Source organism: Podarcis gaigeae, assembly GCF_964106915.1.
Source record: "Podarcis gaigeae genome assembly, chromosome: 8".
In the NCBI taxonomy this organism is placed as follows: Eukaryota; Metazoa; Chordata; class Lepidosauria; order Squamata; family Lacertidae; genus Podarcis; species Podarcis gaigeae.
The window spans coordinates 9,666,668-9,738,311 of record NC_139684.1 but is presented as its reverse complement, the minus strand read 5'-3'; the positions used below and the strand labels follow the sequence as shown (position 1 = coordinate 9,738,311).

The following is a 71,644-nucleotide window of genomic DNA, read 5'->3' as shown; positions in this document are numbered from 1 at the left end:
TGAGGGTTTGTTCTCCTAACAAATGAAGAGCACAGCCATTTACATGCAACTATAAAGCCCTTTGAGGATGTATAACCTGCTCTTCCTGTGTGTATATATATATATATTCTCAATAAAAACCAATTTCAATAACATAACATACCCATATTCTAATTGATTGACTTCCCCCCGCCCCCTCAGGTTTCCAATTTCTTATCTTTATTTACCTTGCATCTAATTATTTATCTAATTACTTCCATAATTCTTTTTACATCTTAACTTTAAACTTTCAATTCTAAATGCTACAACAATCCGTAGCAGGTTTTGTTTTCTGGAAGAGGCAAATAGCACTATCCTCTTTTCCAAAAATATGTCAGGCTGCCTAGGCCTTCAAATCAACATTTATTGCAGAACGGACCACACATAATTTTTAAACCATCTGAGTTTTAATAGGCTCTAGCTCTGATTTGTGTCTTGCATCAGGAACTTGTCGCTTGCTATGAAGCGGCAGGGCTGCTATGGTTTGCTTGAAAACCATAAGTGGACTCTTCCATTCTTTCAAAAGACATACAGCAGCAGCAGCAGCAGCAGCAACGACACTGATTTTAGGAAGGGTTGTAGCTCAGGAGCCGGCGAAAGTTCCCAAGTCCAATCCCCAGTGGTCTCTCTGTTGTTGTTTAGTCGTTTGGTCGTGTCTGACCGTTCGTGACCCCCTGGACCAGAGCACGTCAGGCGCTCCTGTCTTCCATTGCCTCCCGCAGTTTGGTCAAACTCATGCTAGTAGCTTCAAGAACACTGTCCAACCATCTCGTCCTCTGTCGTCCCCTTCTCCTTGTGCCCTCCATCTTCCCCAACATCAGAGTCTTTTCCAGGGAGTCTTTGAGGCATCTAATCATAAGCCTGCATTTTTTATCAAAGCTTATATATTTCAATCAGGGCCTGTATCTTAAAGATTTTCAAATGTTTCATGCCAGGCAAAAGACCAGCTGCCTAAAAGGCCTTGGCAATGTTTTTTCCTCCTAGACAAGGGGCCCCCTGATTTATAGCAGAAAACAATTCTCAAAGTCATAAAAAAGGAAATTACAGGCTGAGAGCGAGGACACTGATCCTACATGTTACAGAAGATAAAAAAAGCAGAGATAAACATAATTAGGAATGAGTAAATAATAAAATGATACCATGTGCCTCCCAGTAAAATGAGCCATATCTTCTTCCTAAGGTTAAAAAAAGGCCAAGAGCAATGGAGAGGCATCTAGCTGGCAGAAAAAGAGCATTTTTAGGAAATCTTTTAAAGCTGTTTCTTTTTTAAACTGAGAGAGTTAAAGGGCAATAAATGTTGGGAAGAGCTAATGGGAAAGGAGGGGTGAAAGGAGGGGTGTAAACTGAAGAGGCTTCTTTTGAAGCTGTTTTTTTACTGAGTTCCTTTTTTACTTTACAAAGGCCTTATTCCTTTTAAAAGGCTACCTATGATAATGTATTAAATATATTGGCTTAAATGTAATTATGCAAAGGATTTAAGAAATGCTAGGTTCTTATTTCATATAGTTGTAAGAGTTTTAACTATCCTGAAATTAAGTCAGCCACCAGCCTAGCCCCCCTGCCAGACAGGAGACGCCATAGAGCACTCCTGATATATAGTTGTCAGGCTTTTTGTTTAGAAACCTTCAAATGAAGGAGATCTTTCAATGTTGATGTGAACTCAAGATCCTTGACATCTGTTGAAGATAAAAATTCAAGATTAACCATCTGTTTTGGAAGGCAATAGGGCAAGGAGGGCAAGAGGTGAGCTGGTAATTAAGATTCCTTGTTGAGACACATGTAAGATATATTACTACTTATTTGTCATTTATATATAGCTCTTTGTGTTCCATAAAAGGACAGAAGGAAGTGGGTGTATCTTTTGTGATTGGTTCTAGCAAACAGCCAATAGGAATTTCAACCAGGCTGATTGGACAGAGGCAGCCACAGGAGGAGCAAGGGGGCTGGATTAAGGAAATATAAGTGCTGGCCAGAATGGCAGGAGAGCAGGCCAGAGCTTGGTAACCATATACCACTGTGCCTCTCATTTATTTGTCTGACAAATAAATTACTATTTTAATTTCTCTATTGCTGCGTTGAATATTTCATTCCAGCTAAGCGTTAACCACAAGCAGGGTGCTACATCTTCTCTTCTCATGAGGTGGCCAAAGTCTTGGAGCCTCAGCTTCAGGATCTGTCCTTCCAGTGAGCACTCAGGGCTGATTTCCTTAAGAATGGATCAGTTTGATCTTCTTGCAGTCCATGGGACTCTCAAGAGTCTCCTCCAGCACCATAATTCAAAAGCATCCATTCTTCGGCGATCAGCCTTCTTTATGGCTCAGCTCTCACTTCCATACATCACTACTGGGAAAACCATAGCTTTAGGCCAGGTTTATTTATTTATTTGTCCCATAAAATGTATGATTGCAAAACACCTCAAAAATAAATTTTTTAAAACATGAAATTATCACTAAGAAATAACGATGTATATTTAAAGCTTTTTTTGGGGGGGAGCTGTATTGATAAGCTTAAAGTAACAAGGATTTCTATGCAACGACAAATGAGAAGTGTCATTAGTGGTTGGTTCTAAGTCAGGGGTGCCCCAGTTTTTTTCAAAGAGGGCCAGATTTGATGAAGTGAACATGCGTGAGGGCCGACCAAAGTTGCCAAGCTTTATTTTTTAGGATTGATGAAGTTGTTGAGCTTCTTTTACATTTTTTTAGGGTTTTATCCCAAGACATATACTGCCAGATTAAATTGAGTGGCAGGCCAGACTAGGCCCCCCCAAAATGGACTTTGGACACACCTGTTCTAAGTGAATGAGCTAAATACAATTAAGAAGAAGTTTATTAATCGTGAAATAATTATATTTTTTTTTAATAAAATTTTTATTAGGGGTTTTTACAGAATAAAGTACAAAGACAATAAACAACCTTACTTTTATCTCAACAGAGTTTCATAACTTCTTTGGACTTCCTCACATCTCCCGCTGCCATTTTCATCATCATAGATTTTTTCCATGCAATTTATCATCTAGTTTGCAAATTTTATAACCGCTTATTTAAATATAGTCCTCTGCAAATTTATTTCTCTTAATCTCACTTTACATCCCATTCCGATCCGATTTTGTGGTGGCCAATTATTTATGATCAAACATCCTACTTAACTTTCCACCAAATCACAATATTTTTGTAAATAAGTCTTAAATTTCCTCCAATCTTCTTCAACCCTCTCTTCTCCCAGGTCTCGAATTCTGCCAGTCATCTCAGCCAGTTGCATATAGTCCATCAGCTGCATCTGCCATTCTTCCAGCGTGGGTAGATCTTGAGTTTTCCACTTCTTAGCGATAAGTATCCTTGCTGCTGCTGTTGCGTACAAAAAGAATGTTCGATCCTTCTTTGGCACCATCTGGCCGACAATACCCAAGAGGAAGGCCTCTGGTTTCTTAAGGAAGGTATACTTAAATACCTTTTTCAGCTCATTATATATCATTTCCCAGAAGACCTTCACCCTGGGACAAGTCCACCAGAGGTGAAAGAATGTTCCTTCATTTTCCTTACATTTCCAACATTTATTGTCTGGCACATGGCATATTTTGGCAAGTTTAACTGGGGTCATGTACCACCTATATATCATTTTCATTACATTTTCCTTCAGAGCATTACATGCCGTGAAGTTCATCCCCGTGGTCCACAACCTTTCCCAATCCTCAAACATAATATTGTGCCCAATATCCTGTGCCCACTTTATCATGGCCGACTTAACCATTTCATCTTGTGTATTCCATTTCAACAGCAAGTTATACATTCTTGAGAGTACTTTAGTCTTAGGTTCTAACAATTCTGTTTCCAACTTCGATTTCTCCACCTGGAATCCTAACTTTTTATCCTTTTTAAAAATTTCTTGAATCTGAGCATAGTGTAACCAGTCTCGCACTTTGTCTTTCATTTTTTCCAAACTCTGCAATTTCCAATTATTGCCCTCTTTCTCTATTATTTCCCAATATTTCGGCCATTTGGCCTCCATATTGGGTCTTTTTCGGGCCTTGGCCTCCAGAGGTGATAGCCATCTTGGAGTTTTATTTTCCAATAGGTCTTTGTATTTTGTCCAGACATTAAACACTGCTTTCCTGACAATATGATTCTTAAAGGCCTTATTGATCTTAACTTTATCATACCATAAGTATGCATGCCAACCAAATGCATTGTTAAAACCTTCTAAATCTAACACATCAGTGTCCTCTAGAAGTAGCCAGTCTTTTAGCCAGCAGAAAGCTGCGGCTTCATAGTACAACCTTAAGTCTGGCAGGGCAAAGCCCCCTCTTTCTTTCGCATCAGTTAATATCTTAAACTTAATTCTGGGCTTTTTGCCCTGCCAGACAAATTTAGAAATATCTCTCTGCCACTTCCTGAAACACTCCGTCTTGTCCACAATTTGCAATGTTTGAAACAAAAACAACATCTTAGGCAATACATTCATCTTAATAGCAGCAATTCGGCCTAGCAAAGAAAGCTTCAATTTTGACCAACTATCCAAGTCTCTCTTAATTTCAGACCAACATTTTTCATAATTGTCCTTAAATAGACTCAGATTTTTTGCTGTTATGTTTACCCCTAGGTACTTTACTTTTTTAACCACAGTTAGTTCTGTTTCTCTCTGAAACCGTTCTGACTCTGCATCTGTCAAGTTTTTTCCCAACACCTTAGTTTTCTGTTTATTTAGTTTGAAGCCCGCTACCCGACCAAAGTCCTGAATCAATTGTAACACTCTTTTTGTGCTAGATTCTGGCTCTTGCAATGTCAAAACAAGGTCATCTGCAAAAGCTTTAAGTTTATATTGTTTCGCTCCGATCTGAATCCCTTGCACCAACCGGTCCCCTCTAATCAAGTTCAAGAGCACCTCCAGGACAGAAATAAACAGCAAGGGGGAAATCGGGCAGCCTTGTCGTGTCCCTTTTTCAATCTTAAACTCTTCTGTAACCACATTGTTGACTATCAGTTTTGCCTTTTGTTCTGAGTAAATCGCATCAATCCCATTTTCAAAACCCCGCCCCACTCCCATTTCTTTTAAATTCCCCTTCATAAATTTCCAAGAGATGTTATCGAAGGCCTTCTCCGCGTCTATAAAAATTAAAACTGCTTTAGTGTTAATATTTGTTTGCAAAAGTTCCAAAATATCAATAATGTTCCTTGTATTAGCAAACAAGTGTCTTCCTGGGAGAAAGCCTGCCTGGTCTTTATGAATTATCTCATTTAAAACTCTTTTGAGTCTTCCTGCCAAAACGTCAGCAAATATTTTGTAATCCACATTTAAAAGGGAAATGGGACGGTAGTTCTTAAGTTGTGTCTTTTCAGTTTCTGATTTTGGTATCGTGAAATAATTATTAAGCTCTAACTTAAAATGATTTTTTGTTCAGAACAAACTTAATAATGCAAACACATTGGCATTTGGCAAGAACAAAAGTTCCTTTAGAAACGCAGTTTACAAAGACTCATAATCTAGTCTCTAGAAACTTGCTGTAACATGAAATAATAATAGGTGCCAATAGATGATGCAAACTACTAATAATTATAAATAGCAGAATGTAGGCACCCTATATATAGAAATGAGCAAACCAGTGATAATTTAGGGAGCAGGCTAGCAGGTGGGCCCCATTATTTACCCCAGGAATCCCCAAAATTGGCCCTCCAGATGTTTTGGGACTATAACTCCCATCATTCCTAGCTAACAGGGCCAGGGATGATGGGAGTTGTAGTCCCAAAACATCTGGAGGGCAGAGTTTGGGGATGCCTGACTTACACCATAGGAGCCTACACAAAATTGCTGTATGTAGGTTTTATTTTATTTATTTTTTATCTTATTTTTTGGGAAATGTACATCCAGGTTTTTTTCCTTTAATTTTTTTGGGGGCCCCCAAGAGAGTGGGGCCCTAAGCTATAGCTTGTTTAAAGGTAAAGGGACCCCTGATCATTAGGTCCAGTCGTGGCCGACTCTGGGGTTGAAGCGCTCATCTCGCTTTATTGGCCGAGGGAGCCGGCGTACAGCTTCCGGGTCATGTAGCCAGCATGACTAAGCCGCTTCTGGCGAACCAGAGCAGTGCATGGAAAAGCCGTTTACCTTCCTGCCAGAGTGGTACCTATTTATCTACTTGCACTTTGACGTGCTTTCGAACTGCTAGGTTGGCAGGAGCAGGGACCGAGCAACGGGAGCTCACCCCGTCATGGGGATTCGAACCACCAACCTTCTGATCGGCAAGTCCTAGGCTCTGTGGTTTAACCTACAGCGCCACCCGCGTCCCTATACTTTGTTTAGCTTATACGTAAATCCGGCTCCGGGTTGCATCTTCTGGCTCAAGCTTGCAGGAAGAGGAGAGGATAAAGTCACCTCCTTGCAAAAGGAGGGCAAGTGGAACGGTGCTTAAAAGTCAAGGAAGAAGGAAGGATATGAGTCACGGGCTTTGGAGATGGATATCACTTTACTTCTGTTTTTGATGCCGTCAGAGAAAGGGGGGAAAGCTTGTCCAAGCAAGAAATACTTTCAAGCATGGGTAGGCAAACTAAGGCCCTGGGGCCGGATCCGGCCCAATCGTCTTCTAAATCTGGCCCACAGACGGTCCGGGATTCAGCGTGTTTTTACATGAGTAGAATGTGTGCTTTTATTGAAAATGCATCTCTGGGTTATTTGTGGGGCATAGGAATTTGTTCATTATTATTATTTTTTTCAAAATATAGTCTGGCCCCCCACAAGGTCTGAGGGACAGTGGACCGGCCGCCTGCTGAAAAAGTTTTCTGACCCCTGCTTTAAAGGGTAGTGATGTCGTGTGCCCCAGGGCTCAGAGTGGGAACTGTGTTCAGTGGAACTGGCCCTGTTATAGGTGCCACGTAACGCCCAGTCCACATTTGTAAACACTCTTTAGTTTGGCAGGGACGCGGGTGGCGCTGTGGGTAAAAGCCTCAGCGCCTAGGGCTTGCCGATCGAAAGGTCGGCGGTTCGAATCCCCGCGGCGGGGTGCGCTCCCGTTGCTCGGTCCCAGCGCCTGCCAACCTAGCAGTTCGAAAGCACCCTCGGGTGCAAGTAGATAAATAGGGACCGCTTTCTAGCGGGAAGGTAAACGGCGTTTCCGTGTGCAGCTCTGGCTCGCCAGAGCAGCGATGTCACACTGGCCACGTGACCCGGAAGTGTCTTCGGACAGCGCTGGCCCCTGGCCTCTTGAGTGAGATGGGCTCACAACCCCAGAGTCTGGCAAGACTGGCCCGTACAGGCAGGGGTACCTTTACCTTTAAATTTAGTTTGGCAGCATCTACCCTTTGGAACTCCCTGCTTCTTGACACCAGGCCTTTGCTGTGCTCTTTTTGGCCTCTGCTGAAAAACTCCTTGTTTAGAGGCTGTGGGTTAAACCACGGAGCCTAGGACTTGCCGATCAGAAGGTCGGCAGTTCGAATCCCCGCAATGGGGTGAGCTCCCATTGCTCGGTCCCAGCTCCTGCCAACCTAGCAGTTCGAAAGCACCTCAAAATGCAAGTAGATAAATAGGTGCCGCTCCGGTGGGAAGGTAAACGGCGTTTTCGTGCGCTGCTCTGGTTTGCCAGAAGCGGCTTAGTCATGCTGGCCACATGACCCGGAAGCTGTACTCTGGCTCCCTTGGCCAATAAAGCAAGATGAGCGTCGCAACCCCAGAGTCGGTCACGACTGGACCTAATGATCAGGGGTCCCTTTACCTTTACCTTACCTGTATGTTTAGAAAGCTGATGCGAGTTTTAACCTGGTAATTCTCCTTATTGACAGTGCCTTTTTCTCCAGGGGGTACACAGCGTCGGCCCCTGTTTTTGTTGTTGTTAAAAAGTGTGGCGCTTACTGTAACAGCTTCATGATGAGTACTGGCATATAATTTTCTAGGGAAGAAAAGCACTGCTTATTTATATATCTTTTTTGTAAGGCCCTTGAGGGTTATATTGTTGTTTTACAGCGAAGCAGTCTATAATGTGTTATGAAATTTTTAAATATTTTTAAATATTTTTTAATTTTTTTAAATATTTTTAAATATTTTTAAATATTTTATATTTTTATATTTTACATTTTATAATTGATGGTGCGGCTGAGGGCATTGGCTCTCCTGGGGCAGCTGTTCAGGGGAAGGCGTGATGACAGACATAGGCCCCCCCCCCCAATATTGGGACGGGGCTGGAAACCCCCCCCCCTAATCTTGAGGGGCCGGCCCTCGCTGGGCCTACCCACGGCTGCCATGGATTGTATTTGTTATGTACTGAAGTTCTCACCTTGGGCCAGCAGGGGGATACTGTAGATAGTTTTCACTCAGGTCCACATATGCAAATAATGGATTGAAAGTGACTTTCAGTGATTGGATAGTTACAGAAAGTGGTTACTGTTACGTTCTAGTGGAGCTCTATATAAGCAGGCTGGCTGAATCCTTCAGTTCTGTTCTGTTCTGTGAATAAACAAGAGCTGTTTGAAAAATCGCTGTGTCATCTGATATGTTCACCCACAACTTAACAGTATCGCACCCAGTACTTTGTTTCTAGGGGTACGCATACCCCTAAACATTTTGTGAAACTTTTGTCCATTTACTGTATTCCCCCCCCCCTCGATTTGAACTATAAAATAGGGATTTTCTTGAGTCAAAATGAGAGTACCCCTAAACATTTTTTTTAGAAAAAACACTGTCTTTCTTTTTCATTTTCTTTTTCTTAATATTATTCTTTATTGATTAAAAATTTCCATATCTATACAAACATTATATGCTATCTCTTTACATATGAAGAAAAAGAAAATTATGTTGAGAATAGAAAAATTCTAAAGGAAGTAAAAAGAGGGGGGGGGGATAAAAACAAAACAAAAATACGAAGTAAAAAAAATCAAAAGAGGAAAAGAAAAAGACAACACTGTCTTTCTGATGTGCCCAAATTCTGCATGCAGAACAGCACAATTCTGCAATTGGTACCCATTATCATTAGGGCTAGACTGACAGTTCTCCTCAAGGAACTTCCACCTGAATTGAGGGTGAGAAGCGGACAAAAGCAGGCCTATTTTTTTTTGCTTTTTCTTTCACTACTTTTTCTTTTTCTTTCGCTGTTGCTCCAGTTTCAAGCAATAATGGCAGGCCTCCATTTTAACCCCCACCCATGCTCTCATGACTGAAGCTACATTGTCACCTAGCATTGTTCCAAGGGGAGTTGTGGGTAAAAACAAGTGGCGGCCATTTTGGGAATACTCCTTCTGCAGCCCCAGTAAGATCCAGACCTCATTTTTGCTGCCTGGAGAGCTGTTCTGGTTCAGAAAAACAACCGCCGCCACCATATCATTAAATACCGATGATAAAGAGTTTCTCACCCACATTAATCACACACCTTCTTGCTTCTAGGCCTGTTGACTGGGACAGTCGCTGCCTCTCCCTTTGGTGCGTTGGTAGTTAGGCATGCAAATAGATCTGTATACCTGAAGGAGCGTCTCCACCCCCATCTTTCAGCCCGGACACTGAGATCCAGTGCCGAGGGCCTTCTGGCAGTTCCCTCATTGTGAGACGTGAGGTTACAGGGAACCAGGCAGAGGGCCCTCTTGGTGGTGGCACCCACCCTGTGGAACGCCCTCCCATCAGATGTCAAGGAAATAAGCAACTAACTGACTTTTCAATGGCATCTGAAGGCAGCCCTGTTTAGTGAAGTTTTTAATGTTTGATGTTTTATCGTGTTTTTAATATTCTTTTGGGAGCCGCCCAGAGTGGCTGGGGAAACTCAGCCAGATGGGCGGGGTATAAATTATTATTATTATTATTATTAGTAGTAGTAGTAGTAAAGGGTAAAGGGACCCCTGACCATTAGGTCCCACCGTGGCTGACTCTGGGGTTGCGGCGCTCATCTCACTTTATTGGCCGAGGGAGCTGCTGTTTGTCCGCAGACAGCTTCCGGGTCATGTGGCCAGCATGACTAAGCCGCTTCTGGCGAACCAGAGCAGCACACAGAAATGCCGTTTACCTTCCCGCTGGAGTGGTACCTATTTATCTACTTGTACTTTGACGTGCTTTCGAACTGCTAGGTTGCCAGGAACAGGGACCGAGCAATGGGAGCTCACCCCATCGCGGGGATTCAAACCGCTGACCTTCTGATCGGCAAGTCCTAGGCTCTGTGGTTTAAGCCACAGCGCCACCCGCATCTCCATTATTATTATTACTATTATTATTATTATCTGAGGGGGAAGATGGAAGTTGCTGCCAGTGTCGCTTCTGTTGCGAAGGTACAGGTGGATTCCTGAAGCACTGTGAAGCAGGGAAATCCCTCTTCACAGTCCCTAACTAAGGTCTGGGGGCAGAAATTGCCTCTCTAGCGAAAGTTGGCAGGGACACAAAACATCCCAGGACTCGCTGTCAAAGCGATTGTGGAAGAGGCAGGCAGAAAAACCACCTCGTGAGCATTTTGGGGCATCATCTCCCCCGTAAACAATGCAATATTTATCTCGATTAAATCTGCACCTCGGAAGACGCTGGAGGCAGTGTGCGTTGCGCAAATCAAATAACTTTTGCTTAGGGCTGCTTATTTTGCAAACCGGCTGATGGGAGGAGAGAGCAAAACCATAATGCCAGACAACCTTAACATCTCTCAAAACCCCAGCTTCTCTGGCCTCATCCGGCATTGCCCACCCACTTCCTGGAATGGGGGACATCCCGGCAGCCCAGAGGACAATTTCCACCAGGTGCCAGAGCAAACCAGAAAGGGGTTGCGAAAGAGGCAAATGAGATCCATCGGTGCGAGTGGGTGGGTGCCTGTTTCGAGGGAGGTTCGCGGCCCAGCTGCTGCCGGGATGTCTGGCTGTCCATCTGGGGAAAGGTCACAGCTCTCTCAGTGCAGAAGGCTGTTCTGCAGTCTGAAGGCCAGTTGATGTGAGCAGGACCAGGGAGAGGGCCAGTGCTGTGCTCAAATCCAGCTTGTGGTCTTCCCAAAAAGAGGTATCTGTCTGGCCACCGTGAGAACAGGAAGCTGGGCTAGATTATGGTTACCAGATTTTTTTCAATGAATCCGGGGACACCTCTTTTTTTTTTTTTTTTTTTTGGAAGCTGAGTAGCAACAGGGAGTCAGTAGTGGGGATGGTGAGGCAAAAGACCCTGGGCCCAAGCACACATGCATATTGTATAAAGGTGCAAAGCCCATTGGGCAATGGGGCATCGCCCATCCGTGACTCCTGAGCCTTCCCTGATCTCCTTCCCCCTTCCCCCTTTGTTTTGACAGATCAGAGGAGGCTCAGGAGTCATGGGCAGGTGGCCGTTGCCTGGTAGTGCAGTTGGCTGGTAGTGCAGTTGGCTCTGGCTGGCTTCAGGAGATGCTCGCTGCCATAGCACAGGGAAAATTGCAGGCGGCACGGCAACGAGCAGCGCTAACAGGCTCGCTCCGGGCTGCTGAGGCTGCTACTGCCACGTTTCCCGGGGACAGATTTGCAAATCTGGGGACATTCCGGGGACGGAATTTGTCCAGGGACTGTCCCCGGGAACCCCAGGCTAGATGGGTCCTTCTCATGTCCTTATAATTCATGGACGATCAGTCTACCAATGGTTACGAGCCAAAATGGCTGTGCTCTGCCTCCACAGGCAGTAATGCAGACCCTTCTCAGTGTCCCTATTTACAGAAGCCGTCCCAGTTTTTGGTTAGATCCCAGAATGTCCCACTTTTCCTTAAGATGCCCCTATTTTCATTGTAGGAATGTTGGGCACGCCTATTTTCATTGAAGGGTATGGTGTTATGAGACCCCAGAGCCATATGCAACCTTTAGAAGCTGTCTGAAGGCAGCCCTGTATAGGGAAGGGTTTTTTTTTTTAATGTTTAATGATTATATGTATGTTGGAAGCCACCCAGAGTGGCTGGGGCAACCCAGTCAGATGGGCAGTGTCTAATTGTAAAATAATAACAGCAACAATTACAACAACTATGAAATAGGACGTTCCTAGTTTTATTGCCAACAAAGGTCCGTATAGTTAAAGCTATGGTTTTCTCGGTAGTGATGTATGGAAGTGAGAGCTGGAACATAAAGAAGGCTGATTGCCGAAGAATGGATGCTTTTGAATTCTGGTGCTGGAGGAGACTCTTGAGAGTCCCATGGTCTGCAAGAAGATCAAACCTATCCATTCTGAAGGAAATCAGGCCTGAGTGGTCACTGGAAGGACAGATCCTGAAGCTGAGGCTCCAATACTTTGGCCACCTCATGAGAAGAGAAGACTCCCTGGAAAAGACCCTGATGTTGGGAAAGATGGAGGGCACAAGGAGAAGGGGACGACAGAGGACGAGATGGTTGGACGGTGTTCTCGAAGCTACCAGCATGAGTTTGACCAAACTGCGGGAGGCAGTGGAAGACAGGGGTGCCTGTTGTGCTCTGGTCCAGTGGGTCACGAAGAGTCGGACATGACTAAACAACAACATTTTTATTGTGGAAATGTTGGAGGATATGAGTAATGTTTCTGAATACCAATTGTTGGTAGCTTCAGGAGGAGAGAGGCAGGGTTGTCACACATCTGGACATAGCTGGGACAAACTCAACAACTTTTGTGTCCATTGAGGTATCTTGCTGGTCACTGTGAGTTCAGGATGGGCATTTGGCCTGATCAGCAAACTCAACTTATGTCCTTATGTTCTAACTCTTGTACGGAGACCCCTTTAACCTGAATAGCCCCTCCTCCCCTCCAATGCTGTCCCCACCTGCAGAGTGCAGCCTGTTGCACCTTCATCTGATAAAACAGGCCAGTCTCTCTTCCAAAGACCTCAGTTCCTTTGATTTTTCTGAATGGTGCCTGGAGCAAAATCCCAGTGTGCTAAAAAAAAGAGAGAGAAAAGTCTGGCAATGGGCTCTTCCCACTACCAGCCCTTATTAGCCTATGGCTCTCCAGCAGGATATTCGCCAGCTTTCCTAGGTCAGTGGGTTACACCCTCTCCTTCCAGCTGCTGATTTAAGGGAAGGGATCCCTGCCAAATTTCTCATCCTGATATTCTGGTGGGGCTTGTTTGTTTCCTTTCGTCTTTTTCTCTTCCTCCGTTCTTTAAAAGGGAGATGAAATGCACACGTTGTGCCTTCATGACTTCAGTTTAGAGGATCTGTGTGTTCTGGGAGCAGCCACTTCTGAGGATGAAGAGGAGTCCCAAACACTTCCTGACCATGTGCAAAGGGCATCGCCTCTGCTGAAGGACTTTCTCTGTTACCAACTCCTTGGAAAGAAATGTTCCTCTCTGCCTTGATGCAACGGTTTGGAGAGATCGGTGCAGCTTCTCGCGGGGAAGAAAAGTGTGAGCTACGAGGCAGAAGCGGTGGAAAATTCAACTAATCCCAAAGGTATTTCCTTCTCGTGTTTTGCTTTCATCTAGCAAACTCTGTGTTTAGTTAGAGTCAGCTAAAACTTGCAGAACTTGAGGGGCTGGTTCGAAATAGAGCCCTCTGGAAGTGCTTAGTTCTGTCAGTTTGGCAAAGGCCAGTTTTGCTCAGATGGGAAGAAAGAGAATGAATGTTTGAAACGAGGCCATCTCAGTCTTGGGTTTGTATTCTCCACCTGCCAAATATATAGATTTGGGTTTCAGAATTGAATTCTGGTATTTAAAAAGGCTTGTTTCCTGATTGGTTGTGCAAATGAAGTTAGCACAGAATATTTGACTCAATGCCATTTCAAATAGTTAGCTGATACCATCAAATGTGGTCTGCTGTTAAAAATGCGCTGGGAGCCAGGTGTAGATGTTGAAAATAAAATGCGGCCAGAAAAAGATTTGCCACCCGGCTTTGCAGAGGAGAATCTAGGGGAGTCCCCCCCCCCCCCCAGCAACGTAGATGATGTTTTAGCATTCCTGCCCTGACATCTGTTCGCCTTGGATTCGGTTCCCCTTTTCTGCCCCCGCTTTCTGCAGAGCTTCAAACGCCAAGCAAGCACATTTTCTCCTGTTCTGAAGTTCTGTGTGGTTGTGAAATAGTTTAATCGGCAATAAACCTCTGGAAAGGGGTGTGCGCACCACAGAGACGCAGTGACTTCACTGCGCTGTGTAATCCAAAAACCATTTCCCTACTGAAAGCTGAGACAAGCAGGTGTTGCGAAGGCGTTTTCCACCAGGGTCCACACTGCCTGGCTTCGGAGCTGCTTTCGCAACAGAGAATCACAGAACTGGGAGCACCAGTAGGTCATTTAGTCTACCCTCTGCCATTTATTTTTTAAAAATATATTATTCATTTACCTTCTTTAGCTTGTTAAACGGGAGCAAAGTGCTACGAGCCCTGCCCCGAAATCACTGGGAATATTATGCAGTCACTCATGGGCTTCTCCTGAGATGTCCAAAGGAACTGTTGACACACTTCTAAGTATACTTTCCCCACCTTAAGGACTAGAAACTTACCTTTAAACAAAGAAGCCTCAATGTCAGCTAGCTTCAAGCCTTACTTTGGGGCTTCCATTGGTCACTTGAACAGCCATTATGTGACTAGATATGGACTTGGGGTGCTCCAGAAGGGCTTTCCTGATGTTTGAATTTATTATTGAATGAATCCTGGCCCAGTAGACCTGAAGGAGAGTCTCCACCCCCATTGTTCTGCCCGGACACTGAGGTCCAGCGCTGAGGGCCTTCTGGCGGCTCCCTCGCTGTGAGAAGCCAAGTTACAGGGAACCAGGCACAGGGCCTTCTTAGTGGCGATGCCCACCCTGTGGAATGCCCTCCCACCAGATGTCAAGGAAATAAACAACTATCTGACTTTTAGAAGACATCTGAAGGCAGCCCTGTTTAGGGAAGTTTTTAATGACTGATGTTTTATTCCAGGCATAGGCAAACTTGGCCCTCCAGATGTTTTGGGACTACAACTCCCATGATCCCTAGATAACAGGACCAGTGGTCAGGGATGATGGGAATTGTAGTCCCAAAACATCAGGAGGGCCGGGTTTGCCTGTGCCTGTTTTATTCTGTTTTTAATATTCTGTTGGGAGCTGCCCAGAGTGGCTGGGGAAACCCAGCCAGTTGGGTGGGGTATGTATGTAAAGGTAAAGGTAAAGGTAAAGGGACCCCTGACTGTTAGGTCCAGTCGTGGCTGACTCTGGGGTTGCAGCGCTCATCTCGCTTTATTGGCCGAGGGAGCCGGCGTACAGCTTCCGGGTCATGTGGCCAGCATGAATAAGCCGCTTCTGGCGAAACAGAGCAGGACATGGAAACGCCGTTTACCTTCCTGCCGGAGTGGTACCTGTTTATCAACTTGCACTTTGATGTGCTTTCGAACTGCTAGGTTGGCAGGAGCAGGGACCGAGCAACGGGAGCTCATCCCGTCACAGGGATTCGAACCGCCCACCTTTTGATCAGCAAGTCCTACCTAGGCTCTGTGGTTTAACCCACAGCGCCATCCGCGTCCCTATGTATGTATGTAAAGGTAAAAGGTAAAGGTACCCCTGCCCGTATGGGCCAGTCGTGTCCGACTCTAGGGTTGTGCGCCCATCTCACTTAAGAGGCCGGGGGCCAGCACTGTCTGGAGACACTTCCGGGTCACGTGGCCAGCGTGACAAAGCTGCATCTGGCGAGCCAGCACAGCACACGGAAACGCCGTTTACCTTCCCGCCAGTAAGCGGTCCCTATTTATCTACTTGCACCCGGGGGTGATTTCGAACTGCTAGGTTGGCAGGCGCTGGGACCGAGCAACGGGAGCGCACCCCGCCACGGGGATTCGAACCGCCGACCTTTCGATCGGCAAGTCCTAGGCACTGAGGTTTTACCCACAGCGCCACCCGCGTCCCAATATGTATGTATGTATGTATGTATGTATGTATGTATGTGTCAGAGCCGCCCCTAGGTCCCAGCTCACAGAGGACCAACGCCCGGCTGTAGTTCTGTACAAAAGTCTTTATTGACGTTCAGTTTCCATTTCAAAGCCGCAGCGTGCAGCTCTACGTCTTAAGCCCTAGACCGGCGAAGCTCCATCTGAATCTCCTCCCCTTCCACACCAGTTTAAGACTCTAGCCTTGCTCCACCTCTTCCTTAGCTCCTTCCTCCTCTGGGCCCTCCTGCCCGCTGGGGTTTCATCCTTTCTGGACTCTTCTGACGCTGACCCCCCTGATTCTTGCCCCTCCTTCCGGCGGGCTTTAGGACCTGGCTCCCTATCCGGGCTACCTGCTGTGCCGCTCGCCTGTACATTTGAACTTGGCGTGCGCGCCCAACCGGCAACCTTCCTCTTGACCGTTCCCCCGCTCTCCGATGGAGGCGTGGTCAATCCTGACTCATCTTCTCTCGCTGGTGGTGAATACCTGGGACTCCTCCCCCCCACTACGCTCTGGTGGGGAAGCTGGTCCTGATTTCCAACTGCTGCTCTGGGAGTCCCCGCTGGCCCCTTGCTTCTGGGGTGTCCCCCTTGGGGCCCCCCTTGCCCTGGCCACCGGCGCCCCCTTCTGTGAATCTTCCGATTCGCTGGAGAGGCTCATGGAATCTCTCGGGCTACTGTCATCTTCTGCACTGCCCTCGGATTGCTCCCCCTCGCTCTCCATCTCCTCCCCTCCCTGCGCTCCCGCTGCGTCCCTGACAGTATGTATGTATGTATAAATAAATAAAATTTCCCAAGGCAGCTTTTAAATTTATTCCCCCCCTCCGCCCAACCACTATTGTGTGATGGGGTGGGGAATTAGTGTGCATACCCATGTATGTGAGCATGCATACCTGTGTTTCATAGAACCATAGAATTCTAGAGTTAGAAGGGGCCCCAGGGCTCATCTAGTCCAACCCTCTACAATGCAGAAATCACGAGGGCGTTTTTATTTCTTTTTTCTTTTTGGGGGGGCTCCTTGAATTGCATTTATTATTATTTTTCAAATAAATTTTTATTGTTTTCTTTAAATAACCTTTTCCCAACAATCCATACATTTGTCAAAATATATACCCTTTGACTCTGCCGAGTCCTGACTTCCCTCTGTCCCTTCAATTGTTATCACCTGTCACATTTTTATCACATATTTTATTCTTACATCTCTACTATTTTACATTGTAGGTGTTACTTCAGTTCTGTTAGTGTCTTTAAGCTTTTACAGTTCTCCTTTAAATACAGTGGTACCTTGGGTTAAGTACTTAATTCGTTCCGGAGGTCTGTTCTTAACCTGAAACTGTTCTTAACCTGAAGCACCACTTTGGCTAATGGGGCCTCCCGCTGCCGCCACACCCCCGGAGCCCGATTTCTGTTCTTATCCTGAAGCAAAGTTCTTACGCTGAAGCACTATTTCTGGGTTAGCGGAGTCTGTAACCTGAAGCGTATGTAACCTGAAGCGTATGTAACCCGAGGTACTACTGTACTCAGGAAATTTATTCCAGTTATTCTGGTATCTCTGGTCATCCTGGTCCTGGATCCTTTCTGTCAATTTGGCAAGTTCTGCAAAGTCTGTCATCTTCATCTGCCACCCTATAATAGTAGGTATGTCTTGTATTTTCCATTTTTGGGCCAGTAGAGTCCTTGCGGCGGCTGTGGCATACATAAATAGTCTTTGGTATTTTATTTTAATTTCCCTTCTCATTAGACTGAGCAGGAAAGCCTCCGGTCTTTTGGGAAAGGTATACTTAAATATCTTTTTAAGCTCATTATAAATTAACTCCCAGAATTTTTTCACCTTGTCACAGGTCCACCACATGTGATAGTATCCTCCGTCTATTTCTTTACATTTCCAACATCTTCTATCCCTCTTCCTATACATTTTAGCAAATTTTGTTGGCGTTAAATGCCATCTGTAAAATCATTTTTAATAAGTTCTCTTTCAAAGCCATACATCCAGTGTATCTCAAACCCTCATTCCATAATTTTATCCATGCTTCCAATTCAATACTGTGCCCAAAATCTATGAGGGCGTTTTTATGTGTGCGATTTATGGGTGTGGCCACGCCCATCTTGGGTTTGGTCACGCCCCCTGCTGAAACATGGCCCCCGGACACTGGGCAAATGGGAATTGTGGCACTTGGGTCAGAAACGTTTCCCCACCTCGCCATGCAGAAAGATTCCCAGCACAGTTCCAGCATCTATGGCTAAAAGGATGGGGCCGAGGGCATAGCTGTCAAGCGTCCCTTATTTGGAGGGACAGTCCCTTATCCCAGCGCCATGTCCCGCTGCTGTCCCTTATTGATGGATGTCCCTTAAATTTCCCGGGTTTCTAAGGAAGCAGCTCCTCTCACTCCCTCCCTGCCGGCCAGGGAGGAGGGAGGCTCCAACTGTGTTGTTTGGCTGCCCAGCCCGCCCCCCCTCCGGCCTCCTCTCACCAGCCTCAGCCCCTGGGAGCCCCTCCCCGCTGGGACTGGCGGGAGCTTCGGGCCCTTCCGCTGTCATCCTTCTCGCAGCCGCCGAACTGAGCGTCTCTGCCTGGGGCCTCCCCTCTGCTTGTCACCGCCACTCCCGCTCCTGCTAGGCCGTACTGCGGTTGTGCCGCCGAAGGACCCGGATGAGATGGGCAGCCTGACGTGGCCTATAAATTGCTGAGGAGCCTTGAGAGGAGAGCGAGGGCAACCATAGAGAAAGCATAGAGAGAGGAGGAAGAGGAGGAGGCGGAGGCGCGGGCAGGTGCTCCAAGGGCTACAAGGGAAGTACTGCAAGTGCTTCTCCCACAGATTTGTAGTGGTAGACTAGCATAGATGGTCTGATCTGAGGGTTTGCTTCGGGCGCTATTTCCCCCCTCCTCCCGCACCACCTGATGGAATTGAGAGCTGCAGATGGAGCACGAGAGAAAAGATACAGAACTGCAGCAGCATCTTTGTAGCTTGGACTTCGTTTTGCGCGAAAAGTGGTTGCTGCTTGTAGTTATTTAATTGCAGCGTTTCATCAGCTGGTGTCTTGAGCAGCAACCTCTGGAAACAAAGGGCTAAAAACCGGCGCTGCTCTCCCAAATTACCTGGTCCCTTTTAACTTCGTATTTCAGCTGGTTGACTAAAATCCCTTATTTGGGCTGCTGGTCCCTTATTTTCAAATCTGTAAGTTGACAGCTATGGCAGAGGGAGATGTCAAGATGCTGGAAAGCCATTGCCATAAGAACAGAGGGAGCGGTGTTATACTGAAACAGACTATTGGTCCACCTTGCTCCGTATTTTCTGCTGTCTTGCAGTGTCTGTCCAGGATTTCAGACATTAACTGCCCCAAATCCATCCTCATGCATGACTCACAACATTCTGCAGCAAAAAAAGGAAAAAGAAAAGTTTCTATTCCTGGAGGATTCTAGCATCCTGTAGTCGTCATTGGTTAGAGAAAGCGGAAAGCATTGGTTGTGCATCTGGTGGGTTTCTCAAATGCTGGCACGAGAGTCAGCCTTGTCGCAGAGAGAAAGCAGGAAGCCTGCCTTCTATCAGGCCAGCCTGTTTCCTACGCAGCCCAGGATTTACTCAGACTAGCATCCAATCTCCAAAGCCTCTGGCTGCTGTATAGGGAGGGGTGACTCTGCCAGATGCAGTTTCTCATTTTCCCAGCCTTAAGTGTAGCTCTCCACATCAGGTTGTGAATCGTTCCCCCTCCCCTTCTTCTTAAAGTCCTCAGAAAATCTCACCAGCGTTTTAGTGTGAATCTGAAATATACTCTTCATTCAGCTCATAGTGGTGAGGAGGAATGGAGGTTCCCCCAGAATGTCTGCTTTATATACAGTGGTACCTCGGGTTAAGTACTTAATTCGTTCTGGAGGTCTGTTCTTAACCTAAAACTGTTCTTAACCTGAGGTACCACTTTAGCTAATGGGGCATCCTGCTGCCGCTGCGGTGCCGGAGCACGATTTCTGTTCTCATCCTGAAGCAAAGTTCTTAACCCGAGGTACCATTTCTGGGTTAGCGGAGTCTGTAACCTGAAGCGTCTGTAACCTGAAGCGTATGTAATCCGAGGTACCACTGCACATTATTTACACAATGCGCCCCACGTGATTGGCTAATTACAGGATTCACCTGTAGGCCAATCAGGTTGCGGATTCACTTCCACCTGCAGCTGGATTGGGTAACTCCTGTGGACCAATCAGACTGTTGCATTCTGGACCCTATTGTTCTAGGACCAATCAGACTGCTGCCTTTTGGATCCTATTCAACTCAGTACATAACAGATTCCCTCCTAATATACTTAGATACTTTTGCAGACCTTTCAAGTGTTGCTATTTTCCAGGGGCCGTCCCAGATTTACAGAAGCCGTCCTGGTTTCTGATTTGATCCCGAAATGTCCCACTTTTTCCATAGGACATCCCTATTTTCATTGGATAAATGTTGGAGGGTATGGAGTTATGAGACCCCTGAGCCAAGGAGCTAAGTAACTATACAACCTTTAGAAGACATCTGAACGCAGCCCTGTAGAGGGAAGTTTTTTCCTTCGTGTTTAATGTTTTATTATATTTCTATATACAGTGGTACCTCAGGTTACATACACTTCAGGTTACAGACTCCGCTAACCCAGAAATAGTGCTTCAGGTTAAGAACTTTGCTTCAGGATGAGAACAGAAATCGTGCTCTGGCGGCGCAGCAGCAGCAGGAGGCCCCATTAGCTAAAATGATGCTTCAGGTTAAGAACAGTTTCAGGTTAAGAACAGACCTCTGGAACGAATTAAGTACTTAACCTGAGGTACCACTGCATGTTGGAAGCTGCTCAGAGTGGTTGCGGCAACCCAGTCAGATGGGCAGGGTTTAAATAATAAAATCTGAGCTCCATTTGGTTCTGGTACAAAAAATAAATTCCTAGGCTCAGAGGCACCCTATCACTTCATTCTAGTTACAGTCATAACTCTGGTTAAAGTAGCTTTGGGTTAAGCGTTTTCGGATTGCGCTCCACGGCGACCCGGAAGTAACGGAACGAGTTACTTCCGGGTTTCGCCTCTCGCACATGCGCAGACGCTCAACATGACATCACGCGCATGCGCAGACACAGCGAATCGCGACCCGTGCACGCGCAGATGCGGGTTGCATTCGCTTTAAGATGCGAATGGGGCTCTGGAACGGATCCCGTTCATATCCAGAGGTAGAAGAAGAAGAAGAAGAAGAAGAAGAAGAAGAAGAAGAAGAGGAGGAGGAGGAGGAGTTTGGATTTGATATCCCGCCTTTCACTCCCCTTCAGGAGTCTCAAAGCGGCTAACATTCTCCTTTCCCTTCCTCCCCCACAACAAACACTCTGTGAGGTGAGTGGGGCTGAGAGACTTCAGAGAAGTGTGACTGGCCCAAGTTCACCCAGCAGCTGATTCCCCAGATTACGAGACTACTACTCTTAACCACTACACCACACTGGCTCTCCACTCTATATGTGTTTTGTGCCTGGCTTGGGCTGGTAGATCTTTTGGTTCTAGTAGCAAACATCTCACCCCTGCTGTGTTGGGCTTGTCCAACATTGGCTGTGTGTTCTTTTCTTTTATAATAATTTTATTTGGTTTTACAAATATTAATTTTAGCAATCCAAATTACATATCCATATTTAGAGATTTCTCCAAATCTCTGGCCGTCCTACCTTCCCCTCCACAGGTCCTATTGTACACCCTCTTAACTGCATATTATTTCATAATCCATATTGTCCATGACATTTGCTACATTACAAGTGTTATTAAATTCTTGCTAATGTTTTCTTTTTTTAAAAAAAAATATTTATTAAAGATTTTTTTAATACAGTAAAGAAGAAAAAACAAAAGAACAACAAAAAAGAAAAAAAAGAAAAAGCACTTACATCTTATACAAAAAGCATACCACAACCGAATCAATTTGATAATAACCATATTTTCTTCGCTTTTTGGACTTCCTCACATCTCTCGTTCCTGCGTTCCTGGTTTATAAAACTTTAACCAGCAAATTATCACCTTGTTTCAATTCTTATTTTATAATTTTCCAATATTGTGTCCCTAGCTTTAGATACTTTTATCCAAACCTTAAAAATTGTTTTCATCTGTTTATAGTGGTCTCCTAGATAAATTATAAAATTTCCCCATTCTTTATTGAAGTTTTTGTCCTCTTGGTTCTTGAGCTTTCCAGTCAGTTTTGCCATTAGAGTGTAGTCCAAAAGCTTGGTTTGCCATTCCTCTCTCATCAGGACTTTTTCTTCTTTCCATCTCTGAGCTAATAACATGCGTGTGGCTGTTGTCACATACAAGAAAAGTATTTTTTGTTCCTTTGGGATGTTGGTACCTACAGTTCCTAATACAGTGGTACGTTGGTTCTCAAAGTTAATCCGTTTCAGAAGTCTGTTCCAAAACCAAAGCGTTCCAAAACCAAGGTGCATTTTCCCATAGAAAGTAATCCAAAATGAATTAATCCGTTCCAGACTTTTAAAAACAATCCCTAAAACAGCAGTTTAACATGAATTTTACTATCTAACAAGACCATTGATCCATAAAATGAAAGCAATAATCAAGGTAAAGGTAAAGGGACCCCTGACCATTAGGTCCAGTCGTGGCCGACTCTGGGGTTGCAGCGCTCATCTCTCTTTACTGGCCAAGGGAGCCAGCGTAAGGCTTCTGGGTCATGTGGCCAGCATGACTAAGCCGCTTCTGGCGAACCAGAGCAGTGCACGGAAACGCCATTTACCTTCCCACTGGAGCAGTATCTATTTATCTGCTTGCACTTTGACATGCTTTTGATCTGCTAGGTTGGCAGGAGCAAGGACTGAACAACGGGAGCTCACCCCGTTGCGGGGATTCAAACTGCCAACCTTCTGATCGGAAAGTCCTAGGCTCTGGGGTTTAACCCACAGCGCCACCCGCGTCGGCTTCCGAAAAACGTTCTAAAACTGGAACACTTACTTCTGGGTTTTCGGCATTTGAGAACCAAGGCATTTGAGAACCAAGGTACCACTGTAATAAAGCTTCTGGTTTATTTGTTCTTTACAAAAGTTATTTTAAACATTTTTTTCAATTCATTATATATCATTTCCCAGAATGCTTTCATTACCTTACACGTCCACCACATATGAGAAAAGGTACCTTCTTTTTCTTTGTACTTGTCTTATACATTTTTGCTAACTTAAAGATAAAGGGACCCCTGACCATAAGGTTGGCAGGAGCAGGGACCGAGCAACAGGAGCTCATCCTATTGCGGGGATTCAAACCACCGACCTTCTGATCGGCAAGTCCTAGGCTCTGTGGTTTAACCCACAGCGCCACCCGCGTCCCTTACTTTTGCTAACTTACTAGGAGTCAAATACCACCGGCACATCATTTTCATCCAGTTTTCTTTCCGCGTACAACATGCCGAGAATTTCAAAACAATTTCCCATAACCTTTCCCAGTCTGAAAGTTGAATATTGGGCCCTAAATCCCCCACCCAGTGTAAACATTGGCTGTGTCTTCTGGTGTGGACAACTGGTTGGTGACCCAAAGAACCCTGCTTGTTGCCCGACGAGGCCAGAATTTGCCCCTGGCAGCAAAGATGCTGACCATAGCCTCTTTTTGGAGAAGCGAGGCGACATCCCTGCGATGGCTGATGCAGCTGACTTTGCATGAGAGCTGTGGAAGGAAGGAAGACTTCACCACAATTTCTTAGAATAATAAAGCCACTTCCTCACTGAGATGCCAGTACTAGTGGAGGGTGCTTTTGACTGGAACCTCTGCAGCCTAGATCCAAAAGTCCCTCTCTGCTTTTCTCTCTCTTAAATAAAGGGACACCTTGATTTCTTGACACCAGACAACACACGTCCACTTCAGCAGTCCTCGTAAGAAATGCTGGTTTCATTCAAACGCAGTTGACCAACTCTGAGCAGCTGTTGATATAGCCCAGGATCAGTTCCTCTGAAGGGTGGACCCAGGAGACTGGCATTTCCCTCACTGTAGGTAAGCTGATTTTCCATCTCACCTCCATCTATTCTAGGATTCATGTGATGATGGGCTGGCCTGATCCTGGTGGCCTCACAGGAGCTAGAGATTGGAGTAGTGATGGGTTGGTGTCCAAAAGGGAGAGAAAGAGACCTTCAGTGTCCCTTCTAATTCTGTGTGACAGACAGACAATGCATTTATTTAGTGGTGGCTGTAGAGCAGGGGTCCCCAACCTGTGGCCCATGGGCCAGAAGTGGTCCACGGAGGCCATTCAACCAGCCTCCGAGCCACCCCCAGACTGAGCCACCCACTCGGCAAGTCCCCGCACGCTGCACCAAACCGGCACAGCGCGGCGCGGGGACTCTCTTCCACGGCTCCGGAAATTGCTTACACAGAGATCTACATTGGCTCCCAGCACAATTCAAAGTGTTGGTGCTGGCCTTTAAAGCCCTAAAAGGCCTCGGTCCAGTATACCTGAAGGAGCGTCTCCACCCCCATCATTCAGCCCGGACCCTGAGGTCCAGCGTGAGGGCCTTCTGGTGGTTCCCTCCCTGCAAGAAGCCAAGTTACAGGGAACCAGGCAGAGGGCCTTCTCGGTAGTGGCACCCGCCCTGTGGAACGCCCTCCCATCAGATGTCAAAGAGAAAAATAACTATCAAACAGAAGACATCTGAAGGCAGCCCTGTTTAGGGAAGCTTTTAATGTTTAATAGGTTATTGCATTTTAGTGTTTTGTTCGAAGCTGCCCAGAGTGGCTGGAGAAACCCAGCTAGATGGGCGGGGTATAAATATATTATTATTATTATTATTATTATTATTATTATTATTATTATTATTATTGCATGTCCAGACGTGGAAATCGCTTCTGCACAGGGACAATTTTTGGTGTCTGGGCATGCGGAGAAGCGAATTCCGGCGCCACGGACATGAGCAGACGCGATTTCCGGCGCCGCGCTGCACCGGACCAACCCACGGAGGATCTCCGTGGGAGCGATCCGGCCCATGCCTGGTAAGCCTTGCCAAGCCCTGCTATAGAGAATGGTAACATTGGGCATTTGCTGGTGGCGCAGTGGGTTAAACCACAGAGCCTAGGGCTTGCCGATCAGAAGGTCGGCGGTTCGAATCCCCACAACGGGGTGAGCTCCCGTTGCTCAGTCCCTGCTCCTGCCACCCTAGCAGTTCAAAAGCACGTCAAAGTGCAAGTAGATAAATAGCTACTGCTCCGGCGGGAAGGTAAACGGCGTTTCCGTGCACTGCTCTGGTTCGCCAGAAGCGGCTTAGTCCTGCTGGCCACATGACCCAGAAGCTGTACACCGGCTCCCTCGGCCTATAGAGCAAGATGAGCGTGCAACCCCTGAGTTGGCCATGACTAGACCTAATGGTCAGGGGTCCCTTTACCTTTACCTATATATAGGGTGCCTACGTTCTGCATGGACTGGTTGCATTGCAACATGTGCAAATGGCTTTCGATACCTATTAGGTCCATAAATTACCATATAGCATACATTCAACACAAAAAAACCATCGACCATTTGTTGTTGACAAAGGACAGCTGGACATATAAAGGGCCTCATTACGTTCAGTAGCTTAGGGCCTCATCAAACCTAAATCCGGCCCTGCACCTCTAACTTGGACAGCCACTCCAGAAGGATCCCATAGCTGATGGTATCGAAAGCTGCTGAGAGGTCAAGGAGAATTAACAAGGTCACATTTCTCCTCTGTCTTCCAACAGAGGACACAGTAGACCTTGCAAAGCTGATTAGCTATACTGTCTTCAAGGGAAGCCCCATGAAAAAATGGATTACAGTAATCTAGTTAGAAGGCTACTAGGCTATGGCAAAGCCATCTCAGTCCAGGAATAGCCTTAGCTGGTGTAAGGTAAAGGTAAACCATTAGGTCCAGTCATGGCCGACTCTGGGGTTGCAGCGCTCATATCGCTTTATTGGCCGAGGGAGCTGGCATACAGCTTCCGGGTCATGTGGCCAGCAGGACTAAGCTGCTTCTGGCAAACCAGAGCAGTGCACAGAAATGCCGTTTACCTTCCTGCCGGAGCGGTACATATTTATCTACTTGCACTTTGACGTGCTTTCGAACTGCTTGGTTGGCAGGAGCTGGGACCAAGCAACAGGAGCTCACTCCGTCGCGGGGGTTCGAACCACCAACCTTCTGATCGGCAAGTCCTAGGCTCTGTGAGTTAACCCTCAGCGCCATCCGCGTCCCTTTCTTAGCTGGTGTACCAGCTGAAAAATACATTCCATGCCAGTGGTAATAGTGCTGAATCGATGAGGAGCCCCAGGCTACAAATTTGCTCCTTCGAGGAGAGTGTGACTCAATATGGAACAGGCTGTTTACCTAATTTCCAGACAGGTTAACCATCTGCCCACAACATCTCTTTCTTTTTATCAGGATTTATTCTGAAAGATTTCCTTCAAAGTCCCCCTCCAAAGACAGGGAAACTGAGGTGAGGTTTGGCGTGACTTATTGAAATCCCCCTGCTATTTCCTGGTGAAAGTCCAATTTCTTTAAGGTCAGGACTTTTTTTCTTTTGTGCAATACAAAAGACTCCTCACATTTCAGTGTGAAGGGATGGAAAGGTTAAGAAAGAAAGAACGAAGCAAAAAAAAAAATGCTTGCGGGGATTTTCTTTTGCAGAAGTGAAAACAATGTATTTGCAATGGTTAGACCAGGATAGCAAAACCAGTGGAGGGGGGAATGAAGGAAGTGTAGAGATTTGTGGAAGGTTGGCTGCCGCGACGATTTCAATTCTCTCCTTGTTTGCGTAGTTAAAAGGACATCTGTTCATAGTTCCCTCTTGCAGATTTCTCAGGGAGCGTTTTCATCAGGGCTCTGGTATTGAGGAAACGAGAGTTTCCTCATTTAACATCATCATGTTGTGCTCGGATTTCAGCCCTGTGACTCTGGAGGATTTAGACACACACGGAGGAAGAAAGTGTTGGAAGCAGCCTGGTTTTCAACCAGCTGTGCATTTTTAACGGCTTTTGTGGGGGTCAGGGCTTACGCAAAAGAGTAAGCCCATTTTGTCAAGAGAGCTGGAGACGGTTTGAAAGAGGGATTGCCGCTTGGGGTGTGAATACTCTTCCTGCTTTTGATACTCTGGTAAACAGGTCTGCCGAAGCCCCGATGGAAGGAGACAGTGGGATGAAAGAAATGTATTTTCGCGTGCGCCCAATTGCCAAGTGTCGCGCAACACCAGGGTTTCCTAGAGATGAGTGTCTTTGGAATGAAGGTCACTGGTTTGATTGATATTATTTTGATTGATATTATTTTATTGCATTTTTCTGCTGCTTTTCATTCAACTGAATCTCAAGGCGCCTTACAAACAATAAACATCAACATCAGAAATGCAGCATAAATTGTGTGGAATAGTTAACAAGTCATTGATAAAGCAGTTGCAATCTATAAAACCCTGTTAACCAAACAGCAGCTGAAAAATAAGCTGAATATCACAATGACAGCAAAGGTCACATCATCGGTACATAGAACCATAGAATTGTAGAGTTCGACTCATCTAGTCCAATGCAGGAATCTCTGCTAAAGTATCCAGTGCTGGTGGCCACCCAACCTCTGCTTAAAAACCTCCAAAAAAAGGAGTCTGCAACCTCCCAAGGGAGAATATTCTACTGTTAAACAGCTTTTACGGTCAGAAAGTTCTTCCTGATGTTTAGTCGTAATCTCCATTCTTGCAACTTGAAGCCATTGGTTTGAGTCCTCCCCTCCAGAGCAGGAGAAAACAAGCTTGTTCTTGTTAATTATTATTTTTTGCATATATATACAACCTGAACATAAGAGTACAGCATTCGCACAGCAAGAGCTCTTACCTCCCCATTAATTTTCCAGGGGAGCCCCAAGCCATAGTTTTGGGTCTAGCACACAGCAAGACATGCCTCTGTCTCCCCAGCATCCAAGAATCAGCCAAAACTCTCTCTCACACACAGAGAACTCCTTTCTGGCTCTTTTCCTAGGATGACGTAGCATCGAGCCAGGTGAGGCGGGAAAAGGCCCACCCATTTGTCTCTATGGCAACAGAGCAGCCTCTTTGGATATAGTAAATGGCAGAACTTAACTGGGCAGCCAAAGCCATTACCCTAACAAAGGAACTGGTATGACTGGTTTGGCAGCCTCTTCTGCTGGATTCGAAACATTTCTGGATTGGCTTGGAAAGGACCCGGGCATCATCCAGCCTGACCCACAACCCAATAAGGTAAAGCTAAAGGGACCCCTGATCATTAGGTCCAGTCGCGGCCGACTCTGGAGTTGCGGCGCTCATCTCACTTTATTGGCTGAGGAAGCCGGCGTACAGCTTCCAGGTCATGTGGCCAGCAGGACTAAGCCACTTCTGGTGAACCAGAGCAGCGCCCGGATACACAGTTTACCTTCCCGCCGGAGCGGTACCTATTTATCTACTTGCGCTTTGACATGATTTCGAACTGCTAGGTTGGCAGGAGCAGGGACCAAGCAACGGGAGCTCACCCTGTTGTGGGGATTTGAACCACCGACCTTCTGATTGGCAAGTCCTAGGCTCTGTGGTTTAACCCAGAGCGCCACCAGTGTCCTATAGGAAGCGATACCTCCTCTCAAACCTCTTTCAAGAGGGATAGGACCATAGCTGGGGGCGGGGGGGGGGGTAGAGCAGCTGTGCAATGGCTGCAAGGATGCCCACCACTGCAAAGGGGTGATGGGCCAAGGAAGGTGATGGCTCAACTTCTTGGATGGCAAGGAAGAGTGGGCGTTCAGCACCATGGATAGCACTCTTGCAGTTGAGGTCAGGCATACAAGTTGCCTCAGCAAGACCAGGGCTAAGTATGGAGACCTCACCTCTTTAAAAAAAAAACCCTGGCAAGTTAAAGAACTGGTGTTTTCTTTCACAGCCACTGGTTCCCTTGAGGTAATGGTAATGGTGTTTTCAGCTGTGGAAATCTCTTCCTGGGACTCTCTTGGTCCCCCAAGAGTCTGGCAGCAGAGGTGTCTCACTGGGGCTGAAGGGAAGGAAGCCGGCTTCTGGTGCCCCCAGACCTATATGTGGCAAACTAAGAAGTGGACCCATCTATTCCTCCTCTGAAGAGGAATTGCTGGAGAACTCTGCCTCCAGAGTCCTGGTCTGGGGCCGTGACAACCTGTTTTATGTGCTGAAGGTTCCAGTTTCAAATCCTGGCATCTCCCATTAAAGTGGACCCAGAAGCAGTTCATGGGAAAGGCCTCTCTGTGTCTGAGACCCTGGACACCCACTGCCAGTCAGTGCAGGTAATACTGGCCTAAATAGGGCAATGGTCTGAGTTGGTAGAAGTTGTAGCTTTCTTTAAAAATGGACGGCTTCAGCCTGAAAGAGTCTGATCCTTAACTCTCTATGTAGCAATGTCAAACGGGATGGCAGGATTTCAGTATGGAACACCTGGCTGGTCAGAATATTGGGCATGTTAGGAACACAGTATTCAGGAAGTCACTGACTAGCAGTTGCCGTGGGAGACTTAAGATGATGGAACAGAAGGACATCAGTCTTCAACTGGTTCTGGGAGCTGCCCTCACCCTGTCTCTGGGCATCACCAGCCATTGTGGATGCCAGGCTGATTCTCATGGGCAGTCCCTACACAGAAATTGGGGGATTTAATAACACAGTGAGATGGAAACTAGAGAGTGGCACTCATGTTATTTGATGGTTTCCCTTCTTGGAAGGTGATGCTGGCTGGCCTATAAAACAGAGGTCAGGTATATCCCATCTGTAAATTTAAAGACTTTTTGGTGCAATAGTGCATCATTGGTCTTCAGTGTGGAGCAAGAGGAGTGATCAGGGCTGGCTGGGTCTATTCTCTAAAGGTCAATATGTCCAAACCAGCTGTGGAGACTGTTACAGCTGTTTGTTAACTGGGGTCTGTTTGCTGCTCCAAGGAAATGCTTTTGGCTCCGTAACTGTCCCTGGATGGATCCATGGTCCAGCTTCTCCACATCCCAAGCCTTTTGCAGGCTAGGCAAATGGGGGTAGGGGACACAAGATTTTTGGGATGAAGAACATCTGCAACTTTTTGTGTGTCCTCCTTCTCCTCTCAGCCACCTATTCAAAATGTGTGTTGCATTTGTACTGAGCAGGCAGTTAACAGAGAGCCAACGTGGTGTAGTGGTTAAGAGCGGTAGTCTCGTAATCTGGGGAACCGGGTTCGCGTCTCCACTCCTCCACCTGCAGCTGCTGGGTGACCTTGGGCCAGTCACACTTCTCTGAAGTCTCTCAGCCCCACTCACCTCACAGAGTGTTTGTTGTGGGGGAGGAAGGGAAAGGAGAATGTTAGCCGCTTTGAGACTCCTTTGGGTAGTGATAAAGCGGGATATCAAATCCAAACTCCTCTTCTTCTTCATCATGGCAGAACAGGCCCTTTTCGTCCAATGCCAGATGGTAAGGTAAAGGTAAAGGTACCTTCCCTTACGGGCCAGTCTTGCCAGACTCTAGGGTTGTGCGCTCATCTCACTCTATAGGCCGGGAGCCAGCGCTGTCCGCAGACACTTCCGGGTCACGTGGCCAGCATGACAAGCTGCATCTGGCGAGCCAGCGCAGCACACGGAACGCCGTTTACCTTCCCGCTGGTAAGCGGTCCCTATTTATCTACTTGCACCCGGGGGTGCTTTCAAACTGCTAGGTTGGCAGGCGCTGGGACCGAACGATGGGAGCGCACCCCGCCGCGGGGATTCGAACCACCAACCATGTGATCGGCAAGTCCTAGGCGCTGAGGTTTTACCCACAGCGCCAGATGGTAGTCCCAAAAATTCTGCATCGACGTGCCCCGAATCCTGCAGCCAAGTTGACTCTAGGTAAAGGTAAAGGGACCTCTGACAATTAGGTCCAGTTGCGGATGACTATGGGGTTGCGGCGCTCATTTCGCTTTACTGGTGGAGGGAGCCGGTATACAGCTTCTGGGTCATATGGCCAGCATGACTAAGCTGCTTCGGGCGAACCAGAGCAGTGCACGGAAACGCCATTTACCTTCCCACCGGAGCGGTACCTATTTATTTACTTGGACTTGGACTTGCTTTTGAAGTGCTAGGTTGGCAGGAGCTGGACTGAGCAATGGGAGCTCACCCTGTCACGGGGATTCGAACTGCAGACCTTCTGATTGGCAAGCCCTTGGCTCTGTGGTTTAACCCACAGCACCACCTGCGTCAAGTTGACTCTAGAAATAGTTAATTCACAAGGACGTCAACTCTTCATTAGTAGTTGTTGGGAGGTTTTTTTTGGGGGGGGGGTTCCCAGTGCTGAACCCAGTGCTGAACCTGCCAACACCTGCTCACCCTGTATTTAGGTAAAGGTAAAGGTAAAGGTACCCCTGCCCGTACGGGCCAGTCTTGACAGACTCTGGGGTTGTGCGCCCATCTCACTTAAGAGGCCAGGGGCCAGCGCTGTCCGGAGACACTTCCGGGTCACGTGGCCAGCGTGACAAAGCTGCATCTGGCGAGCCAGAGCTGCACACGGAAACGCCGTTTACCTTCCCGCTGGTAAGCGGTCCCTATTTATCTACTTGCACCCGGAGGTGCTTTCGAACTGCTAGGTTGGCAGGCGCTGGGACCGAGCAGCGGGAGCGCACCCCGCCACAGGGATTCGAACCGCCGACCTTTCAATCGGCAAGTCCTAGGCGCTGAGGCTTTAACCCACAGCGCCACCTGCGTCCCCCTCACCCTGTACTTAGATTGCAGGAAAAACTCTGGTCCTCCTAATCTTGCTGGACCCCATCAGCCTCAGGCAGCTTAGCCAATGGTGAAGGATAAAGGGAACTGTAAGGCCACTTCTTCTTCTTCTTCTTCTTCTTCTTCTTCTTCTTCTTCTTCTTCTTCTTCTTCTTCTTCTGCGATCACTCGTAGTAAGATTGTCTTCCATAAAGACAGTTTTAACAGTGAGTCCGTAAGTGACTGTGGAGGCCAATTCTGGACCCACATGTCCTTCCACTGTGGGAACATAGGTTTCCAGGCAGGAGTTGATCACGATGAGGGTTTGCCAAGTGTTGCTTCCTCTCAGCACGTTTCTCTTTTGCGTCCTGAGTTCGAGTGTCTTCAAAGCCCATGACACCTTTGGTAAAGGCTGTTCTCCAGTTGGAGCGCTCGCAGGCCAGTGTTTCCCAGTTGTCGGTGTTTATCCTACATTTTTAAAGATTTGTCTTTAAACCTCTTTTGTTGACCACCAGCATTACGCTTTCCATTTTTAAGTTCGGAATAAGAGTAGTTGCTTTGGAAGACGATAATGAGGCACGCACACAACAGTCCAACGAAGTTGATGTTGAATCATCATTGCTTCGACACTGGTGATCTTTGCTTCTTCCAGTACACTGGCATTGGTTTGCCTTTCTTCCCAAGTGATGTGTAATTTTATTTTGTTTTTAACATCTGGAGGTCCAGAAGTTCCTCAGTCCTGGCTTAGATCATCATGGAACCAGAACAGTTTGTCCCGACATCCACAGAGAAAGCTGTACATGGGTGGACACCCCCACATGAAAGGAGAACCCGAGCCAGATCATCTGTGAAAATGAACTCAGCGTGTTCTCCAATTCCAGCACAAGACTTATTTCCTGAGCAGTGGGCAATATAAGAATCATCGGGGATTTATTTCCCCCCATTGGATGCATTCTCAGCTTGGTTCTGCAGGAGATGTCCTTAGCTAAGACTTAGAATCATAGAATCATAGAGTTGGAAGAGACCACAAGGGCCATCGAGTCCAACCCCCTGCCAAGCAGGAAACACCATCAGAGCACTCCTGACATATGGTTGTCAAGCCTCTGCTTAAAGACCTCCAAAGAAGGAGACTCCACCACACTCCTTGGCAGCAAATCCCGCTGTCAAACAGCTCTTACTGTCAGGAAGTTCTTCCTAATGTTGAGGTGGAATCTTCTTTCTTGTAGTTTGGATCCATTGCTCCGTGTCCGCTTCTCTGGAGCAGCAGAAAACAACCTTTCTCCCTCCTCTATGTGACATCCTTTTATATATTGGAACATGGCTATCATATCACCCCTTAAACTTCTTTTTTGAACACACACTGCAGACAGTGGATAAGAGCAAAAAAGGAGCCCAGCCTGCTCCAGAGGTTTCTGACATTCCCTTCATCTTCTCTTATTTTGCTATAGTGGCTGCTATTAATTTTAGCATTGCTTCCACTCTGCAGATGGTAAAAGAGCCCAATAAAAAACACCTGCTGGTTTCTGCATGGAGTACAGTGCCAAAGATCTGCCTTCGATCTGCCACCTTCTAAAGGTCTGCCTTTTGTAGGGGAAGTAGCAGTCGAAGCTCAGAGACATGCAATGGAGCAAACGGATTCCCATGCATGGAAAGAGTGCATCTCAAACACCAGACTTTGCACCACCACTGCCCAGCAGCTCGCATTTAGCCTAGAGAAGAGAAGACTGAGGGCTTAGCCGCCCTTACCTTTTGCCCTGCTGTTTCCAGGCACAGGTCCTTACTTTAAAGCTCAATGTCTGAACCCCAGAGCTCTCCTTGCAAAAACCTGCTCTTTAAAGCTGACGTGCAACAAATGGCAATTTGGGTTTTCGGAGGATTGCCATTTGCTCCAATTCAGCTTTAGAGAGTGGGTTTTCATGGGCAAAGTCGGAACAATGAAAGGAAAGCATAAAGGACAGGTAAACATGGATAAGCCCCAAGAGGTGATGTGATAGCCATCTTCAAATACAGTGGTACCTCAGGTTACATACGCTTCAGGTTACAGACTCCGCTAACCCAGAAATAGTGCTTCAGGTTAAGAACTTTGCTTCAGGATGAGAACAGAAATTGTGCTCCGGCGGTGCGGCAGCAGTGGGAGGCCCCATCAGCTAAAGTGGTGCTTCAGGTTAAGAACAGTTTCAGGTTAAGAACAGACCTCTGGAACGAATTAAGTACTTAACCCGAGGTACCACTGTACATGGTTCTACCCCTCCTCATGAAATCTCCACAACAACCCTCTGGAGTAGGTTAGGCAGAGAGGCTGTGACTGGACCATGGTCACCATGTGAGCCTCGTGGGCAAGTTGGAATTTGAACCCAGGTCTCTCCCAGGTCAAGGTCTGATGCTGTAACCACTACACCTCAATATATTGGCTCAGTCTGTGCTCTAGACACAGCAATCCCTGTCCCTTCCATGCCTCTGTTGTTCCATTTTTGACGCACCTGCCCACATCAAGCCACCTTTGCCTCCTTCCGTGACCGCCCTCTGTCCCTGGAGAAGCAGCCTAACGCAGACTTACAGAGGGAAGGCTTGGAGTTGAATCTGTGTGCAACGCGACCCACACTTCAGGTGAAAAACAGAGCCTTTCCTGATTGGAAATCTCCAGAGATAGGAGCAGCGGAGTGGGAGCAGGAAATTTCTCTCTCCATCTGTGTGCATGCCAGTGTGCAAAGCCCTCTCTGGCATTTATCAAGGGAAGCATGAAACAACGTTTTGTCACCCTCTATCTTTCCAGCTGGCAAGTCGGGGCTTGGAAAGTGCTTGGTGGATGCCGGCAGTTTACAAATGTGTGGCAGAGCTGCCTGGAGGAAACCACAGAATCATGGACGGGACCTCGAGGGTCATCTAGCCCAACCCGCCTGCAACACAGGAATGTCAGCTAAAGCAACCCTGACAGTTGGCCATCCAACTTCTGCTTAAAGGCCTCCAAGGAAGAAGAGCCCACCACCTTCTAATGGAGCCCATTCCCCTCTTGAACGGCTCTTGTTGCCAGAAAAGTTCTTCCAAATGTTTAGTCAGACTCTCCTTTCTGGCTGTTTAAATCCGTTGGTTTCTGGTCCTCCCCTCTAGAGCGGCAGAAGAAAAGCCTGAACTCTCTAGCAAGTGTTCTTCTGAGGTACAGAACATACCAGAATGAAAGATGTTCCTTTCCAAGGGCGTGCCTGGTGTTGCTGAGTCAAAGGGATGTGTGTAGGGAGCAAAAATACACACCTGCCTCCTCTCCTCTCCCTCTTTGTGGCTGGAAGGACAGATCGTGAAGCTGAGGCTCCAATACTTTGGCCACCTCATGAGAAGAGAAGACTCCCTGGAAAAGACCCTGATGTTGGGAAAGATGGAGGACACAAGGAGAAGGGGGCGACAGAGGACGAGATGGTTGGACGGTGTTCTCGAAGCTACCAGCATGAGTTTGACCAAATTGCAGGAGGCAGTGGAAGACAGGAGTGCCTGGCGTGCTCTGGTCCAGGGGGTCACGAAGAGTCGGACACAACTAAACGACTAAACAACAACAACAAGCCTCCTCTCCTCTCCCTCTTTGTGGCTGTTGTTGCCCTGAGGACTTTTTCTTTTTCCCCTCTTTTTTATTATTAACAATTCCTACAAAACCACATTTTCACAACATATCATATTCATCTTCCCCCCCCCCCTTTTTCCCAATCCCCCCTCCCCCCCCACAAAGACCTCCCTCAGCTCCTCTCTCAGATTTCTCAGCACATGTTGTTCTCTGCATATTATAAACTTGTACACATCCTTACATGATCTATCTATCATGTTATCAACCAATAAATTTGTGTGTGTTTATTCAAACCCTGCCAAGGAGTCCAGTTCATTTTGTCGTCTTTTTAAGTAATTTGTAAAAAGCTCCCATTCTGCCTTAAAGTCACAGTTGTCCTCGTCTCGCAATTTGTATGTCAATTTAGCCAGTTCTGCATAAGTCATCAATTTCTCTTGCCACTATTCTTTTGTTGGGATTTCCTCATTCTTCTACCCTTGTGCTATGCACTGAGGACTTTTCCGCAGACCCGACACAGAATGATGCAGGAACAGGATGAGGTGGACTTACAATTGAACACCTGCAAAAATGATCTCGGTCCTGTATACCTGAAAGAGCATCTCTAGCCCCATCGTTCAACCCGGACACTGAGATCCAGCGCCGAGGGCCTTCTGGCAGTTACCTCATTGCGAGAAGTGAGGTTACAGGGAACCAGACAGAGGGCCTTCTCGGTAGTGGCGCCCACCCTGTGGAACACCCTCCCTTCAGATGTGAAGGAAATAAGCAGCTATCCTACCTTCAAAAGACATCTGAAGGCAGCCCTGTTCAGGGAAGTTTTTAATATTTAATGCTGTACTGTTTTTAACACTTGATTGGGAGTGGCTGGGGAGACTCAGCAAGATGGGCGGGGTATAAATAATAAATAATTATTATTATTATTATTATTATTATTATTATTATTATTATTATTATTATTATCTGTCTATACTGGGAGGCAGCAAACAGCAGCACCAGCTAAGAACCACTTTCAGCTGGACCGCAGCCTAGCCATTGCAAGGGAAGGCCACTTGGAAAAACCAGAGTGCTGATCTCTCCAGCTCTTGTGCAGCAGCCAAGAGATCATAGTGTAGGGTGGGAGAATCCACCTCCCCATGCTTTACAACCCAAGAATTTCACAGAGTCCACTTGCCTCTCTGAACAAACGCAGAGTGGCAGACACCTCCCATTAAAATGTATGAGCCGTCTGCAGGCAGTGCTGAGCTGGGCTGATGAGATCAGCATCGAAAGGTTTTAATTAACGGCCGGCTTGGAGGAAATTTATTGAGGAGGAAATTGCCGCTCCCAGCCAGTTGCTTGCTACTGAGGGCCGCTAAATCAGGACTGGGAAAGGGTTTGAAATCTCTCTCATCTGTCCGGAATCATTCAGTTCATTGGATGTCCAAAAGTTCTAGCGAGAGAGGAAGGGAAACCTCTCTGTATCCACTTTCTTCATGCCAGGCTTAATTTGATAAACTTCTGTCATGTCACCTTTTAACAAGACTTGGGGAACGGCCAGCAACACTCCCACAGGTTATTTTAGCGAGCGAGCTGGGATAGAAGGGTTAGGGTTTTCCTTAGGGTACCCTGGACCTAAGTTGTTCAGGGCTTCATAAATGAATACAGTGGAACCTTGGTTCTCAAATGCCTTAGTACTCAAACATTTTGGCTCCCGAACGCCAAAAACCCGGAAGTAAGTGTTCCGGTTTTTGAACGTTTTTCGGAAGCTGAACATCCGATGCGGCTGTCGGCTATTGTTTCCAGGGCGCCTGTGCCAATCGGAAGATGCATGTTGCTTTTCGAATGTTTCGGAAATCGAATGGGCTTCCAGAACAGATTACATTTGAAAACCAAGGTACCACTGTACAAGGAACTCAAACCTAGCTCTGTAGTAGATGGGCAGCCAGTATAGAGGCATTAAGAATGGTGTCCTGTGTTCTTGAGCAGATGTTCCCACCAGCAAACTGGCACCTATATTCTACACTGCCTGGAGCTTCCAAACCAGGCCCAAGGGCAGCCCAACGTAGAAAGCACTGCAGTAATCCAGCCTCAAGTTTACTAGCACATGGGCTTTAATATTTTGTTGAGAGCCACCCATAGTGGTTGGGGCAACACAGATGGGTGGCTAATAATAATAATAATAATAATAATAATAATAATAATAATAATAGGCTGCAGTGGTCAGGGTGTTGCCCTGTCATTACAGTGAAGTCTCATCTTGACCTCAGAACCCTGGATTTTGGTCCTGTTTTTCTTTTCTCCCCCCTCTGTTCCAGATATCTTTTGAGCAGAGCCAGCGATGCTAAGTTCACAAAAGCCTCCCCCACCCCCAAACTCTGCACACATCCTTATCTCCATTCTGGAAAGTAATGACTTTGGAAAACAAACAGAGAAGTCTGTATTGTATCTTGAAAGATAAACAGACTCTGGGGCTTAGAGAGCTGTGACAGATTGCTGGTACGGAATGGGAAAGTGGGATGGAAGGAAGAATGGGAGAAACATACTGGTCCATGGTTGGGGTTAGGTAGAGGATCTGGGGCAGTGGGTCCTTGCCATTTTGGTTGCTCTGTCTGTAGAGAGATAGAATGAGCAGTCCTCTGAATTATGCGCTTCTCAAGTGGTGACTCATATATTCAGATGCTCCTCACGAGATATGTTTTTTAAAACACGCGCACACACCAACCATCTCACTTCAGTATATAAAGTAGCAAGTCAGGGAGAGGGACGCATGAAACCTTTCTCCCTGCTGTGCTAGATTTCTCCATGCAGGGAACATTAAAAATGTGCCCTCTCCAGTTTTAACCTAAAGCTGTGCGGTCCAGAATTCTGTGGTTTGGTCTACCACTTTGTTTTGCATCAAGGGTAGATTGGCTCTGAATTTTAAGCCATTGTGGTGGTGAGAACATCGCAGTCAATCAGAAGGCCTTTGATCAGGAGACCCGTGCCAGGCTTGGTATGAAAACCCTCAAATTCAGTGAGCATTATTTTGCCTCAGAATGTGGTGATAGCAAATCTGGATTAGTCTTAAGCATCTCTTTAACTGCTCACCAAGCATGGTTTTAGGTTTGCGTCTAGGAAACAGGTTATATTTTTGGCAGTCTTCTCAGCCATCTGAATGCCAGACCCTTCCAAATATTGTTGTGGGTGGGTGGGGGCCTGTTTGGATGATGCCCTGAGTCCCTCCCGATTTTTGGGATCCTGTGTCTGTGGGGGTAGAAGGTATATCCTGAAGACACCACAGTCTCCGTGGACCTTCATCCCAAGGAAACTGAACCCTGGGTAAGTGCAGGAAGCCTTGGGAGTCTCTTGCCACTCAAAGGTTGGGCTGATGTGCAACAATATCTTTTCGGAATGTGAATGGAGTCCTTGACAGAGGCAGGGAGGGACAACTCTAGCATGCCAGGTGGAAAATGGGCAATAGGATGGCTTGATGGGAGGAAGTTAACAGAAATGGACGTCTCCAGCTGTCTATTTGGGGAACATCACATGAGGCCGTTGCACTCACGTTGGCCTCCTGCTTCTACCACATCTCATGCAATTTTATTTTGTTGTTTTGTCGCTCGAGACATGATTGTCCCGGGAAGGACTGATGCTCACATGTCATCTACAGTCATACCTCAGGTTGAAGTTCTTGAGTGCCTTCGGGTTGCGCTCCGCGGCGACCCAGAAGTAACGGAACGCGTTACTTCCGGGCTTTGCCGCTTGTGCATGCGCAGACAGTCAAAATGATGTCATGCGCATGCGCGGAAGTGGCAAATCATGACCCGCAGACGCGCAGTTGCGAATTGCGTTCAATTCAGGATGTGAACGGGGCTCTGGAACGGATCCCGTTCGCATCCTGAGGTACCACTGTATTTGAACCTGGAGGAGAATGGCTGTACAGTCATACCTTGGGTTACAGACGCTTCAGGTTGTGTTTTTTCAGGTTGCGGACTGCTGAAACCAGGAAGTACTGGAACAGGTTACTTCTGGGTTTCAGTGGTCGCACATGCCCAGAGGTGCTAAATCGCACTTTGCACATGCGCAGAAGCGCCGAATCGCAACCCGCGCATGTGCAGACGTGCCGCTGCGGGTTGCTAACGCTGCAGGTTACGAATGTGCATCCTGCAGAGATCACATTCGCAACCCGAGCGTCCACTGTATTGTAGGTCTTTCTCAAGGCGTTGCGGTGAAATGGAGAATAGAATTAACAGGTGTTTGAAGTCCAAATTGACTGCAACTCATAAGGACGCCCATCTAGTCCAGCATCCTGTTCTCACAGTGGCCCACCAGATGCCCTTTATGGGAAACCCATAAGCAGGATTCGATCTCAAGAGGACTCTCCCCTCCTGTGTTTTCTAGCAACTGGTATTTTCAGAAGCATTGCTGCCTCGGAGTGGGTAGGCAGAGAATAACCAAATGTGGTTATTAGCCACCTGTGCTGGGCCCAGAGGTAACCCAAGAACTGCGGTCCAGGTCTGGTCCAGAATCTGACGGTTCCGCTAGGAGTCAGTCTGACAGGGTCAAGGCAGGAAACCAGGCAAGGATAGGGGCAGGATCTGGCATACAGCAATGTTGCTCCCACAACCTGGGGTGGGGTCCGACAGCCTTTTATCTTTGTTGGGGTAACGGCTGGTCCTGATCCCCCGGTGACTCACCTCCCTGTCTCGCCTGAAGGTGAGCACCCCTCCTGCGAGTACTCAGGTCTCTCCTTCTCTCAGACCTGAGTCTCTGCAGCTCGGGAGACGTGGGTGGGTTACTAGACCCAGGGGCCGCCTCAGCCTCCCCTGACCCAACAGGTAGTGGAGCAGCTGTAAGTGATGGTCAAGCTGGAGGCAACGAGGTCATCCCCGCATCTGGAGCCAGGGCAGGCTCAGGCCCCTGACTTGGCCCAGCTGGTGTTTGTTGCAGGGAAACCTGTGCAGACTCGGGCTCTTCAGTATCAGGCCCCAGACTTGGTTCAGATGATGCCTGAGGCAAAGGATCCGGTGCAGACCGAGATTCCTCTGGCTCAGAGTCCGAGGAATATCAGGCCAAGGGGTGATATTCCTGAGGATTCCAGATTCATAGATCCAGACACAGTTAACACAAAACATTAGCATTTGATAAGACAATCGGTATGTCTGTCAGACATCGCTCAATGTGGAGCAACTGGGCAAACAATGACAATTAATACAAAGGAGGTTGATAGATATAGGAGAGGAATCCCTTCCCCTGATTGCTATCTGCCTACGTTTTCTCGAGGAAAGGGGGATTAAGGAGGAAGAGGAAATATTGAGAGTCTTTAGAAGAGCCAAGATGGCTTTGGGATTGCTCTCCTGTACTGTTTTAGACATGTGGTCTGCATACTTATGTATGTGTGTTTACCTTGTGCAGTTATCAACATTTATTCTACAGTGGAACCTCAGGTTGCGAACATGATCCATGCGGGAGGCACGTTCGCAACCCGCAGTGGCGTGTCTGTACATGCGCAGGTTCCAATTTGGCACTTCTGCGCATGTGCAAAGCGTGATTAAGTGTTTCTGCGCATGCGCAAGCACTGAAACCCCACAAGTAACCTGTTCTGGTACTTTCGGGTTCAGCGCGGTGCACAGCCCAAAAACACGTAACCTGAATTGTCTGTAACCCGAGGTACCACTGTATATTTGAATTCCTATAACGCTTTGTACTTTTTGCCACTTCTCTCTTTCCGTCCATGTAAGGATTTCATCCCTTCTGGCTTTGGGCGTGGGGAATTCAAACTTCAGGCCTACGTCATCTTTCCAAGGTTGAGATGTAGCCAGCAAAATGGGCCCTGGCTGATGCCGTAATAAATGTCTTTAAGGTGCTGCCATATCTTGAAAGGTTGTTGCCTTTGGATAGATATTTGCCTTAAAAGACCTTTCAGTTTCTTCTGACTAATGGATTCCTCACCCTCACCCCATAACCCCGTAATTGAGCTAAATTATAGGCCTGCAGTCAAATGCGACATTTCCTGTTTATTTGAAGCTCACCTATGAAAGTTGGCCTTCTTTAGCTCCGCAGACCATATATATGAGAGAATATAAATAGAGAAGGCCTTTAGGATGTTGGACTAGGTGGTTTTGATCATTTTGCTAGCCCTTTCCTGAACTTTCTCCAACTCTGCTTCACTCTTTCTGAGGTGAGGCAACCAGTGCTGTACACAGTGTTCTCAAGGCAGCCACACCAGAGATCTGTATAATGTTATGGATTCTTCCACGAGAGCCAAAAGAAATACAAAGGCTCATTCAGTACAGAAGGTGATGTAACTGCTGGAGATGTGCTATCTCCATGCTTTAATGTCTAACTATGAAGCATTTGACGGCAGAAAGTCTGAAAGCAGCTGGCTGTGAAGAGGAAAGGGTCTGGCTGCATCAAGTTCCGTCCAGGAAGGAACAGAGCCAGCCCTAACTTTGGGAAAGGAACCACTCTGTTGGCCGCTGGGCTTTATGAGCAGCATCAGGAATTCAGGCCAGCCAGTGGGAGTGTGAGACCTCCCGACAGATGTTCTTTCCACATCTGCTTGTGATTGCCGTTAATTACATGTCCGGACTGCCTCGCAGCCAAACTCCAATGACAAGGTTTCTTTGCGTGTTTATTCTGGCTTGTTGCTTTCGGGTTCTGATGTTGGTACCTTTCTGCTTCCACCCTATCAGGGGCATAGCACTGTCTGCCAGTGCCCGGGGTGTGGGGTGGCTCAGGCCGTGGGGTGGGGCAGGGGTGGGGCATGGAAGCTGAAGAGCATCCTTCACGTTCCCCAGCCCTCGCCACCGATGGGCGGGTGCACATGGGCTGGATCTCTGTGGGTGGCACCTGGTTTACGCCCCCTTATGTGCGCCCAGGGCAACAGCCCCCCTGGCACCCCCAGCACTATGTCACTGCAACCCATCTCTCCCCACTCCAGAAAGTGGCCGGATTGCAGATGCAGAAGGGACGGGTTGTGCTTTAACTAGTTAAGGAAAAGGTCCTCCATCTAGCTTGGGAAGGATGGGGGGAAGGCCAGCTCCACCAGAAAGCAGAGAGGGGCGTGATGGAAGAGCTGCAAATTGTCAGTTGTTTAATTTATTATTAGTGGAATTTTACTCTCAGGTGCCAAGGTAAGTTGGCCAGCATTGGACATGATGAAGTTTGACTTTGGGAGGGAGATGCCTGTGTGTTGATGTGGTTAGAGTGCTGAACTATGTAAAAGGTAAAGGTAAAGGACCCCTGGATGGTTAAGTCCAGTCAAAGGCAACTACAGTGGTACCTCTGGTTAAGAACTTAATTTGTTCCGGAGGTCTGTTCTTAACCTGAAACTGTTCTTAACCTGAAGTACCACTTTAGCTAATGGGGCCTCCCGCTGCTGCTGTGTCGCCGCCACGCGATTTCTGTTCTCATTCTGAAGAAAGTTCTTAACCCGAGATAACATTTCTGGGTTAGCGGAGTCTGTGAAGCATCTGTAACCCTAGGGAAGCGTCTGTAACCCGAGGTACCACTGTATGGGGTTGTGGCGCTCATCTCTCTTTCATGCCAAGGGAGCCGGTGTTTGTCCACAGACAGCTTTCTGAGTCATGTGGCCAGCATGACTAAACTGCTTCTGGCGCAACGAAAAACCGTGACAGAAACCAGAGTGCACAGAAACGTCGTTTACCTTCCCACTGCAGTGGTACCTATTTATTTACTTGCACTGGTGTGCTTTCGAACTGCTAGGTTGGCAGGAGCAGGGACAGACCAATGGGAGCTCAGCCCTCCGCAGGCATTTGAACCACCGACCTTCTGACCGGCAAGCCCAAGAGGCTCAGCGGTTTAGACCACAGCGCCACCCACTGAACTAAGTAGTGTCCAAATCCCTGCTCAGCCATGAAGTTCACTGGGTGACTTGGGCCAGCATTTCCCTGCTTGCAGGGAGTAGGCCAAGATGGTCCTCAGGGTCCCTTCTAACCCCACAATTCTATGATTCTGTGTGTGAATGTTAAAGGACAGCTGTAGTTCCCCTTCTCGTGTTGTTTAGGGATGTGTGAATTAGGTATGCATTAAAATGCAACCCAACCCTACTACAAATCATGGGGGATTACAAATCATGGGGTAGATTATTAAGAAGTAGGGGTAGAGGAGAAGATCGGTCCATTTGTGCAATGGATGCTCTCTGTCTTACAATTCACAAAATAATTTCCCCCCCTTTCCAGTAGCACCTTAGAGACCAATTAAGTTTGTTATTGGTATAAGTTTTCGTGTGCATGCACACTTCTTCAGATACCATATCTGATATCTTCTGCAGATATCTGAAGACGTGTGCATGCACACGAAAGCTCATACCAATAACAAACTTAGTTGGTCTCTAAGGTGCTACTGAAAGGGGGGGGGATTATTTTGTTTCGACTATGGCAGACCAACATGGCTACCTGCCTCTAATTACAATTCACAGGCAACCAAATGTTTTGTCTTTTTCATTGGCACTGAAATGTTGGAGACAAGAAGGCCTCCATTGGCACACAGACTGAAAATGCTGCTTCAATAGCCTGTTTTGTGCTGTTCCACTGTAAAACAAGAGGACTTTCCCTTACGAAAACCGTGTTGGAGTTATTCCCTGGCCCTGTGACACGGGTATTCTCGCTGCCTGCTTGTTTTCTCGCCGCTGCTAACATGGTGGGCAACAGCTGAGTCAGGAAGTTGGAGGCTTCTAATTTGGGACACACTGTCTGGTGGTTTAGCAAATGTGCTGAGGCAGCCTTGTGGGTGAGAGAAGAACTCTGCGAACTCTGACAAGGCAGAGGAACCACAGTCAGCCTGCCTGCCTTGCCGTGTAGGCGTATGTGTGTGTCTTCTTGGGCTTTGCCCTGACATTGCCTGCAACTGCAAAATTGCGGGATGGGGGAGGTGATAGGACCATAAACCATGGCAACACCTTTGATTGGCTGTGCAAAAAGCAGACGACAGTAAGTCTAAGTTCCTGTGAAGCAGAACTCAATGCTCTGTCATTTTCACTCATGGATTGTGAATGGTTGATGCAACTGTTTCAGGACATCAAGGTTTCTGTGAAATGTCCTATACAGGTGTATCAAGACAATAGATCCTGTTTGGCTTTCCTGAACTCAGAAAGTTGCAAGCAAAGAACCAAATGCTTGCAGATAAAGTTACATCGAGCAAGAGAGTGTATTCAGAAAGGACTCATTCAGGTGTCCTACATGCCAGGAAACGAAATTTCTGCAGATCTGTTGTCTAAAGTTGTTAACAGAGAGCAATTTAAGGTTTATGTACAGAGGTTGCAATTGGGTTGAGCCACAGGTACTACAGATTACAGAGAAAGGGGGAGGATGTTAGGACATAGTTCCGTTCCACATTAAAAGGAACAGGCATGACCGTTGTGTGTCACATGCCTGTTTACTTCTAGCACAGGCTTGCTGGGAACTTCCGTTTGTATATTGCTTTTGCTATACTGCTGTTTTGCTGGACACGAATGAAGCAGACATGTTTTTACTTTGTTCCTGAACTTTGCTGAATAAACGCCTGTAAATAATGCTTACACATGTCTCTGTTCGCCACTTCCGTTGTGAGGGTTTATTTACTCTGCTGATAAGAGCATGCACAGGTTCTGAACTTTCGGAGGCTCGTGTCGCCGATTGATGCTGCTCCGGGAACCGGAGTTCGCCCAGCTGCCGGCTCCCCGGCAGCTTCCCAACACTTTCTTCACAGCTTTGCTTCCAGACACCCTCTAATGTAGGCATGTTTTGGGGGGTCTGATCCGGCTCGCCGGTTGGTTTAATCCAGCCCCTGTGGCAGTTTATATCCTGGGGTAAAATCCTAAAAAAACCTCAACAACTTCAATCCTAAAAAGAGCTCAGCAGCCCTTCGGTCAGTCCTCACGGCCCTTCACTTCATCAAATCTGGCCCTCTTTGAAAAAAGTTTGGACACCACTGCTCTAATGAGTCCATTAAAAAGGACAACTGCTCAGAAACACAGAAAATATAGCGGGGCTTATTTCTAAGTAAGCACAAATAGGATGGCACTGGGGCCCTCAAACTCAGTAGGACTTAATTAAGTAAGGGGTCAATAACCCCCTGTGGCCCTGGAGAACTGCGCCTCTGCATCTGAAAAAAAACTTCACTGGTCTCAGCCCAGAATTCGGCCAGAGACCAAAGGAAAAGAGCTGTAAATTAGAATGCTTCATCCTGACTCACTTTCCCAGCCTCACTGTTGGGTTTTTGGTCAGGCTACACTACCTCTTCATACGGACATCTCTATTGTCTTTGACATCAGTTTTGAATATTGCAAATGATGTCATTAGTTATCATCATCTGAATTGTAAACCACTCCAGGGCAAAGGAAAAGCCACACTAATCTCCTTATGTCCTTTATCCAGAACACTCCCAACACTCCTCTGTGCATTGCAAAGAGAAATCTGCAGTGGTGATAAAGGTGTCTTGACTGCCCTGATTGATTTTGGACTGAGCGTCTGTTTTGTATTGTCCAAGGTTCAATTCTCAGCATCAACGGGCAGGACTCATGCAAACATAGAATTGCATGCAGGAAGACTCAGAAAGGTTATTGCCTGAAACTCAGGAGAGCTGTCAGTGTGGTCAGTGCTGTACTAGACGGAACAGTGGTCTAACTCAGTAAAAGGTCGATTCACATGTTTATATATTTCCATGGGAAAACTCCAAACACACTTCCAATGAACTCAAAGTTTCACAACCACTGATAACAAGAGTGAGAGAGCTGATTATGTGTAGCTTGAAAAATCTGGTGGAAGGAATTCCAGGAATGTAGGGCTTGGAATCTTCATTGGATATATGAAGTCTTATATCTTCCCGTCTTATATGCAGTAAAACCGGTGTACCTTCTCCGTAACTCTTACAGTGGTACCTCGCAAGACGAATGCCTCGTAAGATGAAAAACTCGCAAGACGAAAGAGTTTTTCGTTTTTTGAGTTGCTTCACAAGACAAATTTCCCTATGGGCTTGCTTCACAAGACGAAAACGTCTTGCAAGTTTGTTTCCTTTTTCTTAAAACTGTTAATACCCAGAGAATCCGTGCTCCGCAAGACGAAAAATTCGCAAGACAAAAAACTCGCAGAACGAATTAATTTCGTCTTGCGAGGTACCACTGTACTTCCTTTTGTAAAATTATTTTGAGGCATGTATTTTTAGGACCAGCTTTATTTTTAGGGCTGCAGGTTGTTTTAATTGGTTTTTAATATTGTATTTTAATTCTGTAACCCACCCTGGGATCTTAGGGTGAAAATCGGACAATAAATAAATAGAAGGCTACCAGTTCTGGCCTTCGAAAACATCAAGCCATTTCCTAATTACTGGTGCTCTGTTGCCACCATAAAAACACCATTATCTCTTGATAGCTTGGCCAAATATGAGACGTGCTTGGAACAGCAAAACTTTATTACTCAAGTAAAAGCTGAATACAGCAGCTTCTTATGTGATTTGTTTCTAATACCTGTGTTGGGATACTTTGTATTTTAACATATAATTAAAATGCTATTCCTAATGCAAACCCTAATGCTAATCCTATCCCCTAATCCTCAGGACCCACAACAACCACCCTTCTCCTTCTCCCCCGAAAACCCAGCTCACTCTTTCCCCACAACCTGTTCCAGCTGTCATACTCCACCCTTAGCCAATCAGCACACAACACTCCTCTTACAAATATCTCCCATGAAGCATTTTACTGTGTATCTCTTGTCCCATCTTGTCCTTTGCCTCGGGTAGCAAAATGTCTTGAGCCGGCCCTTACTGCAACTCTCCCTCTCCTTTGTCAGTTAGCCTCTCTTGTCTACAGCTGCAGTCTCTAAACCTGTTCAAGCATCATGTTCACCTATGCAGGCCACATACAGGTGATCGGAGCAAGCCAAAATTCGCCCTCCAACCTGTCCAGAGTGGTGGGCATAGTGGCATGGCTGTTAGAAGAAGAAGAAGAGTTTGGATTTGATATCCCGCCTTTCACTCCCCTTCAAGAGTCTCAAAGCGGCTAACATTCTCCTTTCCCTTCCTCCCCCACAACAAACACTCTGTGAGGTGAGTGGGGCTGAGAGACTTCAGAGAAGTGTGACTAGCCCAAGGTCACCCAGCAGCTGCATGTGGAGGAGCGGAGACGCGAACCCGGTTCCCCAGATTATGAGACTACCGCTCTTAACCCTATACCACACTGACCTTAGAGGGCTCATCCCCACTTGCATAGAGGCACTACATGCAAGTAGCATGCTTGAATAGAGCTCTCCCCAATCGTTCAAGGAGTCTACCACCAGGGCCAAATTTAGGGGGCTCCCGCTGTCTCTGCTCTCCTTTGAGTCTGCCCTGCAAGTCGTGCTTGCACAAATTTAACTTTTTCACCAATCTGTGTTCCAACAGGTCATGGATCTACCTGATAATTTTACGGACTACTACGATGATTCAAGCCGCTACTACAATGACGACTACTACATCACCACTGACGAAAGCCACCGGACGAAGGAATCAGCCCAAGACTTTACATTCATCACTCGAATCCTTGCTCTCCTAATCTTCACGGTCACTTGCATCCTGGGCCTCCTGGGCAACGGCTTGGTCATTTCCGTCATCACGCTCAAGATGAAGAAGTCGGTCAACGCCATCTGGTTCCTGAATTTGGCGGTGGCCGACTTCCTCTTCAATGTCTTCCTGCCCTTGAACATTGCCTACACAGCCATGGGCTACCACTGGGTCTTTGGCAAAGGAATGTGTAAGGTCAACACCTTCCTTCTTATTCTCAATATGTACACCAGTGTGTTCTTGTTGACCATGATCAGCATTGATCGCTGCATCTCAGTGGCTTTTCCAGTCTGGTCTCAAAACCACCGGAATCCTAAGATTGCTTGGTTTCTGTGTGCCCTCATCTGGGTTCTTGGCTTTCTGTTGAGTTCTCCTGCCCTTGTTTTTCGGGACACAGCAGCACATCAAGATCGTGTCATTTGTTTTAACAACTACTCTTTGTCCAGCCTTCCAGCTCACCACCATCTGGATGAAAAGAGGCACAAGACAGTTACCATTCTGCGATTCCTGGCTGGTTTCATAGTACCAATGACTGTCATCACAGTGTGTTACATTATCATTATTGTCCGTCTGAAAAGAAACCGCCTCGCCAAGTCCAAAAAGCCCTTGAGAATCATCATTGCCATTATAATGACTTTCTTCTTCTGTTGGTGCCCATACCATGTGCTCAACCTCATGGAAACCCAGCACCACTTTCTCAGCAAAGCCGTCCTTGAGAATGGAATACCAATTGTCACGGCCATTGCTGTTTCCAACAGTTGCATGAACCCTGTTCTTTATGTCTTCATGGGCCAAGATTTCAAAAAGTTTAAGGTGACTGTCCTCTCCAGGCTGGCCAATGCGCTGAGTGAGGACACTGTCCATTCAACTATTGCCCGCAGGAGCTTCACAAAACCCTCTTCAATGACTGAAAAGGAGACGATTCTAGTCTGAGCTGTAGAATATACGCATCTGTTGGTCTGCTCACAGAGGCAAGGAGGAGGTTGGATATTGCAGAGTGGGTTTTCCAGCTACAATCTGATATTCCAAGGGCTTCTAAATTTTCAATGGTTCCAAAAAAGGAGTTATGCATCATATCAATACAATCCTGTCATTCATCCTCATGGGATAAATCACAAAGGCATCCCATAAACATTTGCCCATAGTCACCCGTGCAAGCTTCAAGGCCAAGTCTTCAAAATTCAACTTTCCTGCATCAATCTATCCTTCAGTAATGAAAATACAGGAACTGTGGAATAAACTCTGTTGTTCATGCTCCCTTGATCCAAACATTTGAAAGCGTAGGACATATTTTTAATAGGCTAGAGCAGACAGAACACTGTAGGCTTAGTTTTTAAAATAGCAATAATCTGATTGCAACTATGCATGTTGAAGACGGCACAGAAGCAAGCAGACAGTGCTGCTTCCAAAACAGTATTCATATCCTCAAATTCGTTTATTATTTCATTTATTTAGACCACTTTTACCCTGGCTCTTCAGCCAAAAAGGCTTGCAGAGTGTCTTATAGGCAATCAGTCAAAACAAGCCAATCCCTCTGGGCACGCTCCGTCGTCATGCGGCTGTGCTGCATCCTAAGGATTCCTCACCCCTCTCCCGAATTCATTTTAACCTTCTGCCAACCTTCTGCCAGGGGGCTCAATTTTTCGCATGAGGCTATTTCCCCAGACCTGCCAGGCCAAACCACAGGCAGCTGACAGTCAGCTGGTTCCACTGGCCAATATCTCCTGATGGGTGGGGTGGGGGTAGAGTTCAGTTCTGCTGGGTCCATGTACTGCGCAGAATGCAGTGGCTAAGCAGACACTCCCCCCACTGCCCTGCCATGAGTCCGTGGATGGGACCGCCCACCTATAAATCACCTGACATCAAAGCTGGACCATGGGGTGGGCTTAGATAAGGGTCAGGCCCCTCCAGGCCAAAATCGTCTCCTACTTCTGGTGCATGAAAATGGCTCAGAAAATGAAACTCTGGTGCCAAAGGAAAGACCACGAGGGTGCATTTCTCCTGCCTCCAGGCCAAAGGTTTCTAAGACCTGCTTCAAACACAGCCAAAGTTTCAGGCTGAATCTTCTGCCCTGTACCCAGTGTTGTAAACAAAATTGCCCTTTTCCCTTATGGGGTATCCAAGAGCCCATATAGAGTCCTTACATAGGTTCCCTATTGGTAGGAGAAAATAACAGAGGCCAACCAGAGAATATTGAGAAGCAAAGCAGCTAGTAAGCTTGATCTTTATTGATCTGTTGCAACAGGGTGCTCCCCTCACCCGCAGGAGAGAGGAGGGACCCAGAAAAATGGTGCACAAGGCCTTATAAAGACTTTTGAAATTGCCACCCTGTAGATCAAGACCACCCCCAGAAACATCATACATACATCACAGAAGGGGTGTAACCTAAGACCACCCCCCCCCCCCCAGATACAACATACCTACATTACAGAAAAGGCGGTCTAAAACATAAATTTGAATGCTGTTTTTCCTGTTTTCCAGGTTATCTGTTTGCCTTTTTGCCAGGTTATCTGTTTGTCTTTCCTGATAGTCTGTCACCCATTAAAATGCTGATTACTCAATTCCTGAGACAATGGGAAGGCTCCCTGACCCCCCCCCCCTTGCAGGGAAAACATTTGGTCAGTTTGGGAATCAAAATGGTTCCAGGTCAGTCTTCCTGTGCTGATCTATGTATGTGCTTGGATGGTACACTGATGAACATTGCCATATATCTAAGACCATAAAATTCCTTTCACACAGGAAATGTCACACCCCGCCCCCCAGTGGAGGATTTGATTCAAGTGAAAGGAGTGTGAAGTCCCATGGGTATAAATCATGCTTCAGGGATTTGTTGTTTCATAGAGCCTGTCGAGCAACTTTCTTGCTCTTTCTGTTGTCTTTTCTGTTAATATTTCATAGTCCATTAATAAATCTTTTCTACAAAAGGTGGGCTGAGCCAGTCTGTCTATCCAATTTCACGTGCAGTTAATTCGGGAGATAATTCACGATTTCACCGACGGGGCTGTGGCATCGAGCAAAAACCAGTGGTGGGATTATATGAAGATCGATTTGACCGGCGCACTTTCTCGCAAATAATTGTGGCGCAAAAGCACATTGAAAATGTGCTGCCCAGAGGTGACGGCTCTGCCACCTCCATACAGGAGGCCCGAAACCTAGTGCGCAGTTTACTAATGTGATCGCAGCCTTGCATGCTCCGTTGAAAAATATAGCGAATCAATACAAAGAGGGCGAAAGAACTGCCAGAAGGGGTCGCATGAGAGATCTCACGAGAACCTCCAGAGACCCGAGGGTTTAAAAAGCTCTTTCTGCACGTACAGCTGAAAATGCTGGCAGCATTAAGATAAATTCGTCAGAGTAAATAATTTTTAATGGATGTAAAAGTGGGCAATTGATTTGAAGGGTTATGGTAAAATATGCAGGCATGTATGATACGTGAAATGGAACCAGAGAAGGAGAAGAAGGGAAGTCACTGGATATTTTAAAGTTTGTAAAATGTTTATTTGAAACTGTAAAACAGAAAATGCAATGAAAATTATTACAAAAATAAATAAATAAAAAGCTCTTTCTGCAAGGCAGAAGTGCCAACATGCATAAAAAAAATTTTTTGGGGGGTCATGTAAGTCCTGTGGTCCACCTAATTTTTTGGGGGGGCAAAGGGACCTTGGCCCCCAGGAGTTGGCTCCTATGCTGCAGTGAGAAAACCAGGCATGAAAAGAGCTTTCCAAGCTCCCCCCCCTTGTCAGCCAGCCTCCAGGCAGAATAGTCAACTCCTAGAGGCCGAGATCCCTTAACCCCCCCAATAAAATATTTGAGAGGGACACTCCCCCAATTTAATGGGCATTGCCATTCAAATGGTGTGTGTCTGCTGCGTCGTGCGATTGATTATGTGAGGTGGTGCTTACTTGTGCCCCTCCCAATACATAGCTGTCAACTTTCAGATTTGAAAATAAGGGATCAGCAGCCAAAATAAGGGATCAGCAGCCTCACCTGTCCCAGGCACTCCTGTCTTCCACTGCCTCCCACAGTTTGGTCAAACTCATGCTGGTAGCTTCGAGAACACTGTCCAACCATCTCGTCCTCATGGTTCAATGTTACTAGTGAGCAAAGTTACCCAGTCAGGATTTGAATCTTGGTCCTAATTTTTGGAGTTAAGTTTCTATTTAGCTGTCCATTAATACTGACAAACCGTATCTCCCATTTGTCTCTCAGATCCCCTTGTAAATCTAAAGTACTGACCTCACCACATCCTGCAGTAAAAAAAATTCCCAAGTTAATTACACATTGTGTGAAGGTAATTGTGTGAAGCAACAGCATTCCTATCATCAGCTTAAGTGACACATTCACTATTCTCTCTCTCTCTCTCTCTCTCTCTCTCTCACACACACACACACACACACACACACACAGCAGAGCCAAAGGCCCAAAGGCAGAAAGCCCAGCCAATAGCCAAATGAAGCCTCAAGTGGTAGTTCCCACAGCACAGCAACCCGGCAAAGGGATACAGCAGCAAGGAAAACCACACCGTCACCTCTCCGCTGGGAAGCGCTGAGCAAAGGCGAATCCCCAGGCAACGCGGCTGATTTGATCGGCACAAGGCATGCAAGCTCCACCCCCCAGTCGTTCTTAGACTCCTTATTGGGTGAGCAACACAGCCAAGCAACACAGTTGGAGCCTCCCTCCTCCCTGGCCGGCAGGGAGGGAGGGAGAGGAGCTGCTTCCTTTGAAACCTGGGAAATCAACAATCCAAGATAGCAGTGGGAAACAACGCTGGAATAAGGGAGTTTCCCTCCAAATAAGGGAAGGTTGACAGCTATGCCCCAATATTTTATTCTAGTTGGCACCCATGCCCCCAGGAAAATCACCCTAGGACTCTGGGAGGGCCCTGCGAGGTTCCCGAGATCTCCCAGAGCCCACCAAGTATGGCCCTCTCAGCACGCTGCCTTCGAACGGGTGGGGGGGGCATTGTGGGGGGACAGGACATTTCATGGGGTCCGTCTGACTTGGCACAATTTTGCCTTTGCGCCCAGACGCCTGGAATGTAAACACACATATTCATGTAAGCTGCAGGCCTCCTGTTACTGCTGATATAGAAAAAACCTGCTCCTTTTCCCCTATGGGATTTCCAAGAGCCCATAAAAAGGTAAAGGGACCCCTAACCATTAGGTCCAGTCGTAGCCGACTCTGGGGTTGCGGCACTCATCTCGCTTTATTGGCCAAGGGAGCCGGCGTACAGCTTCCGGGTCATGTGGCCAGCATGACTTAGCCGCTTCTGGCGAACCAGAGCAGCGCACGGAAACACCGTTTACCTTCCCGCCGGAGTGGTCCCTATTTATCTACTTGCACTTGACGTGCTTTCGAACTGCTAGGTTGGCAGGAGCAGGGACCAAGCAACGGGAGCTCACCCCATTGCGGGGATTCGAACCGCCGATCTTCTGATCAGCAAGTCCTAGGCTCAGTGGTTTAACCCACAGCACCACCCACGTCCCTATCCAAGAGCCTGTATAGAGTCCTTAAGTGGGTTCCCCATCGGTAGGAGAAAATAACAGAGGTCAACCAGAGAATATTGAGAAGCAAAGCAACTAGTAAGCCTGATCTTTATTCAACTGTTGCAACAGGGTCCTCACTCAGCAAATTCAGGAGGAACCCAGAACAATGGTGCGCAATGCCTTATATAGACTTTTGAAATTGCCCACCCTGTAGCTCAAGACCACCCCCCAAAACATCATACATACATCACAGAAGGAGGCGGGCAACAGCAGAAATACATCACAAGAGGCGGTCTCCAGCAGAAATCCTGTTGGCCAGGATATCTGTTAATGGTGACTGATTGCTTTACCTGGGCAGCCTGGTCATTCTTTTGTGATGGTAAACCAGGTCACAGGCTCGCCCTATTCATACACAAATACGCCCTTAAGACAGGTAAACAAAAGTCAATGGAGAGGATTTCCCATTTCCTTCCTCCCTGCAGAGAAATATTTGAGGTCAATTTGGGAGAGTCCAAATGGTTTGGGAAAGTCCAAATGGCTTTAAGGTTGCTCTCCTGTACTATTTCAGACATGTGGTTTATATACTTATGTATGTGTTTGTCTTGTACATTAATGAACGTTTCTTTTACAGTGGTACCTCTGGATACGAACGGGATCCATTCCAGAGTCCCGTTCGCATCCTGAAGTAAACGCAAGACGTGACTGTGCGTCTGCGCATACGCGTGTCGTGTCTTGCCGCTTCTGCGCATGCGCGTGACGTCATTTTGAGCGTCTGCATAGGTGCAAGCAGCGAAACCCGGAAGTAATGCGCTCCATTACTTCTGGGTCGCCGCAGAGCGCAACCGAAAAGATTCATCCCGAAGCTACTTCAACCCAACGTATGACTGTATATTTGGGACCTTAGAATTCTTATAACGTTGCAGATTTTGTTGACGCTCCTCCGGCTACTCCCCCCCCCCCCCCGCAAAGCATCCCTGTTGAACCCGCCAGCCCTCGGTGCCTGTTTCTGACAGAAGCCGACACAGAACCTTCCGGGTCTCCACGGGGCGCTGCCTCCCATTTCTCTGTTGCGCAGCAGGCCTCTCTCAACAACAGCTTTTAATATGCAGGGCGTTTAGCACGCTTTTTGCTAATTAATCAAAGTGTCAGATGAAGAGGGCAAACCTGGTTCGCTGGAGGAAGATGAGGAGGCAGCCAGTGCCATTACTTGCTGAAGCAGCTGCCCTGCACTTCACTGTGGGGATGAGGGAGATACGAAGAACCAATTCCCTCCAGGAACAGTACACGAAACTTCAACTGAGGCGGCAATTCCACGGGTAGCTGTAGCTCTCTCAGTCTGTTTATTTGCTTCAGTTACCGATCAGTCATTTTTCGAGGCTGTGCCCTCGCAATGTGCAGCAGTGGATGGGCAGAGAAAAATAGAATTGTAGAAGGGACACCAAGGGTCATCTAGTCCAACCCCCTGCTGCGATGCAGGATTCGTCCCTGACAGGCGGCTGTCCAACTTTTGTGGAAAGGCGTGGCATGCGCATGTATGTTGTAAACAAAATCTCTGCCCCTTTCCCCCTTATGTGGTATCCAAGAGCCCATATAGAGTCCTTACGTAGGTTCCCTATTGGTAGGAGAAAATAACAGAGGCCAACCAGAGAATATTGAGAAGCAAAGCAGCTAGTAAGCTTGATCTTTATTGATCTATTGCAACAGGGTGCTCCCCTCACACACAGGAAAGGAGGAGGAACCCAGAACAATGGCGCGCAAGGCCTTATAAAGACTTTTGAAATTCCACCCTGTAGATCAAGACTACCCCCAGAAACATTATACATACATCACAGAAGGGGTGTAACCTAAGACCACCAACCCCCAGATACATCATACCTACATCACAGAAAAGGTGGTCTAAAACATAAATTAGAATGTTGCTTTTCTCCCCATCGTTGTTTATCTCCTGTCTGGCCGGTTACTTGATTGGATTGCCTGGGGAGCCTGGCCAGTCTTTTGTAATGATAAATACCTAGTTCCTGGGCCCATGTCACAGGCCCAAACTCTATTCAAACACAGACATACCCTTAAGACAGGATTTGTGAAGGAAAAAACAATGAGGAGGCTTTTCCATTTTCCTTTGACCTTGCAGAGAAAACATTTGGTCAGTTTGGGACAGTTTGGGAATAAAAAATGGTTCCAGGTCGGTCCCCCTGTGCTGATCTATGTATGTGCTTGGTTGGTACACTTATGAACATTTAACACATAACTAAAACCTCAAAGGGACGCGGGTGGCGCTGTGGGTTAAACCACAGAGCCTAGGACTTGCCAATCAGAAGGTTGACAGTTTGAATCCCTGTGACGGGTGAGCTCCCGTTGCTCAGTCCCTGCTCCTGCCAACCTAGCAGTTCGAAAGCACGTCAAAGTGCAAGTAGATAAATAGGTACCACTCCAGTGGGAAGCTAAACATCACTTTCGTGAGCTGCTCTGGTTCGCCAGAAGCAGCTTAGTCATGCTGGCCACATGACCCGGAAGCTGTACGCCGGCTCCCTCCGCCAATAAAGCGAGATGAGCGCCGCAACCCCAGAGTCAGTCACGACTGGACCTAATGGTCAGGGGTCCCTTTACCCTTTACCTTTAAGACCCCAAAATTCCTATTGCAGTAATAAGCCTCTTTGAGCACGGAAAAGCAGCAAACAAAATTACTAAGGAAGGAATGACACAAACAGGCACTGAGAATTCTCTTTAGAGACTGTTTTCCCTTTCTTACGGGATTTCAGCGGTGTTCCCTGGGTTCTGCTTGGGAGCCTCCCAGAGAAAGAACCGCAGCAAAGCTCCGTTTCACAATATAAATAGAGAACCTGGCACAGGTTCTTTTAGCAGGAGATCTTATTTTCCTGGGGCATATTGATGTCTAACACCCCACCCACAAAGCAGACATAACTAGCATTCTCTCATGCTCCAGGAGACCACTCCAAAATAAGCTCTTGGTGACAAGCAGGACTCAAAGGTGCCACTTATCCCCCCAGAGAGTTGAAGCGGAAGGTTTCTGACTAATGGGAAACCTGCAGCTGGAGATAAAGGAGCTTATCTGATTGTTCCACCTTGTATTGATGCTTGACGGCACAACAGTGCGCTAGGAGCAGTGTCAACAACAGGGAGTGTTTTCCCTTGTAAGGAAAAAAAGGAAGGAGACGCTATGGACCATGCCAGAATTGCCTCTTGAAGTGATTGCTCAAGAAGCACAACCATTTCTCAACGCCAGTCTCAAGCGTTACACTCTGGAACTACCTGCCTCTTGACACCAGACGCCTTTGCTGTCCTCTTTTTGGCACCTGTGCAAAACATTTTCTTTCTTTCTTTCTTTCTTTCTTTCTTTCTTTCTTTCTTTCTTTCTTTCTTGTACTGAGTTGAATAGGATTCAGAATGCAGCAGGCTCCATAGAAAAGTGTTAATCAATAAAAGACTAGGCCAAGAATTTATTTCTTCGGACAAAGTTAAGAAGAGAGGAGTGGTGATATACGCAAAGGAGAGCCTGTCACCGAAATTCTTATTTAAAGATGAACATGGCCGAATTTTGGCGATTGAAATACAGACACAAGGAGAAAAATTTTTGATATTAGGAATATATGCTCCAAATGAGGGAAAGTCGGAATTTTTCAGGAAGCTGCATGAGACTATGCTGGATTACTTGGACTATAGTAACATCATTATGCTGGGTGATATGAATGGGGTTGTGTCTGTAAATATGGATAAGTCACAAAGTGTCAACATATCGAAAGACGGCAGACTACCTAAAACTTTTTTTGAAATGACAGACAATATGGACTTAGTTGACATTTGGAGGGTTAAGAACCCTCTAGGGAAAGAAGGGACTTTCTTTTCTGAAGCTCATCTGACATGGACACGAATCGACCAAATCTGGACAACTAGAGGACTGGCACCTAAGACTAGAAAAGTGGAAATCTGCCCAAAAACCTGCTCCGACCATAATGCTTTGAAAGTGGAATTGAGACTTAATACAACCGGTTCCTTTAGATGGAAAATGAATGACACTTTATTAAGAGACCAGGAGATTGTGAAGAAGGCCCAAAAAACTTTAAAGGACTATTTTGAGATAAATTTGAATACCACCGTGGAAAAAAGAACAATCTGGGACGCAAGTAAGGCAGTTATGAGAGGGTTTCTAATACAACAAAACACGATTAAGAAAAGGCTCTGGAATGAAAAGAAGGAGAAGATATTGGAGAAAATAAGAGAAGGAGAGAAAAAATTAAGATCTAGGCCTAAGTCGAAGGATGTGCTAAGAGAAGTGAAATTTTTCCAGGCGCAATATTCAAAATTGATAAATCAGGAGGTGGAATGGAAAATTAAACAAATGAAACAAAGATCCTTCGAATCGGCGAATAAGTGTGGGAAACTGCTAGCCTGGCAGTTGAAAAAGAGACAAAAGCTTAATACAGTTACAAATCTAGAGATTGAAGGGAGAATGGTTCAGAAACCCGAGGAAATTAGAAAGTGCTTCCAGAGGTACTTCAAAGAACTCTATTCACAAGGGCCGCAAAAAGCTTCCAAGGTGGATCAATTTCTTAAAACTAATGGATTACAAAAAATACCCCTGGAAATGAGAACAAACCTGAACTGTAACATTACACAGCAAGAAATTGAAAGTGCCATTCAAAATCTTCAACTTGGCAAGTCCCCAGGCCCTGACGGCCTAACCTCCAAATATTATAAAGTTTTAAAGGACTATTTGATACAACCTTTGATGGAGGTTTGCAACCAGATAATGGAGGGAAGGAAGGCACCGGAAACGTGGAAAGAAGCTTTCATCACATTGATACCTAAATTAGAAACTGAAAAGACTCAACTTAAGAATTACCGCCCCATTTCACTCCTAAATGTGGATTATAAAATTTTTGCCGATATTTTGGCAAGTAGACTTTAAAAAGTACTAAATGAAGTGATTCATAAGGACCAGGCTGGCTTTCTCCCTGGTAGGCATTTGTTTGATAACACAAGAAACATTATTGACATTTTGGAACTTCTACAAACAAATCTTAATACCAGAGCGGTTTTGATTTTTATTGATGCAGAGAAGGCCTTTGATAATATTTCTTGGATGTTTATGAAGAAAAATTTGGAAGGGATGGGAGTGGGGCGGGGGTTCGAAAATGGTATAGAAGCAATCTACACAGAACAAAAAGCTAAATTGATAGTAAACAATGTGGTGACAGAGGAGTTTAAAATTGAAAAAGGGACACGTCAGGGGTGCCCTCTATCCCCCCTATTGTTCATCTCAGTTCTGGAGGTGTTGCTAAACATGATTAGAAAGGACCGGTTGGTTCAGGGAATTGAGGTCGGAGTGAAACAATATAAATTGAAAGCATTTGCAGATGACTTGGTATTAACACTTCAGGAACCAGTCTCCAGTACTAAAAGAGTGCTAGAATTAATTTCTGATTTTGGTCGGGTGGCGGGGTTTAAGTTAAATAAGCAAAAAACCAAGGTTTTAGCAAAAAATTTGACAGTTACAGAAACAGATGAGTTCTCTAAAGAAACGGAGTTGAATGTGGTTAAAAAAGTAAAATACCTAGGGGTGTACCTGACCTCCAAAAATTTGAATTTGTTTAAAGATAACTATGAGAAATGTTGGTCAGAAATCAAAAGAGATTTGGAAACATGGTCAAGATTGAAACTTTCCTTGTTAGGCCGAATAGCTGCTGTAAAGATGAATGTATTGCCGAAAATGTTATTTTTGTTTCAGGCCCTACAGATCGTGGACAAGGTGGAATGTTTTGGAAAGTGGCAGAAGGATATTTCTAAGTTTGTTTGGCAGGGCAAAAAGCCCCGAATAAAGTTTAAAATATTAACTGATGCGAAAGAAAGAGGGGGATTTGCCCTGCCAGACTTGAGGCTATATTATGAATCTGCAGCCTTCTGCTGGTTGAAAGATTGGATTTTATTGGAGAACACTGACGTCCTAGATCTGGAAGGGTTTGACAATGCGTTTGGGTGGCATGCATATTTGTGGTATGACAAGGTTAAAGTGCACAAATTGTTTAAAAACCATATTGTCAGAAGAGCAATTTGGAGGGTCTGGATAAAATATAAAGACTTATTGGAGAGTAAGACTCCGAGGTGGCTCTCACCGGTGGAGGCCAAGGCACGTAAGAGACTTAACATGGAGGCCCATTGGCCTAAATATTGGGAAATAATTGAAAAAATTGGAGACAATTGGAGGTTGCTAAGCTTGGAGAAATTGAAAACTAAGGTACGAGACTGGCTGCACTATGCGCAAATTCAAGAGGTATTTAAAATAGATAAAAAAGTTGGATTCCAGGTGGAAAAATTGAAACTAGAGACTGAATTGTTAGAGCCAAAAAGTAAACTACTTTCGAGAATGTATAACTTGCTGCTTAAGTGGAATACACAGGACGAGACAGTCAAATCCGCTATGATAAAATGGGCTCAGGATGTGGGGCATAACATTATGTTTGTAGACTGGGAAAGGTTATGGAACACCGGTTTGAAATTTACGGCATGCACTGCCTTGAAGGAAAATATTATGAAAATGGTATACCGGTGGTACATGACCCCAGTCAAGCTAGCTAAGATATATCATCTGTCTGACAACAAATGTTGGAAATGTGGAGAGGCGGAAGGGACATTCTTTCATCTCTGGTGGACCTGCCCGAAAGTGAAGGCCTTCTGGGAAATGATCCATAATGAACTAAAAAAGGTACTGAGATTTACCTTACCTAAGAAACCAGAGGCCTTCCTTCTGGGCATGGTGGACCAGAGAGTGCTTAAGAAGGACAGAACCTTTTTCATGTATGCTACCACAGCAGCAAGGATCCTGATCGCAAAATATTGGAAGACACAAGATTTACCCACGCTGGAGGAATGGCAATCGCAGTTGATGGACTATATGGAATTGGCTGAAATGACTGGCAGAATCCGAGACGTGGGAGAAGAAACAATTGAGGAGGACTGGGAAAAGTTTAAGGACTATTTGAAAAAACACTATAAGCTGTATGAATGTTAAAAAATGCACCTTTCAGGAAACTCTAGCTTCAGCAAATGTAAGTTAATGAAATGAAAATTAAGACACAAGAATTTAGAGGTAAAATAATGAAACAACTTTATTGTGTTTAATACAAAGCATATAAGAATTGGGTTACAGTAAAATTGAAATTAGGGAACATGATAAAATGGAAGATACAATAAGTTTTGAAATAAGTTAACAAATTGCTGATGCTTTATAAGACAGGGAACGCAGGGTTTGGAGGATGTGGGGAAGTCCTTTAGATTGGATGGAAAAAGAATATGGAAATTTGTTATTCTTCTATTCTATTTTCTCATAACTACTCTTTATTCTTTTTTCTGTATTTCTCAAAAGCAATAAAAATATTTAAAAAAAAAAACAGAATGCAGCAGTCTGATTGGTCCACAGGAGCCACCCAACCCAGCTCCAGGTGGCAGTGAATCCGCAACCTGATTGGCTTACAGGTGAATCCCGGAATTAGCCAATCATGTGGGGCCCATTGTGTAAATAATGTATATAAAGCAGACATTCTGGGGGAACTTCCATTCCTCCTCACCACAATGAGCTGAATAAAAAGCATGAAATCCACTCTCAACTCCGAGTATATTTCTCTCTCTCTCTCTCTCTCTCTCTCTCTCTCTCTGTCTGTCCCTTTCTTTCTTTCTTTCTTTCTTTCTTTCTTTCTTTCTTTCTTTCTTAACGGTAGGGGAAGAGACTTGGGAATATGCATTATTGATCTGGAGGATCAGGGTGTATATTTCCACAGAGCTGTGAACATTTAAAGGAATTTCGAGGATACCCTTGAACTACCGTATTTTTCGCTCTATAAGACGCACCAGACCATAAGACGCACCTAGTTTTTGGAGGAGGAAAACAAGAAAAAAATATATTCTTTCGCTGTGCAGCGAAAGCAGCAATCCCTCTTGCTGTTCTGGCTTCTGGGATAGCTGCACAGCCTGCATTCGCTCCATAAGACGCACACACATTTCCCCTTACTTTTTAGGAGGGAAAAAGTGAGTCTTATAGAGCAAAAAATATGGTATGTCTCCCTCTGTCCCTTTCATGGTTCAGTAAAATATATATTCAGTGAGGGACGAACGGACATACATTTCAGTTTGGACAAACCTACACAGATAGGTAGAATGTCAATGTGTGTTTTAATCTGTTTTTAGCAGATTGCTGATTTTATCTTTTGAATGTTCTAAGGAGTTGTAGTTTCATTGTTTTAGTCTCTTTGTAAACCACTTTGAGGGTTGTTGTTGTTGTTTTTGACACTCAAGCAGTACATAAATTTTATTTATGCATGTATACACACACACACAGGCACAGGCACACACACACATAGAGAGGGAGAGAGTTCTCAAGTTTTTATAGCTAGGAGATGCTACTGGGCTACATGGAGATGGTGAAATTGACAGCAAAAATAAGTGACCAAAAAGATGGAATATTTGGGGAAGAGTGGAGGCCCTTTCCAGATTATCTGAGAAACTATTATAGCCAAATGAAATCGCAGGCAGGACTGGAAATATAAGCAAAGGAATGAGAATGACAAAGGAACGTAATGTAGGATACAGTGGTACCTGGTTCTCAAATGCTTTGTTACTCAACTTGGAACCCAAACCCAACTTGCAAACCCAGAAGTAAGTGTTCTGGTTTGCGAACCCTTTTTCAGAAGCCGAATGTGCTCCGTTTTGAGTGTTACGCATCCAATTTGAGTGCTACGCTGAGGTCTGTCTTTTTTTGCTATTTATTTTGCCTTTTTGCAGCTTTTTTGTTTTGTTTTTGTTACTGTGTGGAACCCAGTTTAGCTACTGATTGATTGATTGATTGATTGATTGATTGTGTGGCTGCAGTACATTGTTGATTGCTTTCATTTTATGGATCCATGGTCTCGTTAGATAGTAAAATTCATGTTAAATTGCTGTTTTAGGGGTTGGTTCTAAAAGTCTGGAACGGATGAATCGATTTTGCATTACTTTCTATGGGAAAGTGCGACTTGGTTTTTGAACGCTTTGGTTTTGGAATGGACTTCCAGAACAGATTAAGTTTGAGAACCAAGGTACCACTGTATATGTTCTAGAAATAAATATTATATTTAAGGCAGTGGATATAAGGCTTTGAAGAGAAACATCATGGAAATAAGGATGGGAGGTCAAAATGCTAAGGGAATAGTGTATGGAAACGGAATTGAATATTGTATGAAAACCAATAAAAAAAAATGTTAAAAAAGGAGATGCTCAATTATTTATGAAACCTGATGGCTCTTGGGTCAGTCTGGTCCCCAGTCTGATGACTGGGCCTTGAGAGCACTTTTGCTGGTCAGTCCTCTCCTGGTCAAAGGTGTTAAAGAGCAAGACTGCTTGAATCCTGGCAAGCAGAAGACAGGAGGTCACGTGTGGGTGCAAACCATCTCTTTCTCAGTTCACTCTTTGTTTATTCCTGTTCTCATCTCCTTTCCAGGTTCCCTCCATCTTGGACCAAATGGGCCATTGGCCTGATTCAGAAGGCTCTTCTCATGTTCTCACCCATATTTGTAAAACTGAGAAGAACACAATTACCGTATTTTTCGCTCCATAAGGCACACCGGACCATAAGGCGCACCTAGTTTTTAGAGAGGGAAATCAAGAAAAAAATATATTATTTCCCCCCCCCCCAGCCCCAAAGAGCAGCGGAGAGGCTGAGCGCAGCCTGTCCGCTTCTCCCAGAGCTTCTCGGGGCTGCCGGGGGAAGCCGGGGTCCCCCCCCCCAGCCCCAAAGAGCAAAAAAGCCAAGACAGGAAGCTGGATCCATCCCGCTCGCTGTCTTGGCTTCTTTAGCCACACACAGCCTCTCCAGCCAGGAGACGCTGCACGTGGCTATGACAATTCCCCTACCTCCCACAAAAGCCCACAGGAGCAGCGCACCCTTTAAGGTGCGTGCGGCTCCTGCGGGCTTTTCTATGAGGATAGAGAAGGGACTGACTGGCCGCATCAGTCCCTTCTGGGGAAAAGCCTGCAAGAGCTGCACGGCAGTGGCGTAGCGTGGGGGGTGCAGGGGGGGCCGGGCGCACCGGGCGCAACACCTGGGGGTTAGGGAAATCCACGGGTTAGGGGCGCAAATCCACGGGTTAGGGGGCGCAAATCCATGGGTTAGGGGGCGCAAATTACTTGCCTTGCCCCGGGTGCTGATAACCCACGCTACGCCACTGCCGCACGGAGCTTGTGTGCGGCTCTTGGGGGCTTTTCCTGCCTGCCTCCCCCCCTGCATTCGCTCCATAAGATGCACACACATTTCCCCATACTTTTTAGGAGGGAAAAAGTGCGTCTTATGGAGCGAAAAATACGGTATTTCATCTTTAGCATTCACTGTCAGGGACTTTCAGAAGCTTTAGATGGTCAGGACTTCACACCTGGAAAGATCTGCCTGGCACATTGCACCGTCAGGGCAGGAAAGATGACGTGCTGTTTATTCGGCTTCCTTTGGCTTGAAAATCAAACTTGTTCCACTATAACCCAAGTGGCTTATGACTGTAGCAGGGAATGTGTCACCAAGTGAATAGGAGAGAGATTGCTGCCACCTGTTGGACATTTTGCCCAATGACTGTTGCATTGCAGAGAGGGTAGAAGCATGTTTATTTTGGGAAAAGAGAGAGGAAAAAGGGACACAGGTTATCTAACAACACTGAAATCTACTTTGGCTTCAGAGTTGCAAATAGGGGTCTTTCTCATTCTGTCCCGGGGATGCTGAGGACTGAACCAGTGTGCTGGTCCCGGGGGCTAACCATGAGGCGAGGTCCGAGTCCAGTCCGAGGTTGAGGGTGCAGTACGGAGGCAGTCCGTCAAAACTGAAGCGAAGTCCAAGGCAGGGAGTCGGGTGAAGTCAGGAGCTCCAGCAGAAGAGCAGGACAGGGTGCAGGCAGGAACAGGCTACCAACAACATTGCTCCCGCAACTTGGGACTGGGGCTGGCTGGCTTTTATCTGCCCCGAGGCATAGGGTGGCCCCGGTCCACAGGTGACTCGCCTCTCCTGGCCTGGAGATGAGCACTCCTCCTGTGGGAAATTAGTTCCCTCCGCCTCTCTGCCCTGAGCCTCTGCAGCTCAGGAGAGGCTGGAGGGTTACCAGACCCAGAGGCAACCTCAGCTTCCCCTGACGGGGCTGAGAGTGGAGCACCTGCAGGCAATGGGTCCTCCATCACCTCAGGAGCCAGACTCAGCTGATGCCTGCACCTGAGGACCCAGCACAGGTGAGGACCCTTCAGGCTCAAGCCCCAGCCCTGGCTCAGCTGGTTCTGGCGGCAGGGAATCCTGTGCAGGCTGGGATCCCTCAGGTTCAGCCTCCGAGTCCGAATGTACATTCCCCATTTTATCCTTGCAGTAACTCTGTGAGGTCAGCTAGATTGAGAGACTGTGACTGACCCAAAGCTTCATGGCTAGTTTTCCAGGTCATAGTCCCAGCTCTGAGGGGAGACTCATCCAGAAATCTGGAGGGCACAGAGTTTGTGAAGGCTAATTTGCAGTATTAGGGACAAGGGTGGCACTGTGGGTTAAACCACAGAGCCTAGGGCTTGCCAATCACAAGGTCAGCGGTTCGAATCCCCGTGACAGGGTGAGCTCCCGTTGCTGGGTCCCTGCTCCTGCCCACCTAGCAGTTTGAAAGCACGTCAAAGTGCAAGTAGATAAATAGGTACCGCTCCGGTGGGAAGGTAAACAGCGTTTCTGTGCGCTGCTCTGGTTCGCCAGAAGCAGCTTAGTCATGCTGGCCACATGACCCGGAAGCTGTACACCGGTTCCCTCGGCCAATAAAGCAAGATGAGCGCCGCAACCCCAGAGTTGCTCAAGACTGGACCAAATGGTCAGGGGTCCCGGTACCTTTTTGAACGCATTTTAAATAAAATATGCATTTTAAATAAAAGGGCACATTCTACTCATGTAAAAACATGCTGATTCCCAGACTGTCTGCGGGCCAGATTGAGAAGGCGGTTGGGCCACATCCGGCCCAGAGCCTTAGGTTGCCTACCCCTGGCTTAGAAGTACCGCCACTCTCTTCAGCTCAAGCTGCTGTAAAATGGCACAGGAGCAGTGGCCAGGATGAAAAGTTGGCAACCTTTCTGTTATTAGACCATATATCCTTCACATGCCTTCATCAGTTGGGAATAAAGGTATAAACTGGTGTAGGACTATGGGAGGATGTGCTGGATTCTCTCTCTCTCTCTCTCTCTCTCTCTCTCTCTCTCTCTCCTCTCCCCTTCCTGTCTTTTTCCTTGAAATTCAGTCCACCTGTTTCTAAACAGCAGGGGGCTGAGTGAGAGGGATTTTGCTTATTCCGTGTTTGGCAGCTATAGGGAGTCTTTGTTTGCTGTCCTCAATGGAAGATAATATTTAATTAAGTGCTAAAAGGTACGTTTCCAGAATCCTATTAACTCAACATGCGTAGAGGTCGAATGCTTGTCTAAATCACGCTGAAAGCACAGGCAGTTTTATAGCTGGCAGAAGGTGGAGATGTCCTCTATTCAGTGCTGAAAAGTCTGGGGCGTATCCTTCTCTCCCTGAACCACCAGCCACCATGGAAAGCACCAGTGAGAGCCATGGCTGCAATCTGTGCTGGAGAACATCATTCACAATTCACCCAATGGAGCCCCAAATCTAGGTAAGGTAAAGATAAAGGACCCCTGGACAGTTAAGTCCAGTCAAAGGTGACTATGGGGTAGCGGCGCTCATCTTGCTTTCAAGCTGAGGGAGCCAGCGTTTGTCCACAGGCAGCTTTCCGGGTCATGTGGCCAGCAGGACTAAACCACTTCTGGTGCAACAGGACACCGTAACGGAAACCAGAGTGCACGGATACGCTGTTTACCTTCGTGCCCCAGCAGTACCTAGTTATCTACTTGCACTGGTGTGCTTTCAAACTGCTAGGTTGGCAGGAGCTGGGACAGAGCCATGGGAGCTCACCCTGTTGTGGGGATTCGAATCGCTGTCCTTCCAACTGGCAAGCCCAAGAGGCTCAGTGGTTTAGACCACAGCGTCACCCGCGCCCCTGCCCCAAATCTAAACATACTGAAGTCCCATTGGTAAAGCAAAGAGAGAAAAGGTTCTTTACCTTCAGTTTCTTCCTACTTGCAAGGATGGCTTTGTGGGAAAATAATGCCCCAGTCAAAAGACATACCATATTTATTGCTCTATAAGACACACTAGACCATAAGACGCACCTAGTTTTTGGAAGAGGAAAACAAGAAAAAATATATTCTGAATCAGCCAGCCTAAGCCAGCTCTAGGAGTCCTGGATGTGGTGCAGAGCCTTTCCTCTCACCCCTAAACTAGCCTCTGCTCTCCCACCTCCTGCCGTTCCATCATCTATCATCCCTGTGAAATACTTTCCAAAACGGATGAGTAGTACATGAAACCCTTAGGTTAAACCACCAGCCTAAAGACTGCTTTGGAAAGCTAATATTTGATTTCTGTCTTTCCAGCTTGTTTGCCTATTTAATATAACAAACCCCTTTCACATATAAATACAGCCGCCTCTTTCTGCACTGAGCTGTTGCTGCTCACGGACAGGAGACGGGAGCTCAGAGCCCCACTCCCGCTGCCTGGGTTTTTTCAGCTGGCAGAAGCATCAGGGTCTCTTTCCACAACCAGCCAGCAGGCAAGGGCTGGGTGAGAATCCTGCTCCTTGTCCATTGCCAGTTGATTGGATGCGCCCATTGGTCGTGATTCCCCCCCAAGTTGACAAAGGCTCATTTGACAGCAACAGTGTTATTGGCCCAGTTCTGTGGAACAGTCTGCCACTAGAGATTTAGCAGACGGTTTATGTTTTAATGCCTACTGAAAACATTTTATTCCTTCGGGTGATCTTAACACTTTTATATTTTTAAAAATTATATGGTGTTGTGTACAGTCGTTGCAAACTGCTCTGACTTTTTAAAAGTGAATGCCAGCATATAAATAAACATCAACAAAATGTCAGAAATTCCTTCATATCACCCATACAGCACTGAAGTCTTGATGTGTAGCAAGTTTGAACAACTTATCGGAGCAGCCATTTGGTCCAAGAAGATGTTGTAAAACGGATGTTTAGAAAGGACACAGTTGACTGTTCCTGCCGGAGGATTAAAGAGAATCCGCAAACATTACTGCACTGTGTTTCAAACACATAACACAAAAACAAAAAACCCACATTTGTTGATGTGCCTGGATCAGGGAGGAAATGGTCTTGTGTTGACCTCATGAATAACACTGGGGGAGAACTGTTTGCATTTGAAGCAAAGTCTATCAAATCCACACTCTCCAAAACAATGTAAGAAATGAAACACAGAAACAACCTTCAAAATCTGCACGTATCCAAATTTCACAATGCATTTTCTCCTGCCAAACAGTATTTACAAAACTGCATATACAGTGGTACCTCGGGTTACATACGCTTCAGGTTACATACGCTTCAGGTTACAGACTCCACTAACCCAGAAATAGTGCTTCAGGTTAAGAACTTTGCTTCAGGATGAGAACAGATATTGTGCTCCGGCGGCGCGGCAGCAGAAGGAGGCCCCATTAGCTAAAGTGGTGCTTCAGGTTAAGAACAGTTTCAGGTTAAGAACAGACCTCCGGAATGAATTAAGTACTTAATCTGAGGTACCACTGTATTAGGTAAAAGTGTGCTTGAAAAGAAATGTATCAGTGATAGGAGAAATTGCTCGCAAAACTGTGTACAGTGGTACCTCGCGGCTTCTGATTGGCTGCGGGAGGTTCCTGCACCCAAGTGGAAGCTGCGTCAGATATTTGGCTTCCAAAAAATGCTTGCAAACCAGAACTAAGCCATTCGAGAACCAAGGTACCACTGTAACTTTTTCTTGGTGCCCTGTGCAGTGAAGTTGTGTGAGACCCAGCGTCTGCTCTCGCCCTCATGCCAGCTCTTCTCTCTGGCCAATCCGTTTACGCCCTCGACAAGTGGCCTACGATATCTCACACCATATTTGTGTCAGTGCGACATGTTCGCCCTCAGATAAGATCTAGCAAATATTCTGTTACGCTCATTTGAGAGAGAATTATTAACGACAGCTTACAAATTGCTGTCTGCTTTGCAGCAAATTTATATATTGCACAGCAGGGGGATGGCATTCCCATCTCTGCTCTGTGGCTTTTTCAAGCCTGTCTTTTATTAGAATCATAAAAACATAGAATTGTAGACTTGGAAGGGACCCCGAGGGACATCTAGTCCAACCCTCTGCAATGCAGTAATCCCAGCAGAAGCATCCATGATAGATGGCCATCCAGCCTCTGCTTAGAAACCTTCAAGGAAGGAGAGAGTCCATAATGTCAGCATCGCCCTTGAGCCAGTGCCACTAACTGGACTCATACACTTCAGCCCCGACTGGGCTAGGCGAGCTGGGTAGCACTTCCAGAGACCACCTTCTGCACAGGAACAGGTCAAAGTGCTGTGGACTCACAGCTTAGAGTTGTGAACACCGGATTCACTTCTACAAGATGACAGTCATCGCACAGCAGAGTATAGCAGAGCATAAACGACTCGGAGAGCAGCTCTGTAGAATATCTTCTTTATTCTATCTACAACTATAATACACAACTATATACAGAGCTAAATGAGGTCTAAACGAAAAATGCTGAACTGCACTGAGTGTCTGCAGCTGCTCTTAGCAGCAACCTTATCTATACAGAGATCACACACAGTCTCTCTCTAACAGTCTCTCTCTCTCTCTTTGATGTGAGGCTGGAACGGAATAAGTAGAGAGCAGAAACCACCCCCTCCTCTCTGGAGAATCAGCAGAGAACATCAGCAGATTCTTGGATATGGGAGGGGTGAAATCTCCTCACATAATGCACTGGGGTAACAAGGTACAGAATAATATAAACCCATCTACTATTTTATGATTCATGACCCTCACCAGCCCATGAGTGTGGGTTTGTGAGCCTTGCTTTAAAATATCATTACCTGTACATGTTTGGTTTTTTTGCTTTCTTCCTTTTCCTGGACTCATCGGTCAGTTTGATCGAGTTTCGGAAGTCTGCCACTGAGGTTTAGGAACTGACCCAAGTGGCGAAGCAGGACTTAAATGATCTGCCACAGAGCAGAAGGTCTCGTGCATTCAAAGAATTAATCTTGCAACCACCAGGCTGACCTTGAGTCCAGCCGTCCCATTTATCTCATAATCACACCGAGGCTCCAGATTTAAGTTCCAAGGTGGCCGTTTCCGGAAATTAAATCATGTCTTCCAAGTTGAAACCGGAGCAAAAACCTGAAGCATGAATTGTAATCAATGCTTCGAGTTGGCACTTCTCTTGCAGCCATAATGGGACGCGATAAAGAGATTTAGCACCCGTGGAGGCCAAACCAGCCCGTGGTTAGCTCATCTCTATGGGAAATAATCTGCTTCTGGGCTCGCCCGAGGGGCACCTTCACAAAAGATACCAGCCTCTTTGCCTGACCGGGGGACCATCTGGTATGAGCTTTTGCAGCCAGCAAACAAGAGAGGCAATGTGGTGAAGGGAATGTGTTGAATCAACATCTGTGCCACAAGCTTTTCGTCCAAATACGGCAGGGTGACATCCAGGGGTTTAGGAATCAGCCAGCTGCCAGGCATCTTCAGACAATTCTCTTTGAAATTGGAACTAGCTTTGAACAAGGGGTGTGTGTGTGTGTGTGTGTGTGTGTGTGTGTGTGTGTGTGAAGAAGACTGTGCATGCAGCTTGCAAGGTTCAGCCCAGCATAAGACAGATGCAAATTGCTAAATTGGTGGCTGTCTGCCTACCTCTGCTCCTTCCTTCCCTCTCCCAATTAACCTCCATCTCCAGGGGTTAGTGAGGGGAGCTCAGAGGAAGAAAACAAACTGGGCGGGGATCAAGAGGAGAGGTTTGTGAGTTGGCATGAGCTCCTGATGTGGGACCTGTCCCATGTGACATCACCCTGAAATCTTAGGGGCTGGAATTTTCCTGACCTGGCAACCCTAAACGAAAAGGAAACCTCCCTAACCGTTTTCTTCACATAATGTGTGATTTTATAAGCCTCTATTATGTTGTTAGGGACGCAGGTGGCGCTGTGGGTTAAACCACAGAGCCTAGGATTTGCCGATCAGAAGGTCAGCGGTTCGAATCCCCGCGACAGGGTGAGCTCCCGTTGCTCGGTCCCTGCTCCTGCCAACCTAGCAGTTCAAAAGCACGTCAAAGTGAAAGTAGATAAATAGGTACAGCTCCGGCGGGAAGGTAAACGGCGTTTCCGTGCGCTGCTCTGGTTTGCCAGAAGCGGCTTAGTCATGCTGGCCACATGACCTGAAAGCTGTACGCCAGCTCCCTCGGCCAATAAAGCGAGATGAGCACCGCAACCCCAGAGTCGGCCACGACTGGACCTAATGGTCAGAGGTCCCTTTACCTTTTTATTATGTCATTCTTTCGTCCTTTGATAAACCAAACAACCCCAAACATTTCCACCTTTCCACTGAGGCAGTGTTTTCTTACTGACCTAAGACCTGAAGGACATTTGTAGCCAAATGAGAGCCCATGTCATGTAGTGGTTAGAGTGCTGGGAGAGACCAGGGTTCGAATCCCCACTCACCCATGATTACCTCTGGGCCAGTCTAATCTACCTCACAGGATTGTAGTGAGGATAAAACGGATGAGGAGAAGTATGTGAGTCACCTTGAGCTCCCTGGAAGAAAGGTGGGTGTAAATATGGTAAGTCAATAAAATAAAATTTTGTTTTCCAGCACTAGGGATCTGTTTTCAGGGTCCTGCTTGTACTGGGGAGGAAAGGAAACCCCTTCCAGCAATAAAGAAGGGAAATCCTTTCAGCAACAAATAGGTCAGTTCCCCCTCCTGCCCCTCTCCCCATCATATCTACCGTATTTACTCAAGTCTAATGCACCATCAAATCTAATGTGCACCTCAATTTTCAGGACCTTGAAACCAAAAAAGGTATTTGCTGGTGAATGTAAATGTGCCATCAAATCTAATGTGCGCCTTAATTTTTGCAGCGTAATTTGGCCCCCCAAAAGGTGAGCGTTAGATTTGAGTAAATACGGTATCTTCCTTGCTTCCTGCGGCTGCTACTTCCTTTCCTCTGGTGCTGGCCCTGGTGCTGAATACTAAACGAGGCAGCTCCAGCCTGTTTTCTCCCTAGACACTCCCCTTCTTGGACTGCTTGACTCAAGCACTGCATATGTGACCAGCATATTTCCCGGATATATTTTGGTGGACGACAGGAGGTGTCACGGTTGTGCTGGGTCTCCCCGACTGAAGCTTTGAGACTCTCCTCCAGTGTCCTGTGATATGGGTGCCCCACTGCTGACCTCTCCTTGCTTGATTCAGTATTTATGGAGAAAAGGGAGTTCATAATAGAAAAGCCTCATGAAATTTTAGCGACCTGGCAGAATGCAATTCCCAGGGCTATTAAGGAAGACATATATTAAGAAATGGAACTTCGACGTCTGCGTTAGACACAAAAATAGGAAAATGATTTATCTAAGGTGCTGTTGTCAGCTAGGTGTTGAGTCAAGCATTGGTGGGAGAGGAGGAATAATATTTTTATCCACTACCACACAGTCAAAGGTCTCTAGGAAGGATAGGGGAGGGGTTTAATTTAGTCTGCTTTCCACAGAAGACCAACCCAATCTGATTCTCCCGAGTTTGGATTGGGATGCAACTCCCAGATAGATTACATGGTTCTCAAATTTTCAATTTTCAAAGGTGTTTTCAAAGATAGGCAAGCCAAGTTCACATTTTGCTAGTGAAGGCA

The 71,644-nt window shown here is 46.5% G+C and overlaps 1 protein-coding gene across 3 annotated transcripts; it reads left to right on the top strand.

Moving 5' to 3' along the window:
• The first annotated feature begins 12,832 nt into the window (after positions 1–12,832).
• Positions 12,833–48,688, top strand: CMKLR1 (chemerin chemokine-like receptor 1). 3 transcript variants are annotated; one of them, XM_083750290.1, is made up of 3 exons: positions 12,833–13,319; positions 23,557–23,723; positions 47,257–48,688. In XM_083750290.1, the coding sequence occupies exon 3, from the start codon at positions 47,260–47,262 to the stop codon at positions 48,346–48,348; it is 1,089 nt and encodes a 362-aa protein (XP_083606416.1). In that variant the 5' UTR covers positions 12,833–13,319; positions 23,557–23,723; positions 47,257–47,259; the 3' UTR covers positions 48,349–48,688. The 3 variants fall into 3 exon arrangements, with proteins under 3 accessions (XP_083606416.1, XP_083606414.1, XP_083606415.1); XM_083750288.1 differs by having other exon boundaries at positions 12,841–13,319; positions 23,557–23,727; XM_083750289.1 differs by lacking the exon at positions 23,557–23,723 and having other exon boundaries at positions 12,842–13,319.
• The last annotated feature ends 22,956 nt before the right edge of the window (positions 48,689–71,644 follow it).

Bases quoted from the DNA above. Each gene is read 5' to 3' on its own strand.
- CMKLR1 (XM_083750290.1), top strand. From the start codon at position 47,260: ATGGATCTACCTGATAATTTTACGGACTACTACGATGATTCAAGCCGC.